Raw genomic sequence first — 72,089 nt, 5'->3', positions numbered from 1 at the left:
ACAAGAGCAATTCTTACTTTCTTCACTCCTCAAAAAATTCTAGCAGGGTATAGTAATTTTACCACTCTGCCTTCTTGAATCAGTCGAGTGCATAATGGTGCACAAAGCTTCCTTTTGTTAGAGGTTTCATAAAAGAAATCCTGAAACAGTAAATATTTCTTATTCTGGAAAAAGACCTTTCTCTGGTTTCAATATGCCTTCAGGATTCTAATTTTGTCTTGAAAATTTAAGAATTTAATAATTATCGGCCTTGGTCTATCATCAATCTCAGGTTGTCTCCTTAAAATACCAATCCTAAGTACCCGTTCCACTAACAGAGGTTGTGGTAGGTCTGTAATTTTTAAAAGAGTAGGGAGTTGAACAGAAGCAAATTGCATTAAATTCTTCTCTACCAAATTTTCTGTTATTCCAATTATTCTTATATTGTTCCTTCATGATCTATTTTCCAGATCTTCCACTTTATCATTTAAATATTGAATTTGCTTAAAGGGACATTATACACTCATTTTTTCTTTGCATAAATGTTTTGTAGATGATCTATTTATATAGCCCATAAAGTTGTTTTTTTTTTAAAAAAAATGTATTGTTTTGCTTATTTTTAAATAACATTGCTCTGATTTTCAGACTCCTACCCAAGCCCCAAGGTTTTATGTGAATACCGTCAGCTACCTTCTCCAGCTTGCTCCTGTTTGTGTAAAGGGTCTTTTCATATGCAAAAGAAGAGGGAGGGGGAGTGTCTTATTTCCCTCTTGCAGTGGACTTTCCAGCTGCCTTTTCAACAGAGCTAAACTGAGAGCTTCTAAGTAAGTTTTTTAACCGTTTTATACTGGATTTTTATATCAGTATCTGTGCTTCCTATTCTTTATAGTAGACATCTATTACATGCAGTTATATGAAAATGAGTGTATACTGTCCCTTTAAGCATACCCGTAATATCCTTATCTTTTTCAATATCTCTATCTTCTAGATCCGATATCCGCTGTTCTACCATAGCTACTCTAGAGGTAAATTGTTTCATTTCTTGTGATATTGTTTCGACACGCTTCTGTAGTAATTCAAATTTAGGTGTAAATAAAGCACTTATCTGTTTCAACAGTTCTACATTACCTATTATCTCAGAGTTATCTTCCTGAGGAGTTTCTACACTTAATTCTGTACTGTGCCTCACTTGTTTTTTCTTCTGTTGTCTCCTGCTAGCCATAGCTAAATGTTTAGGGTTATGGGCTGTATAAATATATTTATCCATAAGCATAAAAGGGAAGAGGTTGGAGCAAGGGAGGGAAAATGAGTAGAATCCAAACCAGAGACACAGATTTGTATGAGCTTATATCTTAAAACTAGGTTAGTGGAACACCTCCATGATCTCACGAAGTATTGAAACCTGTTTTTAAATTGTATCTGTATCTCAAATCCTATGAAACGAACAGTCCCTGTTACTGATTCCAATCCCAATTCAGTTAATATTTCCAAGAGAAATGTCTCACATTTATCTTTTTTACCAAATCTTTCATTAAGGAAAACAGAGTAAGGGAAAGAGAACAAGACACCAAAAATGTTAGTTCTAATATATACCAGGATAGAAATAGTTTACCAATAGACCTTCCCATAAATGTTTAACTATGAACACATATGTCTTCATATTAAATAAGGAAAAAGTGGGTTAACCTTCTTAAATACTTTGAAAAGATCTTAGTCCTATTTTGATCTTCCAGATCTATTGACTTATCCCTTTAGCAGATCAGCAGACCTTCCTCTAGCCTATACTCACACACTGATATATAATAGTCTTTCTACCGACTTGTGAATATTTTACCCATGTACCTTCACATAATTATCAATATACAAATATGCCCCTATGCTAAATACCTTGTGCCTTTTAAAAAACAAATGCACACAAAAAAAAATTAGAAGTGCTACAATCTTTAAACAATGAGATCTATAATAATTAAAGCACGTACTCAAGTGCCACAAAGTCCTGGATAAGTCCTTATTTTATCGCAGATTTCCAGCAATTATGATATTTTTTTTCTACCGATGCTGCATGTCCAGGAAGCCCCTTTTTCCCTTTTCTTTTCTTTTTCTTCCTCCGAGGCTGATGTCCTCTTTGCAGACACATTATTAAGGGTTCTGTAATATAGCAGAAATGGGATGCCACATGTGTGTATCGATATTCCACAAAATTAAAAACAGCGCAAACTTTTGCGCAGGGTACTCACATGCACCAGCGGCACTCCCTTGTGCCAGAAGATACAGGCTGGACCTTTTACAGCAGCCCAGCTCGCTGATTCTTTGCCGCAGGTCCCAGGTCCACTTTCAGATCAGCACACCCAAGGATAGGGGAAGAAGAGGGAAGACAAAACAACCACATGTGTACATCCGTTTACATTTGAGACAGATAAGAGAAATAATCTCAGATACAGGATACTCACAAAGATTGCGGCACTCAAATGTGCCAAGTAGTGCAGGCTGGGCCTTTTAACAGCAGCCCAGCTCGCTGTTCTTTCCGCTGGTAAATTCTTCACTGATTTGATACAGATGAACAGATGAAGGTAGATAATAATTCCAATTATAACTGACTCCTTACTGTTTTTAGCCGAGTCCTTCTCTTATCCTCTTCTTATTCTATAGTAGCATTTATGTAAGTTTTCCCCTTTGCCTGACCCATATATGGTCTGCCTTTAAATTAAGGGATTTTCCTTGAGGCTAAAAAGTCTACAATCTCTTTTTTAAATTATCCACTGAAACTCCACAGCTCCGTACCTTAAAACAAGGTTCTTGGGTGCATAAGATATTATATATGGCCTGATAAGGGTCTCCGGGCATCACTTTTACAGTGATGATTACATACCTGGCGTATCAGAAAAAGGGAGAGGGGTGCATCCCGATTAACTAATACCTCCTCTCAACTGGTCCATAACCCTTACCTGCTCTGCCTCAATCTTCCACTTAGGGAGCGATCACACTAGACTTAGCGCATGCAGCGGGACTTCTGAGGTGTCTGTTGTAGAATCCCGATACCAGTCTTCGGTTCCGGCTTAATTCGGCACCACGGGCCCTGTGCAAAGGCCTCTGTGGGTCAGTACCCCCAAGCAGCTCTCTCCCTTCTTGGCACGAAGCTCTCCTGCATGCGTCTAGCTTACGTGTATTCTGAAGCTCCTCCCCCATGAAACAGCAAATATATCAGCCGGTAAGATTGCCTTTAAAAACAAAATGACAATTTACTCCTATTATCAAATTTTTTTCATTATCTTGGTATCTTTAATTGAAATGCAAGAATGTAAGTTTAGATGCCGGCCCATTTTTGGTGAACATACTGTGTTGTTCTTGCTGATTGTTGGGTAAATTCACCCACTAATAAACAAGTGCTTTCCATGGTCCTGAATCCAAAAAATAGCTTAGATGCCTTCTTTTTCAAATAAAGAAAGCAAGAGAACGAAGAAAAATTGATAATAGGAGTAAATTAGAAAGTTGTTTAAAATTGCATGCTCTATCTGAATCACGAAAGAAAAAATGTGGGTTTAGTGTCCCTTTAATCTTCAGGTATCTTAGAGGACATAATAAACTGCTAATCTTCTGTCTAATCAATATGGTAAATATCTAATGCAAAGATAATAAATTAAGAAAAATCTAACACTGTAACACTAACAAATAATGTATTTTCTGTTAGACAGTTGTTGCCCGTTGGGACGCCTCTTTAGAGAAATCTAACGTAATGGAGCTGAAATGTAACTGCAAAACTTCTGGAGGTGTTTTTGCAGAAGTAATGTTCTAAAAGGTGATGAAAATAAATCTCATATCTCTAAAGACTTTTCTACAGAAAGTCTGAAAACAAAAAGATTGCAGCATCTGAAAGTGATTGTAAGAACTGTAACACATATATGTTTTATGCATTTGGTCTTTGCTTCAAACTCTGAGTCTATTTAATCCTAAAGGGGCAATTAACACATTCTAGTAACATTTTTCTGCAGTCTTCCAAATTAGCAGAATCTGAACTATATTATAACACATTGGGGTCAATTTAACAAATGTCGGGCGGATATCATTCTCTATAGCGAACCATGTCCTCCCCGACATCACTAAATGCTGACAGCACACGCTGTCGGCATTTAACATTGCACAAGCATTTCTTGTGAAATGCTTGTGCAATGCCGACACCTGCAAATTCACGCCAATCAGCCGCTAGCAGGGGGTGTCAATCATCCCGATCGTATCTGATTGGTATGATTGCAGTTCGCCACCACAAGTTAAGGAGCAGCGTTCTTATGACTGCTGCTTCTTCCGGCGATCTGGAAACTATGGGCGGATATAGCAGCATCCGCTGCTTATTAAATCCGCCCCACTGTTTGCTGCAAATGTTTTCCAATGTTTAAACTTCACCCCCTCGCTAGAGTTGAGTCTGAGATGACTGGACTTGCTGTTGTCATGGTGTTAACAACATCTCCAATGTTTGTGTCAGCAGTAAAGATAAGATATTAAACTGAAAATGATGGAGATATATGTGGCAGAATTAGGCTTGCGAAGTCTGCCGTGCTCTTCTGTTTAGACTTAAAGGGATTTGATAACCAAAATGTTTATTATATGAGTCTAATAAAACATACAATTTTGAACAACTTTCCAATTTACTTCAATTATCAAAGTTGCTTCATTCTCTTGGTATCCTTTGTTGAAAGAGCATCAATACACTACTGGGAACTAGCTGAATACATCATGTGAGCCAATGACAAGAGGCATATATGTGCAGCCACCAATTAGCTGCTAACTCACATTAGTGTTTTGCTGCTCCTCAGCCTACCTAGGTATGCTTTTCAACACTGGATACCAAGAGAATAAGGCAAATTACATAATAGAAGTAAATTGGAAAGTTGCTTAAAATCCTATGGTCTCTCTGAATCATAAAAGTTTAATTTTGACTTTACTGCCCTTTTAACCCCTTAATGACAACTGACGTACCAGGTACGTCATGCATTAACTTACAGTTAATGACAATAGACGTACCTGGTACGTCAGTTGTCTAAGAGAGTGCTGGAAGCGATCGCAATCGCTTCCAGCAGCTCTCAGGGTATTGCAGTGATGCCTCCATATGGAGGCATCCTGCAATACCCTTTCAGAAGACTCCGATGCAGAGAGAGCCACTCTGTGGCCCTCTCTGCACCGGTAGCGATGGTGCCGGTTCGTTGGTGGGTGGGAGCATAACAGGGAGGCGGGTGGGCGGCCCATCGCTACCCGGCATCCGGCTCCTGTAAGTGCAATGTGCACGCCGGGTGCCGGGAGCGTGCGGGGGCGCGCGTGCGCGTGCGCGCGCGCGATTAGCTACCCACTGACACCAATGAGGAGGGAAGAGGGGGGAAAAAATAAATATATAAGGATCTGGGAGGGGGTTGGGGTATTGTGGGGGGCTGCTACACTACAGAAAACATTTAAAAATGGCAAAAAAAGATCAAAAAAACACTTGTTTTTGGGGCAAATTGGGTACTGGCAGACAGCTGCCAGTACCCAAGATGGCGGCAATTAGGTAGGGGAGAGGGTTAGAGAGCTGGGGGGGGGGGATCATGGAGGTTGGGGCTAAGGCAGGAGTCCATCACAGCTAAAACATTTTATTTTTTTTTATTAAAAAAAAGAAAAACTCCTTTTATTTAGTACTGGCAGACTTTCTGCCAGTACTTAAGATGGCGGGGACAATTGTGGGGTGGGGGAGGGAAGAGAACTGTTTGGGAGGGATCAGGGGGTGGGATGTGTCAGGTGGGAGGCTGATCTCTACCCTAAAGCTAAAATTAACCCTGCAAGCTCCCTACAACCTACCTAATTAACCCCTTAACTGCTGGGCATAATTTACGTGTGGTGCGCAGCAGCATTTAGCGGCCTTCTACTTACCAAAAAGCAACCCCAAAGCCATATAAGTCTGCTATTTCTGAACAAAGGGGATCCCAAAGAAGCATTTACAACCATTTGTGCCTTAATTGCAGAAGCTGTTTGTAAATAATTTCAGTGGGAAACCTAAAGTTTGTGACAAAATTTGTGAAAAAGTGAACTTTTTTTTTTATTTGATGACATTTGGCGGTGAAATGGTGGCATGAAATATACCAAAATGGGCCTAGATCAATACTTTGGGTTGTCTTCTAAAAAAAAATATATACATGTCAAGGGATATTCAGGTATTCCTGACAGATATCAGGGTTCCAATGTAACTAGCGCTAATTTTGAAAAAAAGTTGTTTGGAAATAGCAAAGTGCTACTTGTATTTATGGCCCTATAACTTGCAAAAAAAGTAAAGAACATGTAAACATTGGGTATTTCTAAACTCAGGACAAAATTTAGAAACTATTTAGCATAGGTGTTTTTTGGTGATTGTAGATGTGTAACAGATTTTGGGGGTCAAAGTTAGAAAAAGTGTGTTTTTTTCAATTTTTTCCTCATATTTTATATTTTTTTTATAGGAAATTATAAGATATGATGAAAATAATGGTATCCTTAGAAAGTCCATTTAATGGCGAGAAAAACGGTATATAATATGTGTGGGTACAGTAAATGAGTAAGAGGGAAATTACAGCTAAACACAAACACTGCAGAAATGTAAAAATAGCCATTGTCATTAAGGGTAAGAAAATTGAAAAATGGTCCGGTCATTAAGGGGTTAAATTACAGGAAAGGGGGAAAGATACAAAATAAAATAAAATACATTATTAAGCATTTTAGATTACTATCACTTTAAATGTTATCGCATACAAACATAATTGCAGTCAAATAAAAAAAAAATATAAACATTTTGGGGTTGGGGGTTTATCATAATCATTGTATAATTATTTAGAGGTTAACGACTGCTGATGAGCCTTTTTCCCTGTTTATGTGATAACAGTCAGTCATTTCCATTGAAGAATTTATTGGCAGCATTTTTTTTCATTATCATTTGTGTAAAAAAACATAATTTATGTAAGAACTTACCTGATAAATTCATTTCTTTCATATTAGCAAGAGTCCATGAGCTAGTGGCGTATGGGATATACATTCCTACCAGGAGGGGCAAAGTTTCCCAAACCTTAAATGCCTATAAATACACCCCTCACCACACCCACAATTCAGTTTAACGAATAGCCAAGAAGTGGGGTGATAAAGGAGCGAAAGCATCAAAAAATAAGGAATTGGAATAATTGTGCTTTATACAAAAAATTCATAACCACCACAAGAAAAGGGTGGGCCTCATGGACTCTTGCTAATATGAAAGAAATGAATTTATCAGGTAAGTTCTTACATAAATTATGTTTTCTTTCATGTAATTAGCAAGAGTCCATGAGCTAGTGACGTATGGGATAATTACTACCCAAGATGTGGATCCTCCACGCAAGAGTCACTAGAGAGGGAGGGATAAAATAAAGACAGCCAATTCCGCTGAAAATAATCCACACCCAAAATAAAGATTAAATCTTATAATGAAAAAAACTGAAATTATAAGCAGAAGAATCAAACTGAAAACAGCTGCCTGAAGTACTTTTCTACCAAAAACTGCTTCAGAAGAAGAAAACACATCAAAATGGTAGAATTTAGTAAAAGTATGCAAAGAAGACCAAGTTGCTGCTTTGCAAATCTGAACAACCGAAGCTTCATTCCTAAACGCCCAGGAAGTAGAAACTGACCTAGTAGAATGAGCTGTAATCCTTTGAGGCGGAGTTTTACCTGACTCGACATAAGCATGATGAATTGAAGATATCAACCAAGATGCGAAAGAAATGGCAGAGGCCTTCTGACCTTTCCTAGAACCGGAAAAGATAACAAATAGACTAGAAGTCTTCCGGAAATTCTTAGTAACTTCAACATAATATTTCAAAGCTCTAACTACATCCAAAGAATGCAAAGATATCTCCTTAGAATTCTTAGGATTAGGACATAATGAAGGAACCACAATTTCTCTACTAATGTTGTTAGATTAAGATTTAATGTTTTACCTTAGGTAAAAATTTAAAAGAAGTTCGCAACACCGCCTTATCCTGATGAAAAATCAGAAAAGGAGACTCACAAGAAAGAGCAGATAATTCAGAAACTCTTCTAGCAGAAGAGATGGCCAAAAGAAACAAAACTTTCCAAGAAAGTAATTTAATGTCCAGTGAATGCATAGGTTCAAATGGAGGAGCTTGAAGAGCCCCCAGAACCAAATTCAAACTCCAAGGAGGAGAAATTGACTGAATAACAGGTTTTATACGAACCAAAGTTTGTACAAAACAATGAATATCAGGAAAATTAGCAATCTTTCTGTGAAAAAGAACAGAAAGAGCAGAGATTTGTCCTTTCAAGGAACTTGCAGACAAACCTTATCTAAACCATCCCAAAGAAACTGTAAAATTCTCGGAATTCTAAAAGAATGCCAGGAAAAAAGATGAGAAAAACACCAAGAAATGAAAGTCTTCCAGACTCGATAATATATCTTCCTAGATACAGATTTACGAGCCTGTAACATAGTATTAATCACAGAGTCAGAGAAACCTCTTTGACTAAGAATCAAGCGTTCAATCTCCATACCTTCAAATTTAAGGATTTGAGAACCTGAAGGAAAAAAGGACCTTGAGACAGAAGATCTGGTCTTAACGGAAGAGTCCACAGTTGGTAAGAGGCCATCCGGACAAGATCCGCATACCAAAAACCTGTGAGGCCATGCTGGAGCCACCAGCAGAACAAACGAGCATACCTTCAGAATCTTGGAGATTACTCTTGGAATAAGAACTAGAGGCGGAAAGATATAGGCAGGATGATACTTCCAAGGAAGTGATAATGCATCCACTGCCTCCGCCTGAGGGATCCCTGGATCTGGACAGATACCTGGGAAGTTTCTTGTTTAGATGAGGAGCCATCAGATATATTTCTGGAAGTCCCCACATTTGAACAATCTGAAGAAATACCTCTGGGTGAAGAGACCATTCGCCCGGATGTAACGTTTGGCGACTGAGATAATCCACTTCCCAATTGTCTATACCTGGGATATGAACCGCAGAAATTAGACAGGAGCTGGATTCCGCCCATACCAGTATTCGAGATACTTCTTTCATAGCCAGAGGACTGTGAGTCCCTCCTTGATGATAGATATATGCCACAGTTGTGACATTGTCTGTGTAAAAACAAATGAACGATTCTCTCTTTAGAAGAGGCCATGACTGAAGAGCTCTGAAAATTGCACGGAGTTCCAAAATATTGATTGGTAATCTCACCTCCTGAGATCCCCAAACCCCTTGTGCTGTCAGAAACCCCCAAACAGCTCCCCAACCTGTCAGACTTACATCTGTTGAAATCACAGTCCAGGTTGGAAGAACAAAAGAAGCCCCCTGAACTAAACGATGGTGATCTGTCCACCACGTCAGAGAGTGTTGAACAATCGGTTTTAAAGATATTAATTGAGATATCTTTGTATAATCCCTGCACCACTGGTTCAGCATACAGAGCTGAAGAGGTCGCATGTGAAAACGAGCAAAGGTTTTCGATAAGCTGAAAAAAATTTCAGACGCCTCTTGTCCGTCAGAAAGAGAATCAAGAACACTGAATCTATCAGGAAACCTAAAAAGGTTACCCCTGTCTGAGGAATCAAACGAACTTTTTGGTAAATTGATCCTCCAACTATGTTCTTGAAGAAACAACAGTTATAAAAGACTGGAAAGGTTCTTTCTAGTGAAAATGAGCAAAGGGAATTGAATCCAATGCTAAAACAAATAATTGATTATCTTAGAACAAAAGAAACATGGATTTTTATTTATTTTTTTTTAAATCACAAAATTCTTCTAGCTAAAAAAGCTAAAGACATAGATTAACCCTCATTTGCGAAAATATTCAATAAAATGAAGACACAAATGAAATTATTAGCATGATAGTCCAGTTTAAAGGACCAGCCAATACAGTGGACTTGCATAATCAATAAATGCAAAACAACAAGACAAATGCAACAGCACCTAGTCTAGTAAATGTTGTCTCTTTAACAATGCTAAAATAAATCATAATCTGATACTTGATCTTAAAGTAAACAGAGAAAATGAAGCAATTGCAAAATCCAAATAAATCACAGGACCAAAAAAAGTACCTGAAACTAAATAATTTTCCATAAATAAGATACAACTATCTAAAGGAAAATAAATACTATTTTGCTATAGAAACAATAGCATAACTAGTAGAAGTAGAGATAGCCCCAATAAATTGGAGAACCCTCCAAATTGAGTTTAACTGCTGGCAAAGAATATAGTTTAAAACCTTTGAAGAAGGAATAAAAGAAAATTCTCAGCCTATTCCATTCCCTAGTATGGGGAATTGGAAAGAAAACCTCTGAAAACACAGAAGAAATAAATAGGCAGAAATAATGTCAGCTAGTCTTAAAGAACTAGTTACCTTAATATCCAAAATAATCAACACCTTTTCAACAAAGAACAAATGTACTTTAATAATAGAAAAATAATAAAAAAGTAGATTTGTTAGTGTCAATATCTGATGAAGAAAATTTCTGAAAGAGAAAAAAATATCATCAGAGAAGGATAAATCAGTATGTTGTTGGTCATTTGAAACTTCAATAATTAAAAAAGAAGTGAAAAAGACCTAAAAATTTTATTAGAAGGCACGAAGTCAGACAAAGCCTTTAACATAGAATCAGAAAAATATTTCTTATAAGTCTTTTAAATATTTCTTGTAAGAAAAGAAAATATATAAAGCATAAATACTAATGGATTCCGCATGTAAAAGTATAACATAACAACTTATTACAAACCATAGCTAAAGATAAACATTTATAACATTTAAAATAAATGAACTTAGCTTTGGTAGAACTGAAACTCAGTTAAGCGTTTTTCCAGAAGTGGCTTCTGATTCAGAGTCCATCTGAGACATCTTGCAATATGTAATAGAAAAAACAACATATAAAGCAAAATTGATCAAATTCCTTAAATGACAGTTTCAGGAATGGGGAAAAAAATGCCAATGAACAAGCTTCTAGCAACCAGAAGCAATAAATAATGAGACTTAAATATTGTGGAGACAACAATGACGCTCAAATTTTTTAGCGCCAAAAAAGCCACCCACATTATTTGGCGCCTAAATGCTTTTGGCGCCAAAAATGGCGCCACATCCGGAAACGCCGACATTTTTTGGCGCAAAAACGTCAAAAATATGACACAACTTCCGGCGACACGTATGACGCCGGAAATGACAAGAAAAATTTTTGCGCCAAGAAAGTCCGCGCCAAGAATGACGCAATAAAATGAAGCATTTTCAGCCCCCGCGAACCTAACAGCCCACAGGAAAAAAAGTCAAATTTTAAGGTAAGAAAAAATTGATTTATTCAAATGCATTATCCCAAATATGAAACTGACTGTCTGAAAATAAGGAACGTTTGAACATCCTGAATCAAGGCAAATAAATGTTTAAACACATATATTTAGAACTTTATATAAAAGTGCCCAACCATAGCTTAGAGTGTCACAGAAAATAAGACTTACTTACCCCAGGACACTCATCTACATGAAGTAGAAAGCCAAACCAGTACTGAAACGAGAATCAGTAGAGGTAATGGTATATATAAGAGTATATCGTCGATCTGAAAAGGGAGGTAAGAGATGAATCTCTACGACCGATAACAGAGAACCTATGAAATAGACCCCGTAGAAGGAGATCATTGAATTCAAATAGGCAATACTCTCTTCACATCCCTCTGACATTCACTGCACGCTGAGAGGAAAACCGGGCTCCAACCTGCTGCGGAGCGCATATCAACGTAGAATCTAGCACAAACTTACTTCACCACCTCCACAGGAGGCAAAGTTTGTAAAACTGAATTGTGGGTGTGGTGAGGGGTGTATTTATAGGCATTTAAGGTTTGGGAAACTTTGCCCCTCCTGGTAGGAATGTATATCCCATACGTCACTAGCTCATGGACTCTTGCTAATTACATGAAAGAAATGATCATGTACTTAACATATGCCAGTCATATTTTACTGATCACAATCCAAATTCTCTATCCTTAAGGACAATTTACAGGGCCATTTTGCACTTATCAAATGCAACAGCTAAAAGGACATAAACCCTGGGCAACCCTTTGCAACTTATTACCAAGTACCTTTAAAGTTTTCATATTTAACCCCCCCCCCCCCTTGCTGCCACCATATTGACTAAAAGTTTCATCATACCAATATAAATACCAATAATGCCGCTGTTCAAATCCCTTAAAGTGATAGTAAATGATAGCCTATATGATTAGACACACAAATAAAATGTAGCTCCAGCTTTTGAATGCTATGTTTTCTATTTTCTAAGTTCTTTCTAAGCATTATTATTTTATTAAAATGCCTTATGTACTATTGCCCCCGCTGCCCGTCCACCTTGGGATCCGCTTTTTTTTCTTTCAAGATGCTGCTGCAGCAGCACAGCCAATGGAAAGGAGTGCCGCACGGCTCATTAGTAGTAGCTGTCTGGTTGACAGAGCCCAGATGCATACATGCAGGTGGGACCGCTCTATACATCACTACTCTAAAGCAAACTGAATGAAGGGGCTGAAGGGACAGAAAATGTGGTATGAGATGTTTTAATAAAATTGTACAATACATTAAAGATTAAAAAAAAATAACCCTAGCATTCTAGAGAATGCCTAGCAACATCTAAACTATGCATTCTTTACCATCAAATTAAAAAGACATACATACATATTTCTGTAGTTTTGGAACACAACAGGTTAATAGACACATGTATCCTACTAACATTACTTATCATTATAAAAACAATCTACGCAAGCACTTTAAACGGACTATTTCGTGATTCAGATTGAGCATGAAATTTTAAGCAACTTTCTAATTTACTCCTATTAACAATTTGTCTTCGTTCTCTTGCTATCTTTATTTAAAAAGCAGGAATGTGATGCTTAGGATCCCGGCCAATTTTTGGTTGAGAACCTGGGTTATGCTTGCTTATTGGTGGCTAAATGTAAGCCTCCAATAATCAAGCGCTATTCATGGTGCTGAACCTAAAATGGGCCGGCTGCTGAGTTTTACATTCCTGCTTTTAAAATAAAGATAGCAAGAGAACAAAGAAAAATTGATCACTGGAGTAAATTAGAAAGTTGCTTTATCTGAATTATGAAATTATCTTTAGGGATATTACCAGCAGAAGCATTTTTGGGATTGTGATCACTGAAAACACTTTGACAATACTGGCAGAAGTTCAAATTTTCTAACAAAATAAGTACAGAACAGTGATCAACCTCTTTATTCATTCAACAAAGTAAGGGTTTGATCACAATACATTAGAAGAGAAAAACATATCTAATGATTATCAACACAAAAACACCTTTAGGGTCTATGGGAATTTTTGTAGATAAATAATTTGATACATTTTTCTAAAGGATTGAGATTAAAGGGATCTAGTCAAAATTAAACTTCCATGATTCATATAGAGCAGGCAATTTTAAGCAACTTTCTAATTTACTCCTATTATCAATTTTTCTCCGTCCTCTTGGTATCTTTATTTGAAAAATCAAGAATATAACCTTAACAGCCGGCCTATTTTTGGTTCAGCACCTGGGTAGCGCTTGCTGATTGGTGAATAAACAGGTGCTGAACCAAAAATGGGCCGGCTCCTAATGTTACATTATTGCTTTTTCAAAAAAAGATACCAAGAGAACGAAGAAAAATTGATATTAGGATTAGGAGTTAATTAGAAAGTTGCTTAAAATTGATGCTCTATCTGAATCATGAAAGTTTAATTTTGACTAGACTGTCCCTTTAACCTTTTAATTAGAAATTTTTTTTTTCATCACTTGTTTTTAAACACAGGAATTTTTGTAGCATTAAATTGTGTAGTTAATATGAATGGAAATTTCTATATTTATCCATGTTGACTCCATGGTTTAGCGCTTCTTTTTTTTTTTCTAAAAACCTCTTCAACTGTATCAATAAAGCACATAAGAAGGGTGAATTATGTGGAGTATGTTCTCGAGAGTAAGTACTTTCCATACCAATGCTATCATTTTTCTTCAGCACTTGATGTGTAAATAACTGCTTACAAAGCATAGTGCTATAAAAAGCTGTGCAATAGGATTCAAACTATATTGCAGATTTATTGAGAGGTAATATTTTCTTTCTGTGAGTGCAAAACCACATAACCATATTTAAGTAATGGTTATCTGTAAAAGGTATGTTTCACTAAATGCATGAAGGCAAACAAATTCAAGTGTATTTAGCCCCTTGGTTGCTTTAAAGACTATAAACACACACACACAAATCGGGCTGTATTCAGAGATTTCATAGTAAGAACAGTCAAAAAGAATTAGACTTTAAAAAAAAAAAAAAAAAAGATACTTTGATAAGACATATTCAACCAATATCTATCATCATTATTAAAGAGCAGTAGACAACCTTTTACGTTCATAAGGGACACGAAACCAAAAAAAAATTCTTACATGATTCAGATTGAGAATACATTTTTTAAAAGTTTCCAATTTATTTCTAATATCAAATTTGCTTTGTTCACGTGCTGCAGACACTCCTTAGTTTACCTTCCTGCTTTTCAACAAAGGATAAGGAGAAAATGAAACAACATTTCATAAGAGAAGTACAATGGAAAGTTGTTTAAAAATGTATGCTCTATCTGAATCTTGAAATCATTTTTTTCTGTCCCTTTAAAAGACATGTGTTAACCTCTTTGTCGCTAAAGGGAACATCTTAAGGGCAAAGGATGAGCAGCTGAACAGCAAATTAAAGTTAAAGTAGTAGTTTTTGCTACTTCTACAAGTCAGCAGCACAGAAAACAAAATTAATGATTTTTTTAATGGAGTCAGGATTGGCTAAGAACAAGTGGATTGTACATACTTGTCAGCTGACAGAGGGATCATTTAAGTCACAATGATATTGCAGCTACACTTATTGAATAGTGTAAAGCTAAACCCCTGAAACCTTTCCTCAGGAACTTTAAACATTCAATCTGTGCATGGTGAAAAATAAAAAAAATGTTTAGTTATCATCAGTGCCGAGTTAACTCTTTGCTTTACTGTGAGTTCAAAAAAATTCAATATAATCTCATGAGATCTCACCATAATCTTATGACATTTCAAAATAAACTTCCTTGATCTGAATCCCAAGACCAGCATCCGGATGGGATGTTTAACCTCTTTTGCCATGTAGATGTAGGTACCATGCCACACAGTACTTTGCCTAGCTTACTGTATTGACATAGTACCTATGTCCAGCAAAGTGGTGCCTATCGCTGTCTCCACTGTCAGCTTAGACAGCAGGAGCCAGAATCAGGAGACATAAGGCATCTGCCTTCCTAAGGTAAGGGAGCACTGATCGTGTTCCCTTACTATATGAAGCCAGATCAACAATCGTTTCACAGAGAGTCACTCTGTGTAATAAACATCTATTGGTGTTAAGTGGGAGGGAAGGATGGAGGAGGCACTGGGGACCAGCAGAGAAAGTAAGAGGAAGGGGCAGGGTACCCTAATCTACAGAAAAAGCTATAATGAAAGAGGGAGGGATGGGGCCATAAGCTACAGAAAAAATATGGGCTGGAAGGGGGACACTACATTACGGGAAAAAAATTAATAACTTGGAGGGGGAGTTGGGGGTAAGGGGGACCCCTATACTACAGATACATATATAAAATAAATAATGATACTGGCTCTCAGTAACAAACATGGTGGTAGACAGTTGGAGGGGGGAGGATAAAATAGCTGGGTTTGGAATCAAGGAAGGGGACTTCTACACTACAGAAATTGATAAATACATTGTGGAATCAAATGTGCTAAAATGGGTCTAGATCAATACCTTGGGATGTCTACTTAAAAAATACATATAGTTTTCATAGCTAAAAAAGAAAAGAAAGAGAAAAATAGGCTCTATTTCGATTTAAACTTAGTGATAGCAAAAATGTTTAAAATTCTCCAGTATTTTGTGCAAGTTTTTCTCTGAAATTATCAGTAGCAAAGGGGTTAAAGTCCCACTACTAAAGGATGTGGCTTTTTGAGAACATTTCAGGTAAAATATCAACCTTTATTACATAGAGAAATTCTCTAGTTAGATTTTTACGGATATGTTGCATCACCTTCAAGTGGCGATATTTCCCAGCCTGACAAATCTAGGGAATGTACAGGATATACATATGCATGATTTGAAGTGCTACTACACAGAAAACTTTTGTTTTTTTCACAAACGCACAGTATATTTTGTGTAAACACCCTTTAAAGACCCCCACCCCTGCTGCCTACAACGTAGCTCTGTGGCGATGTCCGTGGACTTTTGCTGAAGTTGCGATCCCCATTATATGCTATGAGAAACACATAACTACTCATCAGCACAAGGTTCAGCATATTTTATTAGATTATATCTACAGACTATTGATATATATTTTATGTAAAATTCTCAGGGTATCTGCTGTGCCCTTAAAGGGACATGAAACCCATTTTTTTTCTTTCGTGATTTAGAAAGAGCATGTCATTTTAAACAACTTTCTAATTTACTTCTATTATCTAATTTGCTTCCTTCTCTTGATATCACTTGCTGAAAAGCATATCTAGATATGCTCAGTAGCTGCTGATTGGTTGCTGCACATAAAGGCCTTGTGTGATTGGCTCACACATGTGCATTGCTATTTCTTCAACAAAGGATATCTAAAGAATTGAGCAAATTAGATAATAGAAGTAAATTGGAAAGTTGTTTACAATTGCATGCCCTATCTGAATCATGAAAGTTTTATTTTGACTAGACTGACCCTTTAAGTTTAAAGTTTTTACATTGCATTCATATGTGTAACACTTATTATGTCTGTTTAGGTTAGTATGTCAGAGATTTTTAATTTATCAATCATGAACATTTATGTTATGGTGTTAAAATATCATATAAAAATAAAAACAAGGGCTGAACAAAGTAAAAAAAAAAAAAAAACATTTGCTTGTGTGTGTTCTCACAGTAAACTGCTGTTTCATAACAAAACATTCTGGATTCATTATTTTCAAATCGTTCCTTTGATGCATGTGAATGAATAATTGCATTTTGTTTGCTACATAGAAAATACAAAATCTCTCTTATTTTTTACTATTTTATTTTGAGACAAGAGGCTTCATATTTGACAAATGCAATTAAAGGGATATAAACAAATACTTAAATTCCTACACATCATTTAAACATAGGTTTAAGACCTTTCATTGCTCTGAAATTAAGATATGTTTTTACAATTAGTAGACGGCTGAAATTAGGTGTTGTTATTTTTACTATTGGGATTTTAGTTGTTGGATGTATTATTTTTTTGGTTTATTTGTGGAGTTTATGACTGTGAGCAAAGGTTCAGTAAGTTATAAATGGCAACAAATAGCTTTCGAGATTATTACTTCCACTAAAAGGTTAATTTCACTCATAAAGCCATAGAAGTCCCTACCCCTTTAAGACAGGTGTTATTGATCAATTCTATATAACATTTTTAACCAATGAAGAAACTTGAACAGTATATGTTATACACAGCTATGGTGTGTTATATGTACTAAGGCAATACTCAGGCTGGAATATGTGTCTGCGTATGCCTGTTTTAAATTATTATGGAAAGTTGCTTTGATCATTTTGAATTGAGTCAAGCAAAAAAGTCTGATTTTAGCAGCTCTCTGTCTCTTCTGTGTTTGACTATGCTCATTGTACAGGGTTAAAGGGATATGAACCTCAATTTTTATTTCATGATTCAGATAGAGCGTGCAATTTTAAACAACGTTCTGATTTACTTCTATGATCAATTTTTCTTCATTCTCTTGTTATCAGCAGGGACATAAGCTTAGGAGCCGTCACATTTCTGGAGCACTATATGGCAACAGTTTTGCCAGAATGTTATCCACTTCTAAGGGAAATAGGTGGAAACACTATTTCAACACTATTTCCTGCCATATAGTGCTCTAGATGCTCACCTAGATATCTCTTCAACACAGAATGTCATGGGAAGAAAGCTATTTTGATAATAGAAAGACTCAGTAGCTGCTGATTGGTGGCTGCACAAAGATGTCTCGTGTGATTGGCTCACCCATGTGCATTGCTATTTCTCCAACAAAGGATATCTAAAGAATTAAGTGTATTAGATATTAGAAGTAAATTGGAATGTTGTTGTTTGTATTTTCTATCTGAATCATGAAATACATTTTTGGGCTTTCCTTTCCCTTTAAGTCATGACAGCTCCTGCACATTGTAGCTTGTTCTATGTGAGTCAATAAATGTTTGCTGTCATTTCTCATTATGTAGTTTTATTACTGGATGTGATTACTGTTTGCTAACCACTGACTTTTCAAAGTGCTACACGCAGTGGAAAAATAATGATGTCACTAATTGCCATTAATGATATTGTTTATTTCATTTTAATCTGTAGTTTTAATAGGAGCATTTCCTGTACGTTGTTCATGGTTCTCTTTATATTCGCTAGGCTAGACTGTTGTTATGCTTGATTTCCTTAGTGATTCTATTGTTTTAATATCGGCTTCATGCAATACTATTCATCAAGCTTAGTACCTTATAGTTTATAAATGACTATATTTCTATTTCACTTATGCCTAACATCAAGTTCTGGGAAGGGCTATAAATATCACATCTGGAGTACACAGTAGTGCATTTAAATTTTAAATAGAAACATTCTTACATCGCTAACCTTTACAGTGTACCTGACCTTTCAGAACATATGGTAGCAGGTGATATAGTACATGGATATTTCACCTCTTTGGCATTATATGGACTGGCTGGCGGTGACGCGTACTGTAATCTCAACAAAGGCATATTGGCCACAGTGTTTTCAAAGGACCTTTACTATAACAGATACTTAAACAGCAAACTAAAAATCAGGGTTTCAAAGATGATGGAGATAAATCACCTGAACTAGTAGAGTAGGGTGATTGGAAGTCCTTGCTCTCTTGTGATTGGTTGGTGATGACTGCTGCTTTATTGTAATGCACAAGGGATATTTCCCTATCAGACCAAACTTGGCCAGTAGTCTTCTTATCCCGGCATCAAGTGGAAAGATAAGGAAATATCCCAGAACCAAGTAAGTATAAGAAATGAGGTAACAGTACTCACAGTAGACAGGGCAATCCAGCAAATTAGCAGTTCGGGGTAAACCAGCAGAATAGTCAGGAACAGGCAGAGGTCAGCAACAAAGGTAATCCAGCAGTTTAACAGTTCAGGGGTAAACCAGGAGAATGATCAGGAACCGGCAGAGGTCAGCAACAAAGGCAATCCACTGGTTTAGCAGTTCAGGGGTAAACCAATAGAATGGTCAGGCAGGCAGAGTTCAGCAATGATAAGGAACTCCAGCAATTCAAGGGTAAACAGGCAGAGTGGTCAGACAGGCAGAGTTCAGCAATGATAAGGCAATCCAGCAATTCAAGGGTTAAACAGGCAGAGTGATCAGACAGGCAGAGTTCAGTAACAATAAGGCAATCAAAGTAACAGCAGTTCAGAATAATAGCACCCAGGGCTAACCAATATAATTGGTCATTGAAGAAAAGTGAAGGAGGTACTTACATAGGCGCCTGTTCGCGCCAAGGAGACCTCCCAGGTGAATCCAAAGCGGCATCGGATACTACAGCGTGCGGTGGTGACATCATCACCATGCACCCACAACAACCACCATGACCATGGCAACGGCTATGATCACGTAGGAGCGGCGTGACATTCTTAAAGGGATATGAGAACCAGAAATTTTCTCTCATGATTCAGATAAAGAATGCGAGTTTTAAAAACTTTCGAATTTACTTCTATTAATTTGTTTTTGTTCTCTTGGTATCTTTATTTTAAAATCAGGGATGTATTCTTAGGAGCCAGTCCATTTCTGGAGCACGATATGGCAGCAGTTTTGCAAGAATATCATCCATTTGCCAGAGCACTAGAGGGCAGCACTGTTTACTGTCATGTAGTGCTCCAGATGCCTACCTAGGTATCGCTTCAACACAGAATATCATGGGAACGAAGAAAATGTGATAATTTAAGTAAATTGGTATTCTCTGTCGAATTCACAAAATCAATTTGTTTGTATTTCATATTCCTTTAAAGGACCACTAAAGTACAATTGCATAACAACAAGTGCAATAAAAATACAGTGCAATGACACTTACTCTGAATTTCAAATAAGCAGTGGATTTTTTTCTGGCAAATATATTTTTTCATTATTTTCAAGCCCCCTGTATCATGTGACAGACATAAGCCAATCACAGACTAGCATACATATACCCTGTGAGCTTGTGCACATGCTCAGTAGGAGCTGGTTCTGAAGAAAGCGTGTAAATAACAAGACTGTGCAACATTTGATCATTTAAATAAAGTGGAAAGTGTCTTAAAACTGCAAGTTCTATCTGTATAATAAAAGTGTGTTTTGACTTAGTGTCCCTTTAATGCTCGAAGGGCAGGCTTGTGCCACATTGCCAACATGCTTCTGTTCTGATCTGAATGCATGGCTGTTTGCTAAAAGCAAAATAACGTTTTGCCGTGGGTTGCTTGAGCAGCTCAGTGAGGGGAACGCTTGAAACGCATAAAGTATTTTATACTTCATGACTGAAAGTCCGCTTTATTTGTACTAATGGTCAATCCTAGCATTTCACAAATGCTAGGATTGACAATCACTTGAACCCTCAGTAACTATATGAATGTCACTTCAAGACTCCAACCTCTATATATGGTGGTTTTATATTTCTTTTTTCCATATGCACCACTGCTATCCAATCTGAATTCATCTTTTAGGTTGTCTGGATGGGCAGACTGTGCACTTTTTTCTATAGCTATGTAGTCCTTTTTCACCATTCACAAGTATACAAGTATATATTTACCGTTAAATTGTAAACAAGATGGTGACTATGGGTTTCTATTGAAATGACATATCTTCTTTTACTGGAGTTTAACATGACTTAACTGCTAATCATTAAGCCGCTGTCTTGCTACAATGTATTTTACTAAGAGGCCCTTAAACAAGATTACTCCTTCATGAACAGGTTCACGAGAGTGCATAAATTATTGAATATGTAAACTGGAATGGGTATTTGTGACAGTGAGTTCAATTATTAAGGCACTGTTATGAATGAGTTTGGACTTATAAAAACCTGTTCACAAATGTGCAATCTAATTTAAGGGTCTCCTAGGCACATACATTGTAGCAAGGTAGCGAGTTCACAATTAACAGTAACATCTGGTAAAGAATATACATAAGTCCTTTATATGGAAAACTGCTTTGCCAACTGGCTTCTGTAATAGTTTAAATAAGAGAATGGCTTTAAAGAGAGCTGCATGGATTGGATGAAAAACAATGGCATGGTGAATAGTAAACAAACTACTGTAGTTGTACTCCGCAGTTTAATATCCCTTTAACAAAAATATTATGAGGAATATCTTTAGGGTAGTAGAGGAGAAGCTGGACAGTAGCTTAGTCTTAAAAAAGTTAAAGTAGTATCTAGTACTACTGCTACAAGCCAGCAGAAGCACAGTTTTGTTTTTTTGTTTTTTACTTTTTGCATGTCTAATGGCTTTGGCATGGCAAGCAAGCAGCGAACTAACTCAGTGTTTAGTGAATTAAAACTAACAGGCACACTCTAATGTTGATGAGCCATCCCCTGACGTGGTAAGAAATGGCCAAGAATAAAAGTGAAGCTTACATATTTACTGGTTAAAATTTGTTTCTTTAGCAGATTGTGATACATTTTAATGGATGAAGAAGAGACCTGTGAGGTCTTGAAAGCTTATGTAATAAAAAACCTTGGTTTTAATGGACAATTCAAAGGTAGCACAATATACTAAAGGAACATTCTTTGTGGGACCAATACAGTAGCAGCCCTTTTTGGCTAAAACACAAATCCAATATCTTACAATAACAGACATTGCTGCATCATTATTGAACAGCGTGTGACTTTTTTCTAGTCACTTATATGTAACTGTTGCTGATATTATGTAGGTTTGCTTTTTCCTCCTCCTCCTCCTATAACTATAGCGGGGTGGGGATTCAAAGTCAGCAATAAAGAAATGTGATTTTTACTTCTTTTATCTATTTTTTTGTTCTCTTGGTATCCTTTTTTTAAAAGGATACATAGGTAGACTCAGGAGCTGCTGATTGGTGGCTGTATATATATGCCTCATGTTATTGGCTCACCAATGTGTTCAGCTGTCCCAATAGCACATTGCTGTTTCTTCAACAAAATATACCAAAAGAATGAAGCAAATTATATAATAGAAGTAAATTGGCAAGTTGTTTAAATTTGTATGCTCTGATTCATGAAAGAAAATGTTTGGGTTTCATGTCACTTTAACTTTATAATATTCATGGCGGTTTATTTGCAGAGAAAATTATTATAAATTCTAAAGACGATAATTAGTAATTGATTCAGATGGGTACAGAAGTTTGACAATGCCCACAATAACCTTATTGTAAGACACCTAGGCTAAGCTGGTTTATTTTAGCTGTTTATATTGTTAAGGCTGTGATACACTGCAAGCTGAGCGGCGTACAGTGTGTTCATGCAACTGTGCGCGCTCAGTGTGTCCTGCCTTTTCATCTCTGAACACTCTGCTGCGTCTCAGGTCGCATAGCTGAGTGCTCAGAGATATAAAGGCTGTGACACGCTGCAAGCGATGCAGTGCGAGGCAAAGCAGCTGCTTCGCTCCGCGTCGCATCGCTTCTGAAGTTCAAATATTTCATCTCTGAGTGCTCAGCTACGCGACCTGACGCAGCAGAGTGCTCAGAGATGAAAAGGCAGGACACACTGAGCGCACACAGCTGCATCTACACGCTGCGCACCGCTCCGCTTGCAGTGTGTCACAGCCTTAAGGCTGTGACACACTGCAAGCGATGCGGCGCGAGGCAAAGCAGCTGCTTTGCTCCGCGTCGCATCGCTTCTGAAGTTCAAATATTTCATCTCTGAGCGCTTAGCTACGCGACCTGACGCAGCAGAGTGCTCAGAGATGAAAAGGCAAGACACACTGAGCGCGCACAGCTGCATCTACACGCTGCGCGTCGCTCTGCTTGCAGTGTGTCACAGCCTTAAATATTTGATCTTCAGAAGCGATGCGACGTGGAGCGAAGCAGCTACTTCGCCTCGCACCGCATCGCTTGCAGTGTGTCACAGCCTTAACAGTTAGGACCTTTTGAGACAACGTATTCTGGACATCACTATCTATAGCAGCAAAATCAGCTCTGACCCTTAGAATACTTGGGCCACTAAATCTCTTTTGTGGTCTTGGCTTTGCTTCAGTTTCATCTCCAGGAGCAATATGATGTTGTTTACTGTTCATCTTGATATTTTGACATCATAAAATTGTGAGCTGCTTTTGTTTTGTGTTCTAGGATTTAGGATATAACTTTCCCATGTTTATGTAATATATATTGTGGTATTTCTCCAAAAAATATATGTACATTTGATTTTTTTTTTTATAATAATTTACGCATTCTAAAACCACAGTAAACTCAGATTACAGGTATTTGGCAAACTGTTCACTTTCAACTGCCATGTAATCTAAGTGCTGTTGACATTTATATTTCGCATTTATTCAAATGTCATCCTCAAACAACCTTGTATTTTTCTAGAGTTTATGCTATTTTTTTAATCTAGCTAAGGGGACTAGTATCATCCTTTAATGAACAAATTATATATATATAACTTTGAAAGTCTCCATGAGGACAGTTTTCTTTTGAATGGATACTAACATTGCTGCAAGCATGCAAAGCTAAGGAGCAAGCTAATCTCTCTAAGGAGTAAAGGAATGAGCATCAAGTAAGAGGAAGAGTAAAACCTTTTATTCAAGTTTGTTTGTTCATAAAAAGGATCACTTTGGGGTTCTGACATTTAAGTGGAAAAGAAAAAGATGACATCACAAACCAGCTACCTGACCCAGATGATCACGTTCTAAACAACCAGTAATTGGCTCAGGAGAGTATATGTTGCAGAGCATTTGGTTCAAACAGCGTGGATTCAGCTGTTAGCACCATAACGGATGAGCAGGCGGAGAACAGTGAACTTTTCAAGCAGCTCTAGAGGAGGTAATATGTATAGTCACAGTGACTAGCCCCATAAGTAAGATCCTAAGTAAAAAATTTGCGGGGAAACTAACTGCTTTAATAAAAAGTGACACTTCAAAAAAGAAGCAGCCTATAGACCTTAAAGGGACACTGAACCCAATTTTTTTCTTTTATAATTCAGAAATAGCATGCAATTTTAAGCAACTTTCTAATTTACTCCTATTATAAATTTTTCTTCGTTCTCTTGCTATCATTATTTGAAAAAGAAGGCATCTAAGCTTTTTTTTGGTTTCAGTACTCTGGACAGCACTTTTATTGGTGGATGAATTTATCCACCAATCAGCAAGGACAACCCAGGTTGTTCACCAAAAATGGGCCGGCATCTAAACTTACATTCTTGCATTTCAAATAAAGATACCAAGAGAATGAAGAAAATTTGATAATAGGAGTAAATTAGAAATTTGCTTAAAATTTCATGCTCAATCTGAATCACGAAAGAAAAAATTTAGGTACAGTGTCCCTTTAAGTGTGGTGGAAACCACGGTCAGCAGGCTTAATGTCTCTAAACGTACCCCAGCTTTAAATTCCTTATGAGAGTTTCATACAAAAAATGAGGTGCACCTCTTTATTTTCATGGGACTGCCTTTGATGAAAAGAGAACATTTCCATTATAATCTGCATCAAGGTTTTTTGCTTTCCTTAAAGTGACAGTATGCTAATATTGCTTGCAACAAAGTAAGATTGTTTAGTATCAATATGCAGACACTTTTTAAGGGCATTAGTCTTGTTAGCAGTTTAGATTATTTTAGGATGTTATGGTATGATGATTATGTATCAAATGTTGAATATTCTGACTTCTATGTTGTGATAGGTTTGTAGCAACCTCTTTTAGGAGGATATCTTACAAACAGGTGGATGTTTGAAATTTAAATCACAAAATAAAACGCTCTATTTTTTCAAATAAAAAGAGTGTTGAACTCCCTTACTTTTGGATATAAAGGAGATTATCAGTTGTATCCATATCTTTCTTTCAAGGTCTTATTCATAATTATTTGAAGGGTCTGCACCAGTATTTTCCCTTAATGGGAATTTACCATTGTGTGTGTGTGTATGTATATATATATATATATATATATATATATATATATATATATATATATATATATAGTACATACATAAAAAGAAACCCTCTCCCAGGAACAAACAGCAGCTCCATAGCTTGTTCTATGGTGATTTACCACCTGGCAGCAGCAGCTTTTAGCCCAATAGTGCATTTCACATAGAAGAACTTTCCTGAAGTATATCAGTCTGAACCAGCCTAACAAGGTCAGTTCAACCCAGAAATACCAGGCAATCCTTCTATGGACAAGAAACATGGCAACCCCAGAAGATCATTTCCGCCTACACTATAACTTATTTAGTGATATTTTTCTTTATTTTTATTTTTTATCATTAATGTCTATGAAAATTTGTATTTGTTATAGGTTTCACATTTATGCATGTATCTGTCTGTCGGTCTATAATAGTAAGTTCTGGTCTTTCGGTCTATAATACTAAGTTCTGGTCTGTCGGTATATATATATATATATATATATATATATATATATATATATATATATATATAAAATTCAATAAAATTATGGGGGGAGATAAAAAACTAAAATTAAAATCCTCCATGTCTCAAAATTAAATCAATGTAAATATTTGCATAGGAAATTAGCACATCTAGGCAAGAATCCCCGCTTGCTTTTTTCCCAGAAATAACTCATATACAATGTTAACAATGCGCAAGAGAATTCTGGGTAAGCTATGCAAATTAGATATGCAAATAGGGGATTATAATTTCAGTTTTTTATCTCCCCCCATAATTTTAATGAATTTTGATTTAACCTTGAAAATAGCTTTATCAATGCAGCAACCAGAAATCTATCTCCTACTGATGAGTTCCAAATAGAACGAAACAGGCTGTCTAGGAGTGATTTCTGATTTGCTGCTATAATCCTGTTAAAAGGATAGCTGTGTTAAAACAGTGTTTTTGAAGCAATTTGCATATCTAATTAGCATAGCTTACCCAAAATTCTCTTGTGCATTGGTAAGATTGTATATGAGTTATTTCTGGGGGAAAAGCAAGCGGGGATTCTTGCCTAGATGTGCTAATTTCCTATGCAAATATTTACATTGATATATATATATATATATATATATATATATATATATATATATATATATATATAATCAATAAGATAAATTAGACAAAAATAAGGCGAAAGAAAACTAGAAGGGGAAAAAATACACAGTATGCCCTATGCCAGCACTATCCATATGTGCTAATGAAAAAAACACGCAGCCTCAAAAAGATGTGTGTGAGAAACAGTGGCCCAAAGGGAAACTCACGCTTGATAGCATAAGGTACATGATTAAACAGTGATCCATTTATTTAAACATAGTAAAAGGATATATCTAATATATTAACAATTAATTAATTAAATAGTGCTACTAAAAACACCTACAGTATATACCAATGGCCATTGGAAAAAAGACCCTTATGTGGAAAAAGAGCTATAAAAATGGTTGTTGTTAGTGTTAATGTAGGTAGCGATACATGTATCAAAACAAACCAAAATAGAAGCACAACCTATGTGTCTCATTCAGCAATTGGTTGTGCAATAGTTAAAATTTAGCATAGAGTCTCTGTTGCAATATATAATCACAGCATCCACCAAGCAGAAAAGACATAGGTATTAAAAGTTAGTCAGCATAAGCATTTAGCGCTATATTAGTAACAGGGAAGCGTCACATGCACCCTCGGTGGAGTCCCTTAAAAGGGCAGTAAACCTACACAATAATGTTATATAATTCTGCACATAGTACAGAATTATATAACATTATTTTAGCGGCAAGTTTATAAAACAAAGTATTTCAAAGAATTATTAGCAAGAACTAAGGATTTTGTATTACGCCGCTCCTGGCTCTGCTGAGTAGGTCTGTTATTTACCTAAGCGCATCGCGGCACGCTGTCTAGTCACAGCTGGCCCAATCACGCCATTAAACTCAATGTAGCTCGCTCCCGCTACCAGACCAGAGTGGGAGAAAGCTACATAGAGTTTAAAGTTCTTGCTAAAAATTCTTTGAAATACTTTGTTTTATAAACTTGCCGCTAAAATAATGTTATATAATTCTGCACTATGTGTATTATTGTGTAGGTTTACTGCCCCTTTAGGCAAGGGTCAGTCCTCAGTAGGTTGTACCCCAGGGAGAGGGATGCCGGTTTTTGCCTGATGTACTGCAGTGAATATGTCAATATATGGCTGGTCTGTGCTGCATGTGCCACTTTGCTTGGTGGATACTGTGATTATATATTACAACAGAAACTCTATGCTGAAATGTAACTATGGCACAACCAATTGTTGAATGAGACACATAGGTTGTGTTTCTATTTTGGTTTGTTTTGATACATGTATCGCTACCTACATTAACGCTAATAACAACCATTTTTTTAGCTCTTTTTGAAAATAAAAAAACAAAAGCATAGAAGATCAAAATGGGTATTTAACCCCTTAGGTACCAGGGTGTCTAAAGAATGGATTCACCTGGTTTCATGTTGTAAAAGGATTCTTGCTTGGTCCCCCCCCCCCCCCCCATGGCTGAGGGGTTGGACATGATCGATAATGATATATTGCAAGTTTAGCCACAGGTTGATCACTTACACCTGTGTCTATTGCATGTGATTAGCCATCCAGGTACGCAAATCATTATTGGTTTTGCCAATGTAATATTTGCCACAATTGCAGTGTAACATGTATACTACATATTTAGTAGAGCACGTTACCCTGCGCTTAATAGCATTTTTCTTGTTATGCCACGGATGGATAAATCAATTTATCTTCTGAACAGCTGAACAAGGACTTTTGAACAGCTGGGAATCAAAAAGTTCAAATTTACTTTAGATTTAAATGCCATTTTTTTCTGCAAATAGCAGGTAAGGTGATAGGGTCCAATGCTGCCCCATCGTACGCTAACATTTACATGGCGGAATTTGAATTTTTTGATACCCAGCTGTTCAAAGTCCTTATAGAAAAATGTTCATAAGATACATTGATGATTTATTCATCATTTGGTCAGGGACACAAGATCAACTGACTGATTAGTATGACCAACTCAACAGCTGCAAGCATAATATCAAATTTAAGATGCACTCATCAGACACCATTATTGACTTCCTTAATTTGAGAATTTTTAAAAATGGGGACAGACTAAATATCACTCTTTCCCAGAAAGAGACTGACTGCAATTCAATACTAAGAGCAGACAGCTGCCACCCACCAGTGCTGAAAAAAGCACTACCAATATCCCATTTCAAACGCGTTGTTCGCAACATCACTGCATAAGAGAACAAGGTATCGCAGCTACAGGACATGCGTGAGAGGTTTAGATCCAGGGGATACCAGGACTGGTTACTTCACAACACCATGACACTGACTGAAGATAAACCATGCATGACATTTGTGACAAAGTATACTCCAGACAAGAAACAACTCAGCAACATTATGAATTATAATTGGAATATTCTATCCAGTGATCCTGGGCTTCCATTTGGCGAACATAATTTACCCAGAATGGGGTACAGACGTGGATGAACTACAAAGGACTTTCTGATGAGGTCTGATCACAGACCCAGTTATACCACATCTGCGTGGCTTGGCAGACCCAAACCTGGCTGCTTCAGGTGCAGCGATTGCACCACATGCAACGGTCTGGTGCAGAGCACACAATTTATCTGTCCGTGGCATAACAAGAGATATGGCTATGATTACGGCCGAGTGCTGAAACATGTAAGCCGTTGGTGTCACGCTTATACACCGTTTGTATAGGTTCTCTGCACTGTCTCCAGCCTAACTTTGGCTTTTTAATTTTGCCAATAAATTACAGTTTTATATTTTTTCTACTCTGGATCCTATTGTCTTTTTTCTATTGAATAACACCCTATCGAGGTGTTGTAACCCCGGGTGAAGATAACCCCTCCCCCTTCACGGAGGTCTGCGATACGTCACTGCTGATGTCAACTCCCACAACCAAGCAGAGCGGAGTTTGGAGCCGAGGGCCGCGCCACCACATCTGGTATACAGCCACTCCGGAAGATAGGAGCGATACGCTCAAGTCCTCGGTCTGTCTTGACACAGGTACCTGGAACCTGAGAGGATTTCCCCAGACGGCGTGTAAGCAAGCCACAGCAGCCATAAGCAGTAACAACAATGGGGTGAGTGTGGGTTACTTATGTAAGTCCCGGGAGCAACTGTTTGGTAGCTGTCACGCTATATATGTTCATCTGCAAGAACACAGGAGTTTCATCTAACTTTTTTCCTTTTTGCTGATAACAAGAGATATGCTATTAAGCACAGGGTAATGTGCACTACTAAATATGTAGTTTACATATTACACTGCAATTGTGGCAAATATTACATTCGCAAAACCAATGATGATTTGCGTACCAGGATGGCTAATCACAGTGCTGCCATACGACATGCGATAGACACAGGTGTAAGTGATCAACCTGTGGCTAAACAATTTTTGGTTGCCAAACATACTGTGGACAATTTGCGATATATCCTTATCGATTATGTCCCGCCCCTCAGCGTGGGGGGGGGGATTGGGCGAGAATCCTTTTACAACATGAAACCAGGTAGATCCATACTTTGGACACCCTGGTACCTAAGGGTTTAAATATCCATTTTGATCTTCTATGCTTTTTGTAAAGAATATTTTTTTGTAAGAAATAGCATTACTTTTTTAAGAAGTAACATCTATATGCTTTTGAAAATTTGCCAACAAAAATATTTATATTTTTTCAATATTAGGCCTTTTTTGTCTCAATAAATTGTACATATGTTCTTTTTTCTTTTTTCAAAATTATTTATTTGTATTATTTTTCTATTTATTCCCCTTGTTCCATGCCATTGACACAACATGATTACCTTGTACATTGGTGTATTTTTTTTTTTTTAAGATTTTTATTGAGGTTGTTCAACAACAATACAGTACACAAAAGTTCAATACCATACAGTTTGGATAATGGTTACAGCAGAGATTGGTATGCCATTACATTCAGATGCATCGCATTTCTGTACAATATAAGTATCAGTTAATAGTCCGAAGTGTAATATAATCCTACTGAACAAAATAGCATTGAACCTATGCATTAGCGCCTCTCTTCTATTTTAATATTTTGTAACAAAATGAAAATTGTAAATATGGTCATACATCCCCTATTATTATGATTAGAAACCTTATAAAGTTAAATCCCCAATTAGTATGTTGGGATCACTCACGGACCTCCTATTATTGATTTGACTGAAGGGGATGTTAAGGGGGATTGGGAAACAAGTAGGGTTATATTACTCGTTTATGTGACCTCTTGATCTGATATGATCTATATATATTTGTGCATTTTCATTTATTTCTGCATTTCATTATGCATCCTTTACTATGCTTGTTTGCATGTGTTATTTTCAGGTCATCGCTACTTGAGGGTCTCTATCTATGTATTTATCTGCTTATAAAAAAAGTTTGCTAATTTTTTGCTAATTTCTTTAAATTTTTTGCTAATGTTTAACACACTTTGTTTAATGGTGTTTTTGCTGCACATGTTGCCCTGACAACCACGATCCAGACCGCTACTTGATTGGATGGTGTATATGTATATAATCGCTTGGAACATGACTCCTGAGTAAGTAGCGATTGGCTACAGTTTGTCACATTTAGTATACGGTAGGATCGATGGTTGTCATTTAGTTATTGCATGTATCAAATTGTTGTGGTTACTTGTTTAGTTGCTAAGCCATGTGACCGATATTATCCAGCCATTTTCTGGTTTGAGTTTTATTTTTGGCCATTAGGTTTTTCGGTAGTCAGCCCTGCACATGTGCAGTAGCACAGGGAGGACACGGTTGAAATGGCCAGACTCGTTATGTAGTAATTGGTGGTGGGATACTTAAGGGGTAAGTCACGATTTGTGTGTTATGTCTGTCTGATGAAGGGGCACCACCCCGAAATGTCATGCTATTAATTTGACATCTTTGTTCAAATGGTGAGTGCCTTTGCCTATCATTTCTCAATTGTGTATGTTACTTGCACGGACCAACCCAGAAGCTGTGTGGTTCTTATTTATTCATGCCAACCCTTGCTTGCTTAACTATATAAATATATTTATAATACATAAAAACTAGAAAGATAAATGAAAGGGGTACAGTTAAACACCTTTCCAAAAAGTAAGGGAAATCAGCACTCTTTTAATTTCAAACCAAAATATATTTATTATCCATATATATGCATTGCCCAGACACAGATTAATTCCCACGTGAAAATATTTACCAATACCTCCATTAGTTCCCAACATTCCTATTGAAAACAAAGAACTAAACATTTCAACATATAGGGCTCCATGTACTAAGAGGCGGGCGGACAGCTTCTTAACTCGCGAAGCTGTCCGCCCGCCTCCGCTACACACGGGCAGCGGATCTATTGATCCGCTTGCCCGTATGTATCATTACACACTCAGCGGAGTGTGTAATGCCCGCCCCTTCAGTCGCGCGACCAATCACGCGACTGAAGGGGCTGTCAATCACTGAGAGCGAGCGTGCTCTCGGTGATTTTGCTTCGCCACCTAAGAAGTGGCGTAGGGTGTAGGAAGCAGCGGTCTAATGACCGCTGCTTCTTACATTGCGGGAAGCAGGTTTGCATATGCGAACCTGCCCCGCAAAGGCTCCAGAGCAGCTTTCTCTGCTTCGTACATGGAGCCCATAATATGTCCCTTTAAGACCTTATAACATTATTCAATGAGCACGTATTAAATAATCCATTAATCATATTCATGTTATTTATAGCTTCTGTTATCTCAAGCAAAGACAGTTCATCATCCAAAGCTTATATTTTAGATATTTTAGGATTGTTCATCCAGATGATTTAAAGAAAACACAATAATTGTTTACTTTGCAATGAGCCTTTTCACAGTTCCTTGTAATGCTCTATTATCATTCTGAGCCGTATTTGAACGTGAGCCTTCAACTCTAACAAGGCTGTTTAAGAATGGGATTTACCAGGCTTGAAAATGTAGCCTACGACCGTGGTACAAAACCGCTCTTAAGGTCACGCTATTCTCATTCAGCCTCCTCCTCTTACCGGCTGTCTGACGTCACTGCCCTCTGTCACTGTGCTCAGGTGTAGTATTAACAAACAGTGCATGCGATACAATCCGTGGGAGTCTTCAGCAGTTCATATGCCCAGTATAATTATGTGTATACAGGAGCTCAGGTCCTCGGCTCAGCAGATGGATGATTAGTGTATCAACGTGCCATCAATAAAAATTACAAGATCTTTAGCAAGCCAACACCATGTAAGTTTCACCCCTGCAAAATTATCAAACTGAGGCCTCATCATGGCGGTTTTGCTAGACCATTCATACTTTATCTTTATTGGTTTAACTATTCAATCATACACGTTTAAAAACACGTAAACTCTCTAGATATTAATATTTAGCATAGGTGTGTGAATAATACCTCTGAGAATCATGTATCTAGATATGAAACATTGTAATTAGTTTGTATAATATCGAGCAGTCAGATACAAACAATGGGGCCTATCTATCAAGCTCCGAATGGAGCTTGATGCTCCGTGTTTTCCTGCAGGCTCGCCAGAAACAGCAGTTACTAAGCAGTGGTCTAAAGACCGCTGCTCCATAACCTGTCCGCCTGCTCTAAGCAGGCAGGCAGACATCGCCGCGATTCAACCAGATTGAGTACGATCAGGTTGATTGACACCCCTGCTGGCGGCCGATTGGCCGCGATTCTGCAGGGGGCGGTGTTGCACCAGCAGCTATATATTGCTCTCTGTATTCAGCGAGGTTTGGCGGACTTGATCCGCACTGTTGCAAAGCGGTTTCTTTTTAATCCTTATTTAAAAAAAAAAAAAAAGCTGTGATTTTAGTGCTTTAAGAGCCCTAAATAGCTTCACAACCTAAAAGGTCACCCTTGTACGTTAATATCCTTCCTCTTCTACTAACTAGTTTGTTACTGGCCCTTTAAGGGACAGAATCAGCCAAAAGGCTATAATATTTCCCTAAGGTCTACTGCCTTAAAACGTTTGTGTAAAGAAATATATATAATTCCAATATGACTAAGGTTAACTTCTTTTACCTTAAGGGGAGCTTTTAGTAAATTAACTCTATTACATATAGAAAAATTGAAGTCTAAGATTCCCTCTATACAGATCCTCTTATATTTACTTATTTAGCAGTGATGACCCAGCACTAAAGGCTTCTATTGACCCAAGACCCCTGTGCAATTTACATGGTTCTTCTTAAGAAAATATACTGTTAGTCATATAATTAGATTGACCCACCGATTTACCAGTTTTCGTATAACTCAAGTTGTTTCATCTATGATCCTATACATGCAGCAATAAGTTGAATCTATATGCAACTTGAAGTTATTACTATATAAATAACTTTGCATTTTTTAACTCTGCTCACATCTTAATTCTTCATAGTTTTGCCCCCTACTCTACCCCATTCAGAGTTTAACAGGGGAAAAGGGCTTCTATCAGCCTAAAACCCCTATGTAATTTACGTAATTCTTTTTAAGAAAATATAAAAATAATCATATAGTTAGATTAATTCACAGAGTTTCAAATTTCCATATAACTCCAATTGTCATATCTATAGTTCTGTATCAGCAGCAGTAGCTATTCTGACGGATAAATCAACATACAGCTTAGAATTTTTCATGCAACAATTATTGCCATATATATATATATATATACAGTTTTTGTGACTTTTTCCATTTTTAACCTTGCTCCCATCTTAATTTTACACAGATTGCACCCAAATATACCCAACTCAGAATTTAATCAGGAATTTATGCCAAGCTCTAGGGACCCTAAATGTGTTAACCGACCAGGATTCCAATTTTAATCCCAGGCTCTATTTACACTGAGTTTCAGACTTTTAAGTCACTACTGTTTCCTTTAAAGTTTATTACTCAACATATACCAAGATGTAGCCAATACTTAAGATTTCTTAACAGACAATGTATTTGCTTATAGTGCTTGATGCTTATAGAATTGATACTCAGTATATGCCAAGATGTACCCAATGAGGCCTTTTTATCAAGCCGTCAACCGCAAATACGCTGGAATTCCGCAGCATAATTGTGGCGAGCTTATTTATCAAAGCCTACAGACCAGCAAAAGTTGAAATCTGTGACGTAACATATGATCCGCCGGTCTCAGTCCAACACAGATTGATGCTTACGTCACTACAGATGTTCTGAATGCAAATTCGGCACTATCTGACTACTTTTGATAGTTAACAAACATCTAGCAGGTACGCTCGCCACTATTCCGGCCCAGCGCACCTGCTTTTAAATCCGTCACCCTGGAGGCGGCGGGTGCCATTGGAATCAATGGGAGTCTGAAAGCAGCAAAAGCTCATTTTCGCTGCTGCCCGATGTCTAAACACCCCTAATCTGCCGCCCAACACCGCCGCCACCTACATTATACTTATTAACCCCTAATATTCCGCCCCTTCACCTCCGCCACCTAAATAAAAGTTATTGGCCCCTAATCTGCCGCTCCCGACACCACTGCCACTTACATAAAGTTATTAACCCCTAGGCCGAGGAGGATGTTCCACGTCGGAGGTCTTGAAGATGGAGATGAAGGGTTCTGCCGGATGGAGGACCACATCGCCTGGATTGGATGAAGAATTCGGCCCTGCTGGGTGAACACGGCTCAAGGTAGAGTGATCTTCAGGGGGTTAGTGTTAGGTTTTTTTAAGGGGGGATCGGGTGGGTTTTAGAGTAGGGGTGTGTGGGTGGTGGGTTTTAATGTTGGGGGGGGTCTTGTATTTTTTTTTTAAAGGTTAAAGAGCTGATTAATTTGGGCCAATGCCCAACAAAAAGCCCTTTTGAGGGCTGGTAAAAGAGCTGATTACTTTTGTAATTTAGTATAGGGTAGGACATTTTATTATTTTGGGAGGCTTTTTTATTTTATTAGGGGGCTTAGATTAGGTGTAATTAGATTAAAATTCTTGCAATATTTTTTTTATTTTTTGTAATTTAGTGGGGGGGGTTTTTGTACTATAGTTTAGTTTATTTAATTGTATTTTAGTTTAGATAATTGCAGTTAATTTATTTAATTAATTTATTGATAGTGTAGTGTTAGGTGTACAGGGAGTGCAGAATAATTAGGCAAATTAGTATTTTGACCACATCATCCTCTTTATGCATGTTGTCTTACTCCAAGCTGTATAGGCTCTAAAGCCTACTACCAATTAAGCATATTAGGTGATGTGCATCTCTGTAATGAGAAGGGGTGTGGTCTAATGACATCAACACCCTATATCAGGTGTGCATAATTATTAGGCAACTTCATTTCCTTTCGCAAAATGGGTCAAAAGAAGGACTTGACAGGCTCAGAAAAGTCAAAAATAGTGAGATATCTTGCAGAGGGATGCAGCACTCTTAAAATTGCAAAGCTTCTGAAGCGTGATCATCGAACAATCAAGCGTTTCATTCAAAATAGTCAACAGGGTCGCAAGAAGCGTGTGGAAAAACCAAGGCGCAAAATAACTGCCCATGAACTGAGAAAAGTCAAGCGTGCAGCTGCCAAGATGCCACTTGCCACCAGTTTGGCCATATTTCAGAGCTGCAACATCACTGGAGTGCCCAAAAGCACAAGGTGTGCAATACTCAGAGACATGGCCAAGGTAAGAAAGGCTGAAAGACGACCACCACTGAACAAGACACACAAGCTGAAACGTCAAGACTGGGCCAAGAAATATCTCAAGACTGATTTTTCTAAGGTTTTATGGACTGATGAAATGAGAGTGAGTCTTGATGGGCCACATGGATGGGCCCGTGGCTGGATTGGTAAAGGGCAGAGAGCTCCAGTCCGACTCAGACGCCAGCAAGGTGGAGGTGGAGTACTGGTTTGGGCTGGTATCATCAAAGATGAGCTTGTGGGGCCTTTTCGGGTTGAGGATGGAGTCAAGCTCAACTCCCAGTCCTACTGCCAGTTTCTGGAAGACACCTTCTTCAAGCAGTGGTACAGGAAGAAGTCTGCATCCTTCAAGAAAAAACATGATTTTCATGCAGGACAATGCTCCATCACACGCGTCCAAGTACTCCACAGCGTGGCTGGCAAGAAAGGGTATAAAAGAAGAAAATCTAATGACATGGCCTCCTTGTTCACCTGATCTGAACCCCATTGAGAACCTGTGGTCCATCATCAAATGTGAGATTTACAAGGAGGGAAAACAGTACACCTCTCTGAACAGTGTCTGGGAGGCTGTGGTTGCTGCTGCACGCAATGTTAATGGTGAACAGATCAAAACACTGACAGAATCCATGGATGGCAGGCTTTTGAGTGTCCTTGCAAAGAAAGGTGGCTATATTGGTCACTGATTTGTTTTTGTTTTGTTTTTGAATGTCAGAAATGTATATTTGTGAATGTTGAGATGTTATATTGGTTTCACTGGTAAAAATAAATAATTGAAATGGGTATATATTTGTTTTTGTTAAGTTGCCTAATAATTATGCACAGTAATAGTCACCTGCACACACAGATATCCCCCTAAAATAGCTATAACTAAAAACAAACTAAAAACTACTTCCAAAACTATTCAGCTTTGATATTAATTAGTTTTTTGGGTTCATTGAGAACATGGTTGTTGTTTAATAATAAAATTAATCCTCAAAAATACAACTTGCCTAATAATTCTGCACTCCCTGTATTTGTAACTTAGGTTAGGATTTATTTTACAGGTAATTTTGTAATTATTTTAACTAGGTAGCTATTAAATAGTTATTAACTATTTAATAGCTATTGTACCTAGTTAAAATAAATATAAAGTTGCCTGTAAAATAAATACAAATCCTAAAATAGCTACAATGTAACTATTAGTTATATTGTAGCTATATTAGGGTTTATTTTATAGGTAAGTATTTAGTTTTAAATAGGATTAATTTATTTAATTATAGTAATTTTATTTTGTTTTATTTAAATTATATTTAAATTAGGGGGGGTGTTAGGGTTAGACTTAGGTTTAGGGGTTAATAACCTTATTATAGTAGCGGCGACGTTGGGGGCGGGAGATTAGGGGTTAATAATTGTAGGTAGCTGGCGGTGACGTTGGGGGGGCAGATTATGGGTTAATAAAATGTATTATAGTGTTTACGAAGCGGGAGTGCGGCGGTTTAGGGTTAATACATTTATTATAGTGGCGGCGATGTCCGGTCGGCAGATTAGGGGTTAATAAATGTAGGTAGGTGGCAGCGACGTTGGGGGGGGCAGATTAGGGGTTAATAAATATAATGTAGGTGTCGGCGATGTTAGGGACAGCAGATTAGGGGTTCATAGGTATAATTTAGGTGGCGGCGATGTCCGGTCAACAGATTAGGAGTTAAATAATTTTATTATAGTGTTTGCGATGTGGGGGGGCCTCGGTTTAGGGGTTCATAGGTAGTTTATGGCTGTTAGTGTACTTTGTAGCACTGTAGTTAAGAGCTTTATGTTCCGGCTTTAGCTCATAAAACTCTTAACTACTGACTTTTTTATGCGGTAGGAGTCTGGGAGGTAGAAACTCTACCGCTCACTTTCTCCAAGACTTGTAATACCAGCGTTAGGCAAATCCCATTAAAAAGATAGGATACGCAATTGACGTAAGGGGATTTGCGGTAGCCAAAAGTTGCGGAAGAAAAGTGAGCGGTACACCAGTACCTGCCATACTTGTAATACCAGCGGGCATTAAAAAGCAGCGTTAGGACCCCTTAAAGCTGCTTTTTAAAGCTAACGTAGAACTCGTACGTAGAACTCGTAATCTAGGCGTTAGTTTGTAGTTTAATGTAATTTTAGTATAACTGTTAGGGTAGATTAATTATTAGTTTAATGTAATTTTAGTATAACTGTTAGGGTAGATTAATTATTAGTTTAATATAGTTTAATGTAATTTTAGTCTAATAGTTAGGGTATATTAATTATTAGTTTTATATAGTTTAATGTAATTGTAGTCTAATAGTTAGGGTAGGTTACTTAGTAGTTTAATATAGTTTAATAAAATTTTAGTATAATAGTTAGGGTAGGTTAATTAGTAGTTTATTATAGTTTAATGTAATTTAGTATAACAGTTAGGGTAGATTAGTTATTAGTTTAATATAGTTTAATGTAATTTTAGTCTAATAGTTAGGGTATATTAATTATTAGTTTTATATAGTTTAATGTAATTGTAGTCTAATAGTTAGGGTAGGTTAATTAGTAGTTTAATATAGTTTAATACAATTTTAGTATAATAGTTAGGGTAGGTTAATTAGTAGTATATTATAGTTTAATGTAATTTAGTATAACAGTTAGGGTAGATTAGTTATTAGTTTAATATAGTTTAATTTAAATCTAAAGGTAAGTTTAAATTTATTATAAGATATGGATGAGTTAATATTTAATGTACAGTTAGCGGGTAGTTAGGTTTAGGGGTTAATAGGGGAATTTAGTTTATGGCGATTTGGTGGACTGGTGGTTTAGGGGTTAATAACTTTATTTAGTTGTGGTGGGCTCCGTGAGCGGCGGAGTAGGGGTTAATAACATAATGTAGGTGGCGGCATTGTAGGGGGAGGCAGATTATGGGTTAAGAAAATAATGTAAATGGAGGCGGTGTAGGGGGCAGCAGATTAGGGGTTAAGAACATAATGTAGGTGGCGGCATGGTCCGGGAGCGGCGGGATAGGGGTTAATAAGTTTATTAGAGTTGTGGTGGGCTCCGGGAGCGTCAGGTTATGGGGTTAATAACTTTATTTAGTTGTGGCAGGGTCTGGGAGTGGCGGGATAGGGGTTAAACATTTTAGTATAGTGGCAGTGTTAAGTGACAGTATACAAATAAAGCTGGGAAAAAAACAAATATCAGTGAGATCGATGACTGTTAGTTAACAACAGTCCGCTGCCCATCGCCCTGTACTTGGTGTGCGGCTTTTTGACAGCTTTTTTGTTAAATATGGAGAGCGTATTCAGGTCCGCGGCCGCGATGTTAGGCTATGTCAGGCTGCCTGGGCTATATGGGTATGTAAAGGAGAGATATCCAATTTCGTTACTGGCAAACAGCCAATGTTCAGCTAATGCAACATAAAAGCTCTATCCCAGCCTTTCAGATATGCTCACAGCAATTTCTTTATGATATTACTGCTCAGCATATACCAAGATGTATCCGGTACTGAGATTACAAGCAAGTGCTTTGTATAAAATTAACCCTCTTCCAGCTTTTAATCTTGCTGTCAGCAATTTCGTTGTGATGTTACTACTTAGCATATACCAAGATGTACCCAGTACTACAGATGTACCCAGTTACTACTTAGCATATACCAAGATGTACCCAGTACTACAGTTCCTATGAGGTGTTGTGTGGATACGAAAGAAGCAAGTACTCCAAAAACCACAAAAAAGTAAGCAATGGGGGTAACTCTCTTGATGGATGCCGAATATAGCAATCATAGTATATCCACCAATGCCCAGCTTTTACTCCAGCTACTCACTGCAGCTTTTTAATGGAATTATTACCCGCAGTCTACCAAGATGTACCCACTGCTGAAATTTCCCCTAAGGGTTGTGTGTGTATATATATATATATATATATATATATATAGACAAAATACTTCAGATACAATAATGATGTACTGAGTTGTCCTCAGCTTGCCTTATGAGGAACCGGTTTCATCCATTAAATTTGTAACCAGACACAGAATTATGATCCACTAGGGAGAGAGGGGGGGGCTAAGTCTTAGGTACCGTATCCTTAATACCTGAAGGGACAGTGTGCTATCTCTGGGGGGCCCCTGGGTCCGAATTCTTTGAAGGAATAAAACGGTGGATTAAGGGACGCCTTTAATCATACTTATAGGGCTCACCATTAAAGCTGCCTTCCACTCCTATTCCGTAGGCCCATTCTCAGCTTTGACCCGTCCCCCCAGTACACATACACAGACTCGATCTTACCGTCCTCTGCCCCTCTTGGTTTACGATGGTTTCTTCACCCCACTCCTCTTCCCAGCCTCCTTGCTCTGGCTTGCTCCACTACGCCTGTAACGGCCTGCAATTGACTTCCACCTGTGAGCTACTATTAGCTCCGTGCCTCCAGCTCAGGGATGCCTCCTTGTGCCACAAGCTGTCGGTTGGGAGGAACGCTGACATCCGTGCAGTATCTTCCCTGCACAAGCAAACAGCAGCACCTGCTCCTTGCTCCGCCCCAGACGGAAGTTAAGCCAAAACACAATGGTTAACCAATTCCTTACAGAGGAAAAACAGCTCTCTCTAATCTCCTGCTTATGTAAACCCCATCTTTTCAACATTGCAGTTTCTAAAGGACAGAATACAGGAGCATCGTGATGATGTAACGAAAAATAAGGATACAAATGTAGCAAGACATTTTGCCTCTTTCCATAACAGTGAAGTATCAAGTCTTAAATTTGTGGTGATTGATAAGGGTGATCCCCATGGCATGGGAGGAAATGTGGTCAGGATCCTGCTACAAAAAGAGGCAAAATGAATCTTTAAGCTAAGGACTAGAAGTCCACTGGGTCTAAATGGCAAAATGGACTTTGCTTGTTTTGTAAAATGAAGCACCTTAAGATGTCTATGTGAATATTTACTAGTGAAATGAAACATTAAAATATGTCTATGTTAATAATTGTGTATATATAGAAGTAAACTGTGATCTATGTTCTGAATTAAGTATTAGAATGATAATCTGGGTATGTACATATGTTTTTCCATGCCAATTAAAATTAGATTAAGATTCGTAATCTAGCACATATAAAATATAAGATATAGATTGTGTGCAGGTAAATATGCCTTTAAGAGAGAAAGAAAGTGATAAGTTTTTTAAGAGGTTGGGCTTAAGGTGTAAAAAGGAATGCACATAGGTGTCTAGCAACACAGCCCTGATGAGGCCCAGGTTTGATGATTTTGGAGGGGTGAAATGTACATGGCGTTGACTTGCTAAAGATCTTGCAATTTTTATTGATGGCACGTTGATACACTAATCATCCATCTACTGAGCCGAGGACCTGAGCTCCTGTATGCAGATAATTATACTGGGCATATGAACTGCTGCTGACTCCCACGGATTGTATCGCATGCACTGTTTGTTAATACTACACCTGAGCACAGTGACAGAGGGCAGTGACGTCAAACAGCCGGTTTAATCCAAGGATACGCTAAAGTAACCTGCTTGTGAGAAAGGCAAGGTAAATCCTGCTATGGAGGGCTAAGATACTGACGATTCCAAACTGCGAGCGATTTCAACAGATCCGGTAAGAGCTGAATGAAAGTAGCGTGACCTTAAGAGCGGTTATGTACCGCGGTCATAGGCTACATTTTCAAGCCTGGTAAATCCCATCTTAAACAGCCTTGTTAGAGTGGAAGGCTCACGTGCAAATACGGCTCTGAAGGATAATAGAGCATTACAAGGAACTGTGAAAAGGCTCATTGCAAAGTTTAAACAATTATTATGTTTTATTTAAAACATCTGGAAGAACAATCCTAAAATATAATCTTTAGATGATGAACTGTCTTTGCTTGAGATAGCAGAAGCTATAACATGAATATGATGACTGGACTATTTAATATGTGCCCATTGAATAATGTTATAAGGTTTTAAAGGGTATTATTATATGTTGAAATATTTAGTTGTTTGTTTTCAAAAGGAATGTAGGGAACTAATTTATGGCGGTAGTGGTAAACATTTTCACGTGGGAATTAATCTGTGTCTGGGAAATGCATATATATGGATTATAAATATCTTTTGGTTTGAAATTAAAAGAGTGCTGATTTTCCTTACTTTTTGGAAAGGGGTTTAACTTTACCCCTTTTATTTATCTTTCTAGTTGTTTGGTATTAATAGTAAATTATTATAAATAATTAAGGGGGAAATAATAAAAATATTTTTAATACATATAATATAATGGATTTACCCTCTCCCCGCCCAGTAAGTTAAATATATATATATATATATATATATATATATATTTATATTTATATATATTTATCTTTCTGTCTACCTGTGAGCTTGCAAAGCAAATTAACAGGGAAACCCATTTCCCATGTATATACTTAAATAGCTGGCACAAAACAGCTGTTTTCAGTAGTGCCAAAGCAATTTGTATTTCTGCACTGTAAAGCAATTTATTCCACATGGCTAAAGTTTAACACTGATTAATGTTATATTTTAAGTAGTTACAACAGTAAAATGAAGCTAAGAAATATACTTAGTGTACAGAAAAATAAGATATGGCTTATTTATTTACTGCATTAAAAAAACCAAGCAGAACTTACAGATATTCAAGGAACTTCTACTTCAGTGAATTACCAGTGTGTAGAATTTAGTCGTAAGCCTTTAAAACCAAGTGAAGATTTGTATGCAAAGGCAGAATCGTATATCTGTTGAGTTTCTAGTCTCTCTGTGGAATTTCAATTCTGACATTTCTTTTATTAAGAAATAGAGTGAAATACAATTGTGTTTAATGCAGTTAATCAACCTTTACAGTAGGCTATTTCCTACATCGTATTGAAAAATTAGTTGTTGAAATGTATTCGTTTTCCAAGGCTGGTTGAATACTACATATTTTACTGTGTCTTATTAAACATTAGATAATTTTTTTATAAATACAAAGATTATGTAAATCTAACATATATTTAGATTGTTTTATGTATCTAGTGTGTTTATAAATCTTTATATTTTTTTTAGAAGTGACATCATTGTGAGACTTAATTTCCCAAATTACAGTGGAATTTAACACAAAGAACCAAAGCTCAAATATTTATGTGACATCTCTTAGTAATCCACAATGACATAATGAAGCTAAGTGCATGGCCCCTGAAGGACTGAACCAAATACTAAAAAGAAAATGTCAACAGGAAAATGCAAAGTTCTGATCTTAACTGCACAAAGGAATATACATGTAACATTAATAAGATATGCAACCAAAAAAATAAGATATAGGTAAATAACAAGGGTGGAGACTGAAATTATTAGCTTTCGAAAACCCCTTCCCAAACATACAAAGGGGTAGATTTACCAAGCAGCGGATGCTGCAATCTACCCCCGAAGATTCCGGCTCACCGGAAACTTAAGTTAAGAAGCAGCTGTTGTAAGACCTCTGCTCCTTAACTCAGCCGCCATCTCTGAGGTGGTGCACTGCAATCATCCCGATCTGATCGGGATGATTGACAAACTTGCAAGCGGCCGATTGGCCGTGAATGTGCAGGGGGCAGCATTGCACAAGCATTTAACAAGAAATGCTTGTGCAATGTTAAATGCTGACAGCGTATTCTGCCGGCATTTAGCGATGTCGGGTGGACATTATTTGATACAGCAAATCATGGCCTCCATTACATATGCAGCGTTGCCCACAAAATCCTCCGCCACCAGATTTTACGTGATTTTGGTATTACATATACGGCATAGCATACAAGTTACACGCGTATATTTCACCCTTCGGACGTATTTTATCCATGACATAGAACAGCCGCGATATTTGGTATCCAATATACAGGGTAAGGACTTACGCACTCAGAATTCAGAGAATCTACTCCATTCTTATCTCGCTACAAATTGCAGGCACAGTAACCCTTGCACTGACTAAAAAAGCAACGTAACTCCCTGAAGGCCTAACAAACGCATGCGCAATCACATACATATCAGCCGCAAATCTCAAACAGTTAAACCTCTTCTAAGCATTTATTATTAGCTTAATCAAACAACAATGCGACCTAACTAACTCTTTTGTTTGCGCCTCTCTCTCTACTCTGACTAATCCTCCACTTCAGTGTAGTGTGCTCTAGCTCAACGAACAATCCAAACACACTGAAGAAAATGGCGACTGCGCATGGGTTTATATATGAATTTTGAATAGCGTAATTACGTGTCGCATTTATATTTGAAATCGCAGTTAATTTTTACGAGTGTTAGCCTAATTTGCATAAACTACTCTGTATTGACACTTTCCGTGGACAAAATACTGGCGTAAGTTACTTACGACGCCTGAAATGTGTATTTGCGCAAATTTCAGAAGATCGCCAGTTTGTCCTACTTACGCCAGTTTAGCATCTAATGGCGCAGTATATGTAATACCCCGATGTGCAAGGTGAAATTACGGCCGGCGCAGGTTCCCACGCTTGCACCGAAACCTGCGCCATATATGTGATTGCTCCCCAGGTCCACCCGCCGCTTGATAATTCGGCCCCATAGAGTATGCTATCAAAGCACAGGATGATCTTGTGAAGTTAATTTAGTGGAATACTCTATATATATACACACACACACACACACTGTTTAACAAGAATACGTTGAAGTTATTATGATCTCATACATTCTATTGTGAGAAGACTCTTTAGAGAAAACTGCTATAGTCAAAATTCCCAGATTAAACCCCATGACAGCTAATTGTATTTAGGAGAGACTGGAGAGAAGAGCTTTCCTGCAGTATATCAATCTGACCCCATTCATAAGACAATAACAGTCTAGCCCCTAAACACCAACCAATTCTCTTTTACAACTAATACTAGATGTACGTTTTGGCCTATATGGGCTTCATCAGTGGAGGTGCAGCAATATCCCTCTATGCACAATGGGCAAGAGTTCCACATATGGTTGCCCCATAACCCACTGGGGCGACAAAATCCCTAAGGGCCATTTGCTAATGAAAGATTCAAGAAAAGAGCTCAACCTTGAATGGATAGTAATCAGTAGCTAATCCTATTGGATGGAATCCAGCTGGAATGTCATTTTCAAAGAAGATAACTTTAATTGCATTAAAGTGATGGTAAATTTTAGACTTTAAGAAGATTGAAATTAAAAATATATTAGTGTAATAACAAAACCGCATAATTATTATTTTTTGTTTAAGTGTATATATATTTGATAATAAAAGATGTATTATCCTACTTGGAATTTTCTGTTCTTCCTCCCCCTTCATTTCCTCTTTTGGCTGGGCTATGAAATAGAGTGCAGTCCCACCCACTCTCTACATAGGCTTCATAAGGACTTTCAAAGAGCTGGACTTCAAGAGTGTCATATGACACACACACTGATTGGATGTTCATAGGAATTCTCATTAACCCCTTAACGACACACGTTGTACAGGGTACGTCATGAACAAACTGGTCGTTAAAGACTGACGTACCCTGTACGTCATTAGGGGTTTAAAGCGGCTGGAAGCGATCCTGATCGCTTCCAGACGCTTTCAAGGTATTGCCGTGATGCCTTGATATTGAGGCATCACTGCAATACCTTTTTTCAAACACTGATGCAGAGAGAGCCACTCTGTGGCCCTCTCTGCATCGGCCAGTGATGGTGCCGATTCTTGGTAAGTGGGAGCAGCTGCAGGGAGGCGGGTGGGCGGCCCATCGCTTGATCACTTCTGGCCAGCAGTGTCGGATTAGTCCCCGGTGCATGTGTGTGCGCGCACCCCCCTGAGATCTGCACTAATATATGCATTTACATTGAAGTCTTGGTGGGAGAGGGTGGTGGGAGAGGGAGGGGGAACTTATGTTTTAAAAAAGGGATCTGGGAGAGGGGGGCAGCTACAATACAGAAAAATAAATATATAAAAAAAGGGCACATTATTTTGAAAACTGGGTACCCAAAATGGCACCAAATAGTGAGGGGGGAGGGTTAGAGAGCTGTTTGGAGGGGCTCAGGGAGGTTGGGTGGGATCCTACACTGCAGAAAATATATAATTTAATTGTTTTAAAAAATAAATAAAATAAAATAAAAAATAAACTTTTTATTTTTTATACTGGCAGACTTTCTGCCAGTACTTAAGATGGTGGGACATTTATGGGGTGGGGGAGGGAAGAGAACTGTTTGGTAGGGATCAGGGGGTGGAATGTGTCATGTGGGAGGGTGATCTCTACACTAAAGCTAAAATTAACCCTTCAAGCCCCCCATAAGCTACCTAATTAACCCTGTCACTGCTGGGTATAATACAAGTGTGGTGCACAGCTGCATTTAGCGGCCTTCTAATTACCAAAAAGCAATGCTAAAGCCATATATGTCTGCTATTTCTGAACAAAGGTGATACCAGAGAAGCATTTACAACCATTTGTGCCATAATTGCACAAGTTGTTTGTAAATAATTTCAGTGAGAAACCTAAAGTTAGTTGAAAAGTTAACGATTTTTTTTATTTGATCGCATTTGGCGGTGAAATGGTAGCATGAAATATACCAAAATGGGCCTACTACACTAAAGCTAAAATTAACCATACAAGCTCCCTATAAGCTACCTAATTAACCCCTTCACTGCTGGGCATAATACAAGTGTGGTGCGCATTGGCATTTAGCGACCTAAATACCAAAAAATAATGCCAAAGCCATAAATGTCTGCTATTTCTGAACAAAGGGGATCCCAGAGAAGCATTTACAACCATTTGTGCCATAATTGCACAACCTGTTTGTAAATAATTTCAGTGAGAAACCTAAAGTTTGGGAAAAAGTTAGTAAAAAAGTGAACGATTTTTTTTTATTTGATCACTTTTGGGGCTCCATGTACTAAGCGGCGGGCAGACAGCTTCTCAACTCGTGAAGCTGTCCGCCCGCCTTTGCTACACACGGGCAGCGGATCTGTTTATCCTCTTGCCCATATGTATCATTACACACTCATCGGAGTGTGTAATGCCCGCCCATTCATTCACACGACCAATCACGCGACTGAAGGGGCTGTCAATCACCGAGAGCGAGCGAGCTCTCTGTGATTTTCACTCGCCACCTAAGAGGTGGCGTAGGGTGTAGGAAGCAGCGGTCTAATGACCGCTGCTTCTTACATTACGGGAAGCAAGCTCGCACATGCGAACCTGCCCGCAAAGGCCCCGGAGCAGCTTTCGCTGCTTCGTACATGGAGCCCTTGGTGGTGAAATGGTGGCATGAAATATACCAAAATGGACCTATATCAATACTTTGGGGTGCCTACTAAATATATATATATATATATATATATATATATATATATATATATAATTTCAAAAAGGATTAAGCACTCACTGGACTTCAGCAGTCTGTGATACAACAAGCTCTTTATTGATAATGTGATGTTTCGGGACACAAAAACAGTCCCTTCCTCTGACAAACAACAGTGTAAAGTGACAAACTTATAAAGGTGAATAAAACCCTCCCCTACATTCTCAGCCAATCCTGGATGTCTGTGTGTTTACACAGGAGAAACAAAACACCTGATAGGTTAATCAACAAGAAACAAAACTCCTGATAGGTTAATAGCATGTGTGACTAGACATATTCCAGTGTAAATGTGAACACTCGAATTATGTGTATATAAGCCTGCAAATAGTCATTGAGTCAACGACCCCATGTGTATACATAAATAGATGTACGATTACTGCAACAACACAAAGCTTATAACAGTTAAAATGCGAAAAGAAAATTGGGCCAATCACGTACATTAGTGAGGGCCACACACCCTGGTCATCCAATCAGCACAACTGTATACCAAGTCCTGACTTGACAAACAACGCCCACCGTTTATGATTGGATAGCAGATTTCATGTGTGTGTAACATAAATATATCACTATACTAGTCGATGTCAAACTCGTACACATCTGAGTGTATGCCGCCACCAAATCTTCACCTTCCTACCAGATCATGTCCTGCTTGACTCACTGCCTCTCTACTACCCTTGGTTGTATTACAAAAACCGTAAATGAAATGGAATAAAATAAACGCTCCTATCTAATGTGTAGCCAACATGTGTGCAGCATATCAATCCGTATCCCCCATCATATGGTGGTTCGCTAACTAAAACCTCATAATCCTTACAGTGGCCACAATGAAAATAATCAAAGAAACATAATCCCACTTAGTGAGACATATATCGGATGTATTTACAATGAACCAATCGCTCTCCAAATCAAGAGCCACACACTCCTCACTAGCCAATCATCCCATATGGCTGCAAGACTGTGCTAACAGGTCACGCCCACGGCTATTCAATTGGACGCAGGATATGTCAAAGGTGGGAGGGATGATAGAAACAATGTAAACAACATACCACTAGTCCTGTCATCATATAGGGTAAAACGACATCGACAAACACCCAAAGCGTACAAACACCTAGACCTTGGACGATAGATGATAAACGCAGCAGAGGCATTAGCCTACACTGGCACCATCATCATCCAAAATCTAAGTTACACACGTACCCTCCCCACCTATAGTGGGAACATTGTCCACCATTATATATGTATGCTGTCAGCATCAACATTATCTAGGTGAACATCTCTTCGTGGTAGCAATTAGAACCTAACAATTATGTTAATAGCGTAAATGGTGTAAATGACCATCATGATAATAGAAATAAAATCTAATTGTACTAATCAGCATATCGTGCATATTATTATCCTAGATTTCTCTTAATATGAGTATCGTACACCACTGGTAACACACATCCTTGGTGTAAGGGTATATACACTGCTCACCAAACGGGTTAGACATACATCATAAATAAAGGCATATGGATCTAAGTGTTGCAATATAACAAAGTCTATCTGTGTAGTGATAGAAACAACCCTCGTCTTTTAATAATAAGACGCTTGAATCAGAAGGAACAATATTATTTAAAAAACATATCACATAGTATTTCATGGGTGACCCCTAAATAATGGTATATAGCAAATGTTTCACTAAACCAACTGAAAAAAACAAAAAAGGCCTACTGAAGAAACAAAACCAATTTGTAAAGCAAAAGCAGGTAATCAATACATCCAAAAGAGTATGGCTATTGCAGGCCCGGAAACGTAGTGTAGTGTATAACGTGTATATGTGTTTTATAACCTGTAAAAATATGAAAACCAATAACTATATATACGTACAAGACTAATATGGATCTGGAAGGAGGACTAAAATGTTATCTTGAAACATAGTAATATCCAAATCACCATAGAGATATATATATGACATCTGTAATGTGTTGTTTATATAATGTTGTTAACAACACCAAATTAGCAACAAATCAACATAACTCAATGTAGCAAACAGTCTCAGAAGAAATCCAGACCATTGGGTCTGTTAGTATAGACATTTCAAACATATCACTAGTAAACATATCACTAGCAAAGACTCCAAAGGAGAGAAGGCTAAACATGGAACAGAGTGTGGACTCTCATCACCAAGGTAGAGAATGGTAAAAACCATAATATCGGAGGGCGGAACTTGCCACGCTACGAGGTGGCTGCAATACTAGAGAGCTCTGCAGACCAAGTGCCTTTATTACTTATTTTCCTTAAAAGATGTATCTTTATTTTACTTCTTAACATCAGCTAATGCATGCCTGACTAGATCTCCTTTATTTGGATGAGACAGAAGACGGAGGAGACAGCTTGGAGAACACTAAAAGCCGTGTTTATCTGCTGCCACTTTCATCTCATGTGGTGATTACTCTTAGCTTCCGGCTCTATACCGGACCTTTTTGGGCGCCATTTTACAAGACTCGATGTGTCTGCTTCCCCTCACTTGCTGACTGCTCTCCACAGCCTATTAGGGACAGCAACCCTCTTATCCAGACTGGAGGATAGTGAGGTGGTGTACAACGGACTGGGTTGAAGGAGGCTCATCCTTAGAGTGTGCATTGGCTCTACCCAAGAACGCAGCTGACTTACACTAACGGCAAACAGACGATGGCTCAGCTATCCTGCTGACAAGCTCTCCTATGTCAGACCATCACCCTCCTGTAGCATTACTCCACTAGCTTGCACACCGGAGATCAGTCAGCTGAAAGCACAATAAAAAGGTCAGTGTTAAACAGCTGGAGAAGGTAGGATTACACGCTCCTATTCTCTACACAGCTTAGCAGTGTGCATAAGCTATTGATAAGTATCACATATATTCCCACAAGTCTCGTTGAAGTAAGCACTGCTAAGCTCAGACCATCACAAAATTAAGATATCCTCCTCAGCTCCACGTGGGCATTCACAGTGTCTGTAAATTTACAAGCCAAGCAGCTCATAGAGGCTTAGTCACTCCTTCCCCACACTCTCCTAGCCGGATTCTTACATTTTAGCACAGAGGAGGTTTGGGGAGAGAAAAAGAGGTTGAAATAACGGCTCTCAATTAGCCTCATAATTGGAAGCCATCAAACCACATTCTTGGTGTCACTTAGCACTTAAGGCACTGATCTTCTATAAGCCTTTTAGAGCTTGCTTTATTCACCACACTTTGTTTTTACTGCTCATAAGCTCAATCCTGCAGTTCAGCTTTGTGTTCTGGTCTGGTCATCAGCTCATTTAGAGCAACCACATTTTACAGCTGCTTGTCCTCTCTCTCCCCTTTCCCGTCGGCCCTTATTGCCTACGGGTCATACCCTAAACTACTTTTACCTTACTCGCTCGGCAAAGAGCCACCTCTCCTGGAGAGAGACAGCATACTTATAGCTCGCAGGATTTTTCAATAGACTCCTAACACAGTAAATAAGTTATCTAGGAAGATTTCTTTTTAAGAACCACTCTCCTCTGACACTATGCTGTGCTAGAACCCCCCGGCAGGGGAGTGCCGGATTTGATCCTTCTACTTACTAACCACTACGGAGTCTAAGTCACCCAATTACAGTAAGAAGGTGCTAAAGTTTATTATTAGCCACATCCAACATGGCGCATTCACAAAAAAAGAAGCAGAAACATAACGACCTCCCAAAACGGACTCTTTCACATCACTTTCCTAATAAAACTCACTATGAACAGGATCTATCAGATGACGACTCAAGAGACTCTATGATATCCTCCAAAGGTCAACCCAGAATCTCAACTCGTTCTAGTGAGAGACCCTCTCCTACATCCACGTCTATCCTAGAATCCATTAAAGAACTATCGGACAAGATGGACTCTCACCACTCTTCTCTTAAACAAGAACTCAAAATGTCAGTCACTGAACTGAAGTGAGATATCTCCTCACTAGGAGGGAGGACAGAAATTCTGGAAAAGAAACAGGAAGATTTACATCTAGATCACTCCAACCTTCTTGCCTACACTCAGTCTCTTGCCGAGATGATAACAGATTTAGGAGCTAAGATAGCGGACCAAGAGGACAGGTCACGCTGTAATAATATAAGAATAAGGGGTATTTCTGAAGAAATCGGCACTTCTGACCTTCCTAAATTTCTCCTAGATTTATTTAGCAAGCTTTTGGGCTCAATTGAAACCCAGGAGGCCCTTATAGACAGAGCTCATCGAGCTCTAAGACCAAGGAATTCACCTACAGGATCACCCAGAGATGTGATTGTTCGCCTGCACTATTACACATTCAAAGAGAGAATCCTTAGAGCTTCATTTCAAAACAAGAACTTGAAAGATCCATTCCAGTCATTACAGATATTTCCAGATTTATCTTCAAACACCTTATCTAGGAGATGCTCGTTTAACAAGTTACTCAGTGTCTCCGCAACAATAACATTAAATATAGATGGGGTTTTCCAGTCTTTTTTCAAATTGAAGATTCCTCTTACTCCATCAATACCCCGGACCAGGGACTTAAACTACTGCAATCACTAAAACTGTTCCCTCCTGCTAATCAGCCTAATCTTTCTTCTGACAGACCGGAGAAACTTAACGCTGCAGCCCCAGTGTGGTGCCCTTTGCCACAAACTTTCAGTTTTCACACTGTAAGGAAGGAGACACCTTTGTTCACTAAAGATGTGTAACCGTCAGAGATGTAAAACATTTCAGGTGACCTGCACCGTCAGAAACTGTATTTTTGTTCCTTATTACTTCTCTTCCCCTATTCTCTTCTTTATTATCCACAACATCTCTAAATTAATGGACATATTCAGTCAACCCTGGAAGGTGAGAGGACCTCACTGCACCTCCAGCCGTTGGGTAATGTACTTTGTTATGTATAGTTGAGAGCTTAAAGTATCACCACAATTATTATTGTTATGTCATTTGTATATCTTTGCTGTTCGTTCATATATGTTTTGTTTTAATCTTATATATCAAAGGTAAATAAGTGTGTGAAGCGCTAAGACTTAGCCCACCTGGCCAATCTACGAGTAACTGTCTCCTTCCCAGACAGTAAAAACAAACAAATGGTTACACTATGATTTGTAGATGGCGCTATAAGCTATGGGAAAAAAGACTCAATACTATACTACGATACACTATAAAAATACACTTGAGACAATCTGTAAATATATAGAATAATAAACCATTTATTCAAATGCTAAAAAACAATTTATATGCTAAAAAAAAAAGCATATAAATTGTTTTTTAGCATTTGAATAAATGATTAATCTTATATATAAAATGTTACACATTTACACTGCGAGATCACCCAGTCACACATATATGTCATCAAATTGAGTTACACCCACAGCCAGGGACCACTTTTCAACTTTAGAAGAACTCTTATTTTGCGCAGCATCTTGGGATAACAGCCATGACACTTCCAGTCCTAACCACGCTCCCCTTAGTCACATAGTTGGTTGGGTCTTTCAAAAAGATTCCTCAAAGACCTACATTAATATAGTGCATATACGAACTCCACCAACATATTTTTTCACAGTACAAACTAATCCTAATTTCATACTGTGCCGCCCCGCAGACATAAATTATACACGGCCTGAATTAGGCTCTGAGTATTTAGTGTTTTGTTTTAATATTTATATATTTAGTTATCTACACATTTTGTAACATCGGAAGATTATCCAGCATCTACAGAAGCCTAACTGAGGTTATTCTTGTTGTTAGTTTTTCTAACGTGAGAAATAATGTTTATCGTTCATTGTTCATTGTTACCTTACGCCTTATTATGGATAAACTTAGTCCCGAATGGGAATTTCTTGTCCGGCACTCCCCTCTCTCCCCTTCACCTATATTACTCCAAGACAACCTGATTTTCTCATTCTGGAACCCCTCCCACTAGTTTAGTACAGACCCTACAGCACTTGGTCTGCTATATATATATATATTTATATTACGTGGAGCACCACCCTGAACACTACAAATATCTTATATTGGCAACTCCTATTACACCCCCCCACTTCCCCATCCTACATTTTACGAGCGGCTATTTCCCGCTGATATCCCCAACCCAGCTCCTCACATACATAGCCTAATAAAACTTTTATCCTAATCTTGCTAGCTCTCATAGACTAGATCCTTTACTGATTTTGTTTCTCCCTAATATTCTACGAGAGCCCTTGAACGATGAGGTTTAAAACAGAAAATGAGAAACAATTAGATGTAATGAGACACATCTGTCTAGTATATGCCCGGGAGTCAGCATCTAGATGCTGATGACCATCAGCTACTTATGCTTTACAATCTTTGATAATCTTATTGCTATCTGTATTCCATGTATGATTATTTTGATATGTTCTGTACTACTATATGCTCATTCCTATGTATGTTGAAGTTTTTTTTCTTTCTCAATAAAAATCATTTAATAAAAAAAAAATAATAAAAAAAAAAAAACATAATATCAAACCACCTTAGTTGGAACGTGGACCCTCATTATGTTAAAGATAGCATTGCCATCCTGTATGAGCATTGAGTCCCCTTGGATGTAATGTTCCATGTTCAAAAATCCATCTAGCTTCCTTTCGCAAGAGGATTGTAGCTCTATCCCCTCCTCTGTTCAATCTGGGAACGTGGTTAATATAATCCTGAATCTTAAGTCTTTCACGGTGTGCCCTGCCTCCAGGAAGTGACGAGCCACCGGTTGGTCTGATTTACCATTATTGATGGCTGTTCTAATGCTTGAACAATGGTTCGCCATCCTAGTTCTTGCGTCATCGGTGGTCTTCCCGGTTTAGTATTTCCCGCAAGGGCAGTTCAATAGGTATATGATATGTGTTGTAGTGCAGGTCACAAAAAACTTTATTCCATATTTCTTTCTACATTCTCAAAGGTGGAAGTGTGTACCTGCAATCATCGCATTACAAGTAACACAATTTAAGCACTTGTAACAGCCTTTCTTCTTCTTAAGCCTGGTTTCTTGTGTAGTGTCTATTAGGTCTGTTTTCATCAATAAATAATCTCTAAGGCTATGATCCCTTCTATATCCAGTACGTGACGCGTTCCAGTTTCCATTGGATGACCAGGGTGTGTGGCCCTCACTAATGTACGTTATTTTGTTTCTCCTGTCTAAACATGCAGACAGCCAGGATTGGCTGAGAATGTAGGGGAGGGTTTTATTCACCTTAATAAGTTTGTCACTTTACACTGTTGTTTGTAAGAGGAAGGGACTGTTTTTGTGTCCTGAAACGTCACATTATCAATAAAGAGCTTGTTATATCACAGACGGCTGAAGTCCAGTGAGTGCTTAATCCTTTTTGAAATTATTCAGCATTCTTATAGCACCCTGGCGGTTGTTGATAGATGGTGAGAGTGCACACACCGGACATTGAATATTGGAATTACACTTTGTGCAGTGCACCCACAGAGGGGTTGTCTTTGAACTCCTTCCCCTTCTGCTACTATTATATACGTTAACATGACTTCTATGGAATCTGGAACCAGTGATGTGCCTACCATCATACTGGAGGACAAAAATGAAGACATTTTCACTTTTACCGATGAGGATGGGGAAAACATCCGCTTTGGATCAGTAGAGGAACAACAAGTTGAGGAGTTGCACCAATCATTATAGGAGCGTTTATTTTATTCCATTTCATTTACGTTTTTTGTAATACAACGGAGGGTGGTAGAGAGGCAGTGAGTCAAGGAGGACACAATCTGGTAGGGATGTGCAGATTTGGTGGTGGCATACACTCAGATGTGTACGAGTTTGACATTGACTAGTATAGCGATATATTTATGTTACACACACATGAAATCTAGTATCCAATCATAAACGTTGGGCGTTGTTTGTCAAGTCAGGACTCGGTATACAGTTGTGCTGATTGGATGACCATGGTGTGTGGCCCTCACTAATGTACGTGATTAGCCCAATTTTCTTTTCGGATTTTAACTGTTATAAGCTTTGTGTTGTTGCAGTAATCGTACATCTATTTATGTATACACATGGGGTCGTTGACTCAATGACTATTTGCAGACGTAGGATGCTTATATACACATAATTCGAGTGTTCACATTTACACTGGGGTATGTCTAGTCACACATGCTTTTAACCTATCAGGAGTTTTGTTTCTTGTTGATTAACCTTTTCAGCTGTTTTGTTTCTCCTGTCTAAACACGCAGACAGACAGGATTGGCTGAGAATGTAGGGGAGGGTTTTATTCACCTTTATAAGTTTGTCACTTTACACTGTTGTTTGTCAGAGGGAGGGACTGTTTTTGTGTCCCGAAACATCACATTATCAATAAAGTGCTTGTTATATCACAGACGGCTGAAGTCCAGTGAGTGCTTAATCCTTTTTGAAATTATATATATATATATATTTAGTAGGCACCCCAAAGTATTGATTTTTTGAAATTATTCAGCATTCTTATAGCACCCTGGTGGTTGTTGATAGATGGTGAGAGTGCACACACCGGACATTGAATATATATATATACATACATGTGATGGGTTATTCAGGGATTCCTGACAGATATGAGTGTTAAAATGTAACTTTGCAAATTTAAAAAAAAAATGGTTTGGAAATAGCAAAGTGCTACTTGTACTTATTGCCCTATAACTTGCAAAAAAAAGCAAAGAGCATGTGAACATTGGGTATTTCTAAACTCAGGACAACATTTAGAAACTATTTAGCATTGGTGTTTTTTGGTGGTTGTAGATGTGGATTTTGGGGGTCAAAGTTAGAAAAAGTGTGTTTTTTTCAAATTTTTCATCATATTTTATATATTTTTTTACAGTAAATTATAAGATATGATGAAATAATGGAATCTTTAGAAAGTCCATTTAATGGCAAGAAAAACGGTACATAATGTGTGTGGGTACAGTAAATGAGAAAGAGGAAAACTACAGCTAAACACAGCAGAAATGTAAAAATAGCCCTGGTCCTTAAGGGTAAGAAACTGCAAAAATGTCCTTGTTCTTAAGGGGTTAAAAAAAAGGAAATAATCCCACAGGGGCGGCATAATGTTGTAATAGAAGCATTACTATCTGTTGTGCATTTACTGTATTTTCTGTAAATATTTCTTAAAGTAACACTAAGCACCTCCTGTTGTCTTACTATACAATAACTTATAAACAAAGTCTAAACAAAGTAACTTGTTTTCTTCAATTGTTTTTCAAACACTCACCATTTCCCTTTTTTGGAAGAGCCAATCCAGGGTAGAGTCTACAGACATCAAGGCTAGTTATGGCCATTATGTTGTTATATAGTACATTTTTTTGCAATTGTTATCTGCTAAAGCAAATTAAAGATAGATATGTAGCAGGGTAAGCCAGTTTTCAGAGCTAAATCACATGAAAGGGGGCAAAATAAATAATGTAAGTATATTGCAGCATTGCTTTACTGCATGTAACTAAATATTTTATCTTACAATATAAGGGCATTTACTATCCTTTTAAATAAAATGTTTGGAAAAACAGAATTATATATTTTTTTTTCCACATAATTTTTTATTGAGGTCCTTTTTCAAACAAACAAACAATTAATAATTGTCAATACATGTTAAAGAGGAAAATAAATTGTTACAGTGTAGGTGCCAATAGAAATCGCATAAGTACACAATACAATCAAGTGACAAATTACACATTAAATACAAACATTAAGCGCTATTCAAACAGCACACCCACCATAAAATTTATGCGGCCACTCAAGGACCCCAAATGAAGAACCTCTATTTTTACTTTTTAGTACTGTAGTTAGTTGAATTATGCGAATTACTAAACTAAATAGGGTAAATAGTGTCAGCTCATGCTATGATGAGAAAGTTTCTATAAAAAAGGGTAGTTAGGGTTGCAGTATAGTTCTCAGTACTAACATATGGTAACTTAAAGGAATAGCTTAAAAAATTAGTAGTCTAGATAAGGTAGATAATGTCAACTCAATGCTATAATGTAAAAGTTTCTATAAAAAGGGTAGTTAGGGTTGCAGTATAGTTCTCAGCACTGACAACTGATAACTTAAAGATGTAACTGAGAAAAAATACAAAATTAAGGTGAGGTATAAGCAAGACAAACCACATTTTTAACTCTCCTAACCAAGGAGATATATTATATGTGGGTGGGGGGGGGGGGGTGCTTATATATGATACAAAGCAGCCCCTACTCAGAAAGAAGGGAAAATACTGAGCCTTCATTGAGGTGCAAGGAAAACTGTTGCCTGGGAGCTCAGGATAAATGTGTTTTATTATTGCTAAACTGCATTACCATGGGGAAAGGCTCCTAGGCAACTAAGTTACTGAATTGCTAGCCAATACATAAAAAGAAAAGATTGGTTGCATATTATGCTTATGTTATGTCTAGCAAGCCAGAGCCCAATTGTTTAAACTCAAAAATTTGGTGTGGTTATCAGAACTCATCTTAGGGCGTAGTGAGAGAGCAGTGCCTGATATGAATGGCGCAGGACCAGCCTGCGCTAAGAAACTGTACGGATACTTTGAGATATTCATATTAGGCTACAAGATTTTCTGTTACAAGATTTTCTGTTAAGAGAAGCAGTTGTTAAGTAGAGGCTGAAGGGTGCCATGACCTATGCTTAAAATACTTATGGCCATAGCATACATTCTTGTTCAGAGATACTGTATAGAGGCTTATAATAACCATGGAAGGTAGTAAGGATATAGACAAATGGTGTGTTTGTTGGATATGGGATGGGAGATGTTATGATTTTCACTCAATATACTCCTGTACCTATCCCACATTCTTGTGTCTATATAGGTCCATAGTGACTATGTGAAACAACAAAGTTATAAACAGATATTACAGTTGTTAAAGAGGTATTGGAGAATGTTATAATTCTAACACTCATGAGTATAGCATATACTCCTATACATATATAGGCCTATATTAACCATGCAAAGTAATAAGGGTATAAGCAGATAGTGCTACATAATGGTTCAAAAATAAGTGTTATCTATCTTTAACGCTGACTGCCTAAAGTTTCGCACAAACATATAATTATATGGCTAAATCATAGCAATTACTTAGTGCCATGTAAGCTGAACTCCACATGCTGTGATATAGAAATGTATATGATCACCACACCAGCCAAACTGCAACAAGGTCAAGATATCTAGATAGAGCAGTCTTGATGCAGTTATAGCTTTAATTGACATGTGAGCTTCACGGGGTGTTTACAAGATAACAAGGTTATTCAAGGGTCAATAAATCTCTATTAGGGCAAAATCAGAACTTAGTGAATATAGTATACTCTATGATTTAACATTAGATGCGCTACACAAGCGACTCATGTGGTCTGATTAGGCTAAGATGCGCTAACTTGCCGTATATATGCAAAGACAGACTGTAGAAGTTAGCGTAAAACATACTTGACTATAAATGACTGCCCCCAGAATAAAATGGGACCTTAAGTAAGGGTTGGCAAGGGAACAGACAGCACACTCTATGTAGATTATATTGCAACAATGGAGCTGTAGCATTATGTAAAGAGGGATGAAGCAGTTAAACAATATATAGCAACTATATGGTGGGACTTGATAAATGTAAGGGCGCAGCCTCGGCTGGCAACGCCTGAGCTGTAAATATGAAAAAAAAAACAAGAATATCTATGGTAAATATATCTAAATCTAGTATATCCCACTGTTAGAAAATTACGAAAAGTTTGAATATGACAGCTCTTGACATAACTGAGGAGAGAAAAAATAATAAACTCAGGCCTTAAAGACATCTACCTCTGACTTGATAGTTATAGTTATTGAAACATTAACTAATGTAGTAGCCAAATAAACATATCCAATCTTAGGTTATCATAAATTGGTTGCCCTAGTATGGAAAAAAGCAGTCAGCATAAACGTCCCAAGCAAACAGTGATCTTCAAGGGAGCAATGTCTTTAAACCAATTTAGCCAAATCCTCTTTTTTTATGCCATACATATACATTCAGTGGCTTAGAAGTACCAAAAGTAATGCTTGCTGATGTACGAGAAGTATACTTGGGGTAGAGATCTGTAAATTGTCTCAGTCCTAGAAATATTTTATTTGTGATTTACTGACGAAGTTTCAGAGCTGGCCACAGTAGCAGTACTTAATTGCTAACCCATGTAAAGGAAAAAAAATAATAGGAAAGGCAGTCCAATATGGGGGTACATCTATGGTCTAACGCATTGCTTCCAAACCAGGTGGCTTAGAAGATATCATGTCCTCACTATCCTATGCCCATTTTATCAGCCGGTGCCTCGAACCGAATACCTGCTATTTCAGCCTGCACCTCAGAGATGCCATGCCAAGGGAAATAAAGTAAGTAGCGGTGTCTTCGCGTAAAAGAGAATTGTTGCAATGCCATCTGTATTTGTAATGCCATGTAGGAAGTACCGGGGACATCCACATAGCAATCCGTGCTAATAACAGAAACACACTTTGAGGACCCACGAGATCCATACCTTGCCTTGTTTTTCATCTGATCTATTTGAGTGGGATCCTCTCCAATTTGATTTGTGTAGACCACGCTGGGTGTTGCAGCCTCACCAATGCTCCCTTCAGCCTCACAAGGTGCCTCCGTCACAGCTGAAACCAGACTGGAAGTGCGCGGGGGATACTGGGGCCCCAGAGCAACCCCCTCAGAAAAGATTTCCCCAGCCAGGACCGGAGATCTCACATTCGCAGATCCGCACTCCTCCTCCACATCTGCGGCGCCATTCAAAGTGGCAAAGAGCTTTGTTTGATGTTGGGTCAGGAGTCTTCCGATCTCAACCAGAATCAGGTTAATGTCGGCCATAATATCTAAGCTCTCACGTGGGAGGTAAAATGGCCACCTCCTATGAAGTTTCAGAGTAGGCTTGTCAGTTCCTAGCACCAGGTTAGTGCATAAGTAGATAGAATTGGGATCCTCCAAACACCAGCCAAGGCTTTAGATGAGCAATTAGATACTGATAAAAGCTATTAGTGCACTTAAGTCATTTTTAGAGATAAATGTACTGGAGCTCTGAAGACTTGCGTCCTCTCCTGTGTGCTGTTGGCTCTGCCCCCCCAAAGAATTATATTTTTTTACACTGCTCTGTATGGTATTAAACCCAAAACCTTAAGAGAGGGTAATAGGTTGCACAGCAACAAAAACATTGTTAAATCAAGCTAAATTAAACTGAAAATGTTTTTTCAGTTTCATAAAATGCCATTGTAAAAAATATTTGTATTTTTAGGTTAAAGATGTCCCTGTGACTTTAAGCAGAAATCATGTCGAAACCATTCTATATTATAAAAGGCCAAGTGTGTTTGTCCGAAGCTGTCATGCAAAGCTGTAATGCACAGTAGAGACAGCACGAGGACAAACATACCTGGCCTTTGAGTCCCTAGCTGATCTGCGGCAGAAGTGGGCATGACCAGGCGTGAACGGGGGCGTGGTCTGTGTGAAGGGGGCATGACCAGACGTGAATAGTCATGAAGGGGCGTGGCCATGCACGGTCGCGCGATAGAGGGGGGAGAGAGAGAGAGAGAGATAGAGAGAGAGAGAGGAGAGAGAGAGGGGAGAGAAGGGGGATAGAGAGAAAGGGGGGAGAGAGAGGGAGGGAGAGAGAGGGGGGAGAGAGAGAAAGGGGGGAGAGAGAGAAAGGGGGAGAGAGAGAAAGGAGGGAGAGAGAGGGGGAGAGAGAGAGAGATAGGGGAGAGAGAGAGAGGGGGGGAGAGAGAGGGGGGAGAGAGAGAGCAAAAGAGAGGGGGGAGAGAGAGCTCAAAAGAGAGGGGGAGAGAGAGCGCAAAAGAGAGGGTGGAGAGAGAGAGCGCAAAAGAGAGGAGGGAGAGAGAGAGCACAAAAGAGAGGGGGAAGAGCGCAAAAGGGAGGGGGAGAGAGCGCAAAAGAGAGGGGTGGAGAGAGAGTGCAAAAGAGAGGGGGAGAGAGAGCGCAAAAGAGAGGGGTTAGAGAGAGCGCAAAAGAGAGGGGGGAAAGAGAGCGCAAAAGAGAAGGGGGAAAGAGAGCTCAAAAGAGAGGGAGGAGAGAGAGCGCAAAAGAGAGGGGGAGAGAGCACAAAAGAGAGGGTGGAGAGAGAGAGCTTAAAAGAGAGGGGGGAGAGAGAGCGCAAAAGAGAGGAGAGAGAGAGAGCGCAAAAGAGAGGGGAGAGAGCACAAAAGAGAGGGGGAGAGCGCAAAAGAGAGGGGGGGGAGAGAGGGGAGAGAGAGGGGGGAAAGAGCGCAAAAAAGATGGGGGAGAGAGAGAGTGCAAAAGAGATGGGGGAGAGAGATAGCGCAAAAGAGAGGGGGGGAGAGAGGGGGGAAAGAGCACAAAAGAGATGGGGGAGAGAGAGTGCAAAATAGATGGGGGAGAGAGAGAGTGCAAAAGAGAGGGGAGAGAGCGCAAAAGAGAGGGGGAGAGAGAGAGCGCAAAAGAGATGGGGGAGAGAGAGAGCACAAAAGAGAGGGGGGAGAAAGAGAGTTCAAAAGAGAGGGGGAGAGAGAGCACAAAAGAGAGGGGGGAGAAAGAGAGTTCAAAAGAGAGGGGGAGAGAGAGCAAAAGAGAGGGGGGAGAGAGAGCGCAAAAGATAGGGGGGAGAGAGAGAGCGCAAAAGAGAGGGGGGAGAGAGAGAGCGAAAAAGAGAGGGGGAGATAGAGGGGGGAGAGAGAGAGCGCAAAAGAGATAGGGGAGAGAGAGAGCGCAAAAGAGAGGAGGGAGAGAGAGAGCACAAAAGAGAGGGGGAAGAGCGCAAAAGAGAGGGGGAGAGAGCGCAAAAGAGAGGGGTGGAGAGAGAGTGCAAAAGAGAGGGGGAGAGAGAGCGCAAAAGAGAGGGGTTAGAGAGAGCGCAAAAGAGAGGGGGGAAAGAGAGCGCAAAAGAGAAGGGGGAAAGAGAGCTCAAAAGAGAGGGAGGAGAGAAAGCGCAAAAGAGAGGGGGAGAGAGCACAAAAGAGAGGGTGGAGAGAGAGAGCTTAAAAGAGAGGGGGGAGAGAGAGCGCAAAAGAGAGGAGAGAGAGAGAGCGCAAAAGAGAGGGGAGAGAGCACAAAAGAGAGGGGGAGAGCGCAAAAGAGAGGGGGGGGGAGAGAGGGGAGAGAGAGGGGGGAAAGAGCGCAAAAAAGATGGGGGAGAGAGAGAGTGCAAAAGAGATGGGGGAGAGAGATAGCGCAAAAGAGAGGGGGGGAGAGAGGGGGGAAAGAGCACAAAAGAGATGGGGGAGAGAGAGTGCAAAATAGATGGGGGAGAGAGAGAGTGCAAAAGAGAGGGGAGAGAGCGCAAAAGAGAGGGGGAGAGAGAGAGCGCAAAAGAGATGGGGGAGAGAGAGAGCACAAAAGAGAGGGGGGAGAAAGAGAGTTCAAAAGAGAGGGGGAGAGAGAGCACAAAAGAGAGGGGGGAGAAAGAGAGTTCAAAAGAGAGGGGGAGAGAGAGCAAAAGAGAGGGGGGAGAGAGAGCGCAAAAGATAGGGGGGAGAGAGAGAGCGCAAAAGAGAGGGGGGAGAGAGAGAGCGAAAAAGAGAGGGGGAGATAGAGGGGGGAGAGAGAGAGCGCAAAAGAGATAGGGGAGAGAGAGAGCACAAAAGAGAGGGGGGAGAAAGAGAGTTCAAAAGAGAGGGGGAGAGAGAGCAAAAGAGAGGGGAGAGAGAGAGAGCACAAAGGAGAGAGGGGAGAAAGAGAGTTCAAAAGAGAGGGGAAGAGAGAGCAAAAGAGAGGGGGGGAGAGAGAGTGCAAAAGATAGGGGGGTGAGAGAGAGCGCAAAAGAGAGGGGGGAGAGAGAGAGCGAAAAAGAGAAGGGGAGAGAGAGGGGGGAGAGAGAGAGTTCAAAAGAGTGTGGGGAGAGATAAAGCTCAAAAGAGAGGGGGAGAGAGAGAGCAAAAGAGAGGGGGGAGACAGAGAGCAAAAGAGAGGGGGATGGAGAGAGCGCAAGGGGTGGGACCGCTGTACTGCAAAAAATGGCCCGTGTGAAGGGGCTTTAGGACTAGTAAAAAATGTAAAATATTTGAGAGAAAAAAAAATATCCTTTTGAAATAAATATATAATTGGATGAACCGCTTCCTGACTTTGGCATGTAGAGAGCATTTTTCCTGAAATAGATACTGTGTTACCTAGACAACAGAAAAAATCATATCAAAATAACAAGTTTAATAATCATTAGAATATAATAATATCTGGAATCACGTCAAAAATTTGACTAATATAGATTTGGCTGAATTTGTACACTTTTCTCTTGCATTTTTTAAAAAGTACAGTGGATGTGATTATTTTTTTTTATTCACTCTTGTTCATTGCATTCATTTCCAGACGTATAATTTATTTTTTACTGATGACCTTCATCATATTTTGTTCTATATCTGTAGAGGATAATGCAATTGCATGACATAAAGGAAGCTATAATCATAAAAAGGAAATTTATGCTTACCTGATAAATGTATTTCTTCTACGATATGACGAGTCCACGGATTTCATCCTTACTTGTGGGATTTATCCTCCTGCTAACAGGAAGTGGCAAAGAGCACCACAGCAGAGCTGTATATATAGCTCCTCCCTTCCCTCCACCTCCAGTCATTCGACCGAAGTTAGGAAGAGAAAGGAAAAGCCAAAGGTGCAGAGGTAACTGAAGTTTAACAAAAATATAATATATACCTGTCGTAAAACTGACAGGGTGGGCTGTGGACTCGTCATATCGTAGAAGAAATAAATTTATCAGGTAAGCATAAATTTACTTTTCTTCTACAAGATATGACGAGTCCACGGATTTCATCCTTACTTGTGGGATACAATACCAAAGCTACAGGACACGGATGAAAAAGGAGGGACAAGACAGGGACCTAAATGGAAGGCACCACTGCTTGAAGAACCTTTCTCCCAAAACTAGCCTCAGAAGAAGCAAAAGTATCAAATTTGGAAAATTTGGAAAAAGTGTGAAGAGACGACCAAGTCACAGCCTTGCAAATCTGTTCAACAGAAGCATCATTTTTAAATGCCCATGAGGAAGCCACAGCCCTAGTAGAATGAGCCGTAATTCTTTCAGGAGGCTGCTGTCCAGCAGTCTCATACGCCAGACGGATGATACTCTTCAGCCAAAAAGAAAGAGATGTAGCCGTAGCTTTTCTTTCCAGAAAAAATAATGAATAATGAAGATGATTGACTGAAATCTTTAGCCGCCTGCAAGTAAAACTTCAGGACACGGACCATGTCCAAGTTATGCAACATACGCTCCTTCTTAGAAGAAGGGTTAGGACATAATGAAGGAACAACAATTTCCTGATTAATATTCTTATTAGAAACAACCTTAGGAAGGAAACCAGGTTTGGTAGGTAAAATTACCTTATCAGAATGGAAGATAAGATAAGGCAAATCACATTGTAATGCTGAAAGCGCCAGAAGGGACCCTAGGACCTTCGTGAAGATCCTGGGTGCTGTGGCCAACCCGAAGGGAAGAGCCATGAACTGAAAATGTTTATCCAGGAAGTCAAACCTTAGGTATTGATGATGATAATTGTGGATAGGAATATGAAGGTATACATCCTTCAAGTCCATGGTAGTCATGTATTGACCCTTCTGGATCATTGGTAAAATTGTTTGAATAGTCTCCATCTTGAAGGATGGGACTCTGAGAAACTTGTTTAGACTCTTGAGATCTAAAATGGGTCTGAACATTCCCTCTTTTTTGGGAACCACAAAAAGATTTGAGTAAAACCCTGGTCCCTGTTCCAGTCTTGGAACGGGACAAATTACTCCCATAGTAGAGAGGTCTTTTACACAACATAAGAATGCCTTTCTTTTTATCTGGTCTACAGATAATCGTGAAAGAAGAAATCTTCCCCTTGGGAGAAAATTTTTGAATTCCAGTTGATACCCGTGGGTCACGATATCCAGAGCCCAGGGGTCCTGAACATTTCATGCACAAGCCTAGGCAAAGAGAGAAAGCCTGCCCCCTACTAGATCCAGTCCCGGATCGGGGCCCGCCCTTCATGCTGCCTTGGTAGCAGCAGCGGGCTTCTTGGGTTGTTTACCCTTGTTCCAAGCGTGGTTGGGTCTCCAGATGGACTTGGTCTGAGCAAAATTCCCTTCTTGTTTCGTGGAAGAAGAGAAAGAAGAGGGTACTCCTTTAAAGTTCCAAAAGGAACGAAAATTATTTTGTTTACCTCTCATCTTAGCAGTCTTATCCTGAGGTAGAAGATGACCCTTACCTCCAGTAATGTCAGAAATGATTTCTTTCAACTCAGGCCCGAATAGGGTCTTACCCTTGAAAGGAATAGCCAAGAGCTTTGACTTAGATGATAAGGCATCAAAACAGAAAGCCGCCACAGTAGTAACTGGTACAATGCAGGCTGTCGGTTATGAAAGGAAACCCTGATGAATAAATAACTTTTTTAGAAGACCCTTCAATTTCTTATCCATAGGGTCTTTGAAAGCACAGCTGTCCTCAATAGGAATAGTTGTACGCGTAGCAATGGTAGATATAGCTCCCTCCACCTTAGGGACTGTCTGCCAAGAGTCCCGAACGGTGTCCGATATGGGATACATTTTCTTAAAATTAGGAGGAGGTCTGTCCCACTCCCTCTTGATAATCTCCGAAATTCTCTTAGGAACCGGAAAAACATCAGTGTAAGCAGGTACCTCTAAATATTTGTCAATTTTACACAATTTCTCTGGTGGTACCATAATAGGGTCACAGTCATCCAGAGTCGCTAAGACCTCCCGAAGTAACAGGCGGAGGTGTTCCAGCTTAAATTTACAGGACATGACATCCGAATCTGTCTGCGGTAACACACTTCCAGATTCTGAAAGTTCTCCCTCAGACAAAAGTTCCCTGACCCCCAACTCAGATCCCTGTGAGGGTACATCGGAAATAGCCAGCAAAGCATCAGAGGACTCAGTATTCACATTGATTCCTGTCCTACTGCGTTTGCCCTGTAACACTGGTAACTTAGATAATACCTCTGTAAGGGTAGTTGACATAACTGCAGCCATATCCTGCAGAGTAAATTAATTAGACGTGGTTGAGGAACTCGGTGTCGCTTGGGTGGGCATTAAAGGTTGTGACAATTGGGGAGAATTTGGCGGCATATCCTGATTCTCTTCAGACTGAGAATCATCCTTAGGCACACTTACTTTACATAAAATATGCTTTTTACATTGTAAGGCCCTTTCAGTACAAGAGGTACACAAAGTAAAAGGGGGTTCCACAATGGCATCTAAACACATAGAACAAGTAGTTTCCTCAAGTTCAGACATGTTAAACTAGCAATAGCCACAATAGTCGTTTTTAACCTTATTTATTGATTCAAAGAATTAAAAAAAAAAAAAAAAAATGTACTGCGCCTTTAAATAATAAAAGTGCAACAATTTTTCTGTATCTCACAAAAAACGATTTTTCAGCAATAAAAACTATAATAAACAGCTCAATTTAGCTAAATAATATTGCACAATTTGGAAGAAAATGCTAAACCACATTTTAAAACGTCTTTATTTGTATATCAAGTTTTAAAAAACTATATCAGCCCCTGCACCTCAAGTCTGTGCCAATAACGATCCGGTGATTGAAAAACTAACTTGGGCCCCACCGGAGCTAGTGCCTTGCTGCCTAATAGTGAAGAGAAAATTGCGTGTCTGAGCATGTGAAATAGGCCCCGTCCACCATGGGCGTCGCATTAACCATCCCCACAACCGCATGGGAAGAAAATTTAGTGAAGCCATGTGGTCCCCTAATGTCTAGCCAAAGTGGCTACCCAAACAGCCATCTTTCTAGGCCAAGTAATAAAAAATAGAACAGTCTCTCAGCTGCCTCTCCCAGTGTCTAGCCCATATTGACTCACATAACATATAGCAATCAATATACAAAACTATAATTTCAGTACCACCATAAACCATATAGGTCTACTGCTTACCCCTTCCCCGGTAGGGAATAATCTCAGCCAGTTCTGATATAACAAGTCTCCTCAGAAGTAAAGGACTGAAAATACCTCAATGCTGCTTGTAGCATGACACTGTTCTCCACACTGAAGATTTTTCTTGCACTACCTTCAGAAGCTCTGTGGGAACCAGAATGGATCTTAGATAACATTTGCTAAGATCATCAACATCAGGGCAGAAAATGAATGTCTCCATTCTTCTTGGGAATCCAGACTGACGATTTCTCCCTGAGGAAAATAGTACTCACTGGCACCATTTTAAAATAAAAAAAATTCTTGATTGAAGAATCTAAAACTAACACCTCACTTTACCTCTTCCTATTACTAACACAGGCAAAGAGAATGACTGGGGGTGGAGGGAAGGGAGGAGCTATATATACAGCTCTGCTGTGGTGCTCTTTGCCACTTCCTGTTAGCAGGAGGATAAATCCCACAAGTAAGGATGAAATCCGTGGACTCGTCATATCGTCTAGAAGAAAATAGTTGTATTCTTGGTGTTAAACAGATATTGAGATGTTTTGCAAATATTGGAAAAGATAACATTTGAGAAGAGTATCAATATTCAAGGACAGTAAATAATATATGTGAGAATGTTGCAATAGTTTTTAAATTAATTTCAGAAAATGAGAATGGGTATTTAATGACTAGAATATCAGAATGAAGGACGAACGGCAGGATGCAGAGGACACTGATATGATAATTAGCATTTGCAATTGTGTGTCTTTTTGTTAATAATTAAAACATCTGTTGCAGACTTGAAATTCCTGGAGTCACTGCCAAATTCCACATGTATTAAAGGGATAGTAAAGTCCAAATTAAACTTTCATGATTCAGATAGGGCATGTCATTTTAAACAACTTTCTAATTTACTTGTATCATCAAATGTGCTTTGTTCTCTTGTTATTCTTAGTTGAAAACTAAATCTAGGTAGGCTCATATGCTAATTTCTTAGCCCTTGAAGGCCACCTCTTATCTGAATGCATTTGACAGTTTTCACAGCTAGAGGGCGTTATTTCATGTGTTTTGATATAAATAACATTCTGCTCACACACATGGAGTTATTTAAGAGTCAGCACTAATTGCCTAAAATTCAAGATTGTCAAAAGATCTGAGATAAGGAGGCAGTCAGCAGAAGCTTAGATACAAGGTAATTACAGAGGTAAAAGTGTTTTTCTATAACAGTGTTGGTTATGAAAAACTGGGGAATGAATAATAAAGAAATTGTCTATTTTTTTTAAACAATAACATTTTTGGTGTTTACTATCCCTTTAAAGGGACCTTACAGTGCAGAAATGATATGCTCTATTTCACTAGAGCAAGTCATTTTGTGTTTAACCCCCACAAAGGGGCTTCATGTGCAGCCACCAATACACCATATTTCAATATAAAAGCATTGTTTAAAAGTTTGTGAAAAACTCCACTATAAGCACACCAGGAAATAATGCTGCCATCTAGTGCACTTGTTAATGTATAACATATTGCAAAACTGCTGCCATATAGTATTGTAGACACGTGCACTCTCCTGAGCTTACCTTCCTGCATTTCCACAAAGAATAACAAGAAAACAAAGTAAATTTGATAATAGAAGTAAATTAAAATAGAGGAATCTAAGGAGTGCCTATGAATAGGCTAAGGATATATATTCACAATATAAACATTTATTTCCAATAATAAAACTGACAGACGTATATCATTATGAATAATTCACAAAAAATAAAATCATGGATCCATGTTATTAACATTATGACACATATAAAACATATAATTATGAATGTGATAAAATGTATAGTTTATATTGCATTAGTCCTGTTTGGTAAAGTGATATTCTTAGTGATATCAGATTGTCCCTTAGTTCAGTGTGTAAAGGTGAATAGCACTTGCAGATGGTAGGTCTTTAAAATAATCCTTCCTCAAATTAGTGCAAAAAATAAATAAATCAAATACTGAGTGATCAAATGACCTGATGAGTGATTAAAAAAGTAAAAATTCCAAAAAAAAAATACAAAAATATGTGCTTTGTGAACAAATGTGTTTGCAAACTCGTGAAAAATATATAAAAATATATATCAATATAAAAATATTTTAGAAATATGAAAAAAAGTTACTGTTAAGTGCTGTATTTCTCCTTGTTGATAGGTCTCCAAGGGATATTAAGTTGTCTGAAAAGGGCTATTTGTGGAAATTGTCCAGTTTTTCTGTATCCAAAAGCTAAAGTTCTTTTAGTACAAATCCTGTGAATTAAAAAGATACAACATAGTGCAATACTGCTAAAATGATATAAAAAAAATCAGAATGTGGCTTACCATAAAGTGTCAACGCGTTTAGGCCCTTCCTTAGGCCTTTATCAAGACTATACTTATGGTAAGTTATGGTAGCTTGCTTTATAGTTTTGAGTAACCAATCAGTAGCACCGTTAATTTGCGCCAAAAAATGATTTGCTTTTAACCCAGAAGTAGTACCTTCTTGGTACTTCCTTCCTGTATCGTGTCTGTTTCTATTTAATATTTACCTTCTTTACAGTTGTATCCCTTATTCCCTACTTACAGTTATGGCAGATTCTATATGTCACTCCTTCAAAAGTCTTTACTTCTATACACGAAGGGTAAAGGAAAAAAGGAAAATCTGTGAACCAGAAGTGAAGGCATAACCAGTTACGTCACTTCCGGTATCGTTGATGGAGTTATGTGTTACTTCCGGTTTCTTTTTGTTATAGGATACTATTGAGGATCTTTTACCTCCACGTCAGAGATGGGAAGAAGAAAGAGATAAACCGGCAAACCTGAAGTGACGGCTTGACTATTTACGTCACTTCCGGTATCGCTGATAGTGTTCCGTGTCGCTTCCGGTTTCGTTTTGTTAAGGGAATTTTTTGATTCTGAAAGCTTTTGTTTCGGCAAATTATAGGAGCCTTTCGCATCTGACAGCTTTTATTTGGGCAAATTATAATCTCAATGTTCACCCAGAGTCCTTTGCTGCATTGGAAACAATGTAATCAGAGAGTTTCTGGGGTTAAAGCAAGTCTTCTGACTTGTCTAGATTTGTAAATGGTTTACACAATGAGTTATTTTCTCTACATTTTGGAATTAGTGGAGGATTTTAAACTCACTTTTCGCCTCCCCATATTTTAAACTGCTGTTGTATTTATCCCAGAAAACAACTTTATCAAGCAGTGATTCAACCTACTCCCAGCTGATGAGTGGCAATAACCACAAAACAGCTGTCCTGGGATTGGTCTGCATCACTGTAGTACCCCTAGCTAAGCTTAGAAGCTGTGTAATGCGGCGATGCTATGGCGTAAAGGGAAGGGAAGTCTGCCTTAAAAATCAGACTAGAAGTAAAAAAGTGAGTCATTGCGAACCTCATTTGCATATCTCACCCAGAGTCCTTTGCTGCATTGGAAACAGTGTAATCATAGAGTTTCTGGGGTAAAAGCAAGTCTTCTGACTTGTCTAGATTTGTAAATGCTTTACACAATTAGTTATTTTGAAAAAGGGTGTGTGTACAAGCGCTAAGGTAATCCCCAAGCTGTATCCAAACAGAGATCCTAACCAACCTCCAAAAAATATGCACAAGTAGTAAGAAGTGAATACAGCGCCAACAAGAGGCCAAGGGATAAAAGAAGATTATTTAATGAACCATGTTAAAAAGCATCAGTAATAAAAGACTATATATAAAAAATGTAAAAAGCACATATAAATAAAATTACAAATACAGGAATATCTTACAGAAGTGGCTCAAAGGGCCAAAGCTGATAATTACAATAAAAACAGAGGTAATAACAGGTGATCAGTGTGAGTGGTACACCAGAATAAGAGTGTATACTAATAAAACAGAATTAGCCTAAGTACAACTGTAGCAAGTGCATCAAGCAAAAAACTAATAAACAATAATACAAACAATAGTGTTCAAAATTAGTGTTACAAAAATAGTGTTCCAAAAAATAGAAAAATGCACTGCAGTGCAAAAAAAGGGGGGTAGCAAAATAATTGTATAGATACAATCAAATAGTGAGTGAGTGCAAATGGATATAAAAAATGCTAGCTACTTAATCCAGTGAGGTTAAGATATAATTAAATAAAATACACAATATGCAATAACATAAAAAATAAAATACACAATATGCAATAACATAAAAAATAAAATATAAAATATAATCCAAAAAAGTATTCAAAAAGTTGATCAACAAATGTTAGTGAAGAACAAAAATAAGTCAATCAAAACAAAAAAAATGGAAAAAATGGGTGATGAAAAGCAAGGTGAAAGTGAGGAAATTGATTCCTTCCAATGTTAGTTACTTTAACAGATCCAAATTCCTGAGTGTGGTTGCTGAAGTAGCTGATTGGATCCTAGCACCTGTCAGCTTCTCCTATGGTATCCTAAAAAGTTTCCCTGTAAAAAAAGAAATTCACAACATAGTGTATCCAATATGAGAATGAAGTAAAGATTAAAGTAATGTTTACCAATATGTCAACGCGTTTCTGCCCTCAAAAAAGGGCCTTTCTCAAGACTAGGAATTAGTTATTTTCTCTCTCTCTCTACATGCAAAGGAAAGACACATACATTAAAGGGACAGTATACACCAATTTTCATTTTACCTGCAAGTAATACACTACTATAAAGAATAATATCCACAGATACTGATATAAAAATCCAGTATAAAACCGTTTAATTCAATCCTGGGGGAGGTGAGGAAGGAACCTGTGACAATCCTGTGAAGGTGCAAGAGGGACCTGTGTCAATCCTGTGGAGGTGCAGGAAGGACATGTGACAATCCTGGGGGAGGTGTGAGAAGGAACAGTGACAATCCTTCAAAGGTTCAGAAGGTACATGTTATAATCCTGAGGGAGTACAGGAAGGACAATTCTGCATAGGAGTGGGAGGGACCTGTGACAATCCTGAGGGAGGTGCAGGAGTATCCTTTGACTATCCTGGGGGAGGTGCAGGAGGTATATGTGACAATCCTGGGGGAGATACATGAGGTGCATGTGACAATCTTGGGGGAGGTGAGGGAGAGACCTGTGACAATCCTTAGGGACATGCAGGAGGGATCTGTGAAAATCCTTCAGAGATGCAGGAGGGACCTGTAACAATCCTAGGGGAGGTGCAGTAGGGACCTGTAACAATCCTAGGGGAGGTGCATTAGGGACCTGTAACAATCCTAGGGGAGGTGCAGTAGGGACCTTTGACAATCCTGGGGGAAGAGCAGGAGGGACCTGTAAC

Source organism: Bombina bombina, chromosome 5 (assembly GCF_027579735.1).
Source record: "Bombina bombina isolate aBomBom1 chromosome 5, aBomBom1.pri, whole genome shotgun sequence".
Classification (NCBI taxonomy): Eukaryota; Metazoa; Chordata; class Amphibia; order Anura; family Bombinatoridae; genus Bombina; species Bombina bombina.
This window is presented reverse-complemented; position numbering follows the sequence as displayed.